This window comes from Mercurialis annua, linkage group LG1-X (assembly GCF_937616625.2).
Source record: "Mercurialis annua linkage group LG1-X, ddMerAnnu1.2, whole genome shotgun sequence".
NCBI classification, from domain to species: domain Eukaryota; kingdom Viridiplantae; phylum Streptophyta; class Magnoliopsida; order Malpighiales; family Euphorbiaceae; genus Mercurialis; species Mercurialis annua.
The window spans coordinates 48,929,271-48,984,277 of NC_065570.1; the positions used below are offsets into that span (position 1 = coordinate 48,929,271).

The 55,007-nt window shown below is 30.7% G+C and overlaps 7 protein-coding genes and 1 non-coding gene across 9 annotated transcripts in view; 4 read left to right on the forward strand and 4 right to left on the reverse strand.

The window, feature by feature from the left end:
- The window catches only part of LOC126677262 (probable terpene synthase 6), a 5,334-nt gene extending 2,039 nt beyond the window's left edge, over window positions 1-3,295 (reverse strand). The window contains exons 1-5 of the mRNA XM_050371809.2: window positions 3,061-3,295; window positions 2,266-2,539; window positions 982-1,354; window positions 695-913; window positions 1-32 (exon numbers count right to left, since the gene is read on the reverse strand). The exon at window positions 1-32 is cut by the window's left edge and continues 107 nt beyond it. Of these exons, the coding sequence (XP_050227766.1) occupies window positions 1-32; window positions 695-913; window positions 982-1,354; window positions 2,266-2,539; window positions 3,061-3,162 (1,000 nt within the window). The 5' untranslated portion in view covers window positions 3,163-3,295. The remainder of the gene's footprint in view (window positions 33-694; window positions 914-981; window positions 1,355-2,265; window positions 2,540-3,060) is intronic.
- A 14,521-nt stretch (window positions 3,296-17,816) lies between these two features.
- LOC126664804 (uncharacterized) lies at window positions 17,817-19,791 on the forward strand. The gene is made up of 2 exons (XM_050357361.2): window positions 17,817-17,955; window positions 18,216-19,791. The coding sequence occupies exon 2, from the start codon at window positions 18,245-18,247 to the stop codon at window positions 19,457-19,459; it is 1,215 nt and encodes a 404-aa protein (XP_050213318.1). The 5' UTR covers window positions 17,817-17,955; window positions 18,216-18,244; the 3' UTR covers window positions 19,460-19,791.
- A 7,469-nt stretch (window positions 19,792-27,260) lies between these two features.
- LOC126665473 (UDP-glucuronic acid decarboxylase 5) lies at window positions 27,261-31,858 on the forward strand. Its single transcript, XM_050358291.2, has 13 exons — window positions 27,261-27,397; window positions 27,496-27,587; window positions 28,118-28,204; window positions 28,404-28,491; window positions 28,964-29,055; window positions 29,586-29,650; window positions 29,731-29,819; window positions 30,090-30,167; window positions 30,271-30,364; window positions 30,523-30,589; window positions 30,682-30,745; window positions 30,867-30,907; window positions 31,402-31,858. Exons 2-13 carry the CDS (start codon window positions 27,507-27,509, stop codon window positions 31,585-31,587), a joined length of 1,032 nt encoding a protein of 343 aa, XP_050214248.1. The 5' UTR covers window positions 27,261-27,397; window positions 27,496-27,506; the 3' UTR covers window positions 31,588-31,858.
- A 1,704-nt stretch (window positions 31,859-33,562) lies between these two features.
- Window positions 33,563-35,418, reverse strand: LOC126666250 (ATP synthase small subunit 6, mitochondrial). The gene is made up of 3 exons (XM_050359254.2): window positions 35,207-35,418; window positions 35,078-35,120; window positions 33,563-33,864 (listed from the first exon to the last, which is right to left on the reverse strand). Exons 1-3 carry the CDS (start codon window positions 35,328-35,330, stop codon window positions 33,861-33,863), a joined length of 171 nt encoding a protein of 56 aa, XP_050215211.1. The 5' UTR covers window positions 35,331-35,418; the 3' UTR covers window positions 33,563-33,860.
- Window positions 35,419-38,774: 3,356 nt separating this feature from the next.
- On the reverse strand, window positions 38,775-38,881 carry LOC126666450 (small nucleolar RNA R71). The gene has a single exon (XR_007637948.1). It is a non-coding gene; the product is annotated as a small nucleolar RNA R71 (small nucleolar RNA).
- Window positions 38,882-42,223: 3,342 nt separating this feature from the next.
- Window positions 42,224-42,610, reverse strand: LOC126672351 (uncharacterized). Its single transcript, XM_050366304.1, has one exon. The coding sequence runs from the start codon at window positions 42,608-42,610 to the stop codon at window positions 42,224-42,226; it is 387 nt and encodes a 128-aa protein (XP_050222261.1).
- Window positions 42,611-47,211: 4,601 nt separating this feature from the next.
- Window positions 47,212-47,712, forward strand: LOC126660103 (histone H4). Its single transcript, XM_050353441.2, has one exon. The coding sequence runs from the start codon at window positions 47,293-47,295 to the stop codon at window positions 47,602-47,604; it is 312 nt and encodes a 103-aa protein (XP_050209398.1). The 5' UTR covers window positions 47,212-47,292; the 3' UTR covers window positions 47,605-47,712.
- Window positions 47,713-47,836: 124 nt separating this feature from the next.
- LOC126660092 (ACT domain-containing protein ACR9-like) lies at window positions 47,837-51,323 on the forward strand. Of its 2 annotated transcripts, none has more exons than XM_050353425.2 (6): window positions 47,837-48,201; window positions 48,291-48,527; window positions 48,606-48,711; window positions 49,510-49,861; window positions 50,252-50,536; window positions 50,897-51,323. In XM_050353425.2, exons 1-6 carry the CDS (start codon window positions 48,048-48,050, stop codon window positions 51,041-51,043), a joined length of 1,281 nt encoding a protein of 426 aa, XP_050209382.1. In that variant the 5' UTR covers window positions 47,837-48,047; the 3' UTR covers window positions 51,044-51,323. The 2 variants fall into 2 exon arrangements, with proteins under 2 accessions (XP_050209382.1, XP_050209388.1); XM_050353431.2 differs by having other exon boundaries at window positions 48,303-48,527.
- Window positions 51,324-55,007: the final 3,684 nt, after the last annotated feature.

The window sequence follows — 55,007 nt, forward strand, 5'->3', positions numbered from 1 at the left end:
CTGGTAGCTCATTAGCAGCATTTCTGTCGAGCCTGAAAAAAAAAACATGGAATCTTTATATGATAAAAATATATTACAACTATGATAAAATAATATATTAGTAGTCCGTTAATATTGCTATAGTTTTTATAATTATATCCAAACAGTAAATAAAAAAAGATGAATGATTTAATCAATAAAAAAAATATAATAGTCTATTAATTCATTTTATGATAAATTACTCTATAGTTGAATAGAAAATCATAAAATTTTAAAAAATGTCCATCTAATATAGTGGAAATTTATATTAATAATTAAAAATTATTTTATAAAATCATCCTTAAATATAAACTAATATATCACAAAATAAATAAAAGATATTGAATTTTGTACTATCTTTATTAATTATATCTTTCATCTTTTATTTTTGCTTTTTGATCTGGCCTCACAAACTTGACATATAAGATCCAGGGTCAGAGCCAGGAATGACTTTAAGGGGTGCCAAATTATATAAAAATTTAAATTTAATAATTATATTTTTTTTAAATAAATAAATTTTTTAAGGAAAACAAAGTTGAGGATGCCAATTAAATAAAAATTTAAACCTAATAACTAAATTTATTTGTAAAATAAAAAAAAAAAGGCTTTTTCAAGCCAAAAAAAATTGGAGGGGGGCATGGCCCCCCTTAGGATGCCCTAACTGTGGAAATCAAACCTCTGAAATGCAGCTGTAAATTGTTGCAGTTCCTCAAGGGTACCATATGCATCATACGTATCGTCCATCATTGTTTCCAAAGTTGTATACATTAAAACCATCAATCTAGCATAAGAAAATTGAGGCTCGAAATGAGCTCCAATTGCCCAAAAATAAGTCTCCACAAGTCTATCTCTTGCATACGGAAGCTGTTTAGGAAGATCTATGTCTTTCCACCACCTGAAATATATAAAATAATTATTATTCTCTCTCGAATTATGGAAATTATGAATTTCTTAGATATATACCTTGTGGCCAAAGCAAGCTCCTTCTTGTATAGTATTTGCAATCGATTAAAATCGAGCTTAGCAAACTTGAGAAGTGTTTCGTTTTTAAACTCTTCGTCTTCGTAAAAGGAAATAAAAAGCCTGTGCTCGATTCTTTCTATTCCGCGATGGGATGGCCGATATAGAGCATTCTTTATATGTTTAGCAAGATTTGAGTTACATTTTTCGGCCAATATCTCCAAGATCTGCCTTGTAAAAACAAGGGCTTCGTCAAGAATATCTTCTTCGTGCACACTCAGAAACGTTGCTTCGTACAAGCTGAGGAGCCCTTTCGCATCATTGGTGATGCTTTTCTTAAACTCGCCATTGTTTTCCTTGAATTTGTAAAACACATCTGATCCATGCAATTGTATATTTCTTTGAATTTATTTCAACAAGTGTGTGTATATTTAATATCAAGGGAAGCAGCAGATAAGTATTCTACAGTTAAGCATTTTTTTTAGTATTATTTTGACCTCTAATAAAACAATTAAAAACTCTAAAATAATTCTAAATTTGAGAAAATTCATGAAAAATACAATGTAATTACTAAAGATTTTAATTTTTGAAACATGAAAATATAAAAATTCTAATTTTGTAGAATAGAATAAAAAATACAAATAATACTTTTTAAAATATCTAACGATAGATATGTTGTAATTTGATAACAAAGGTGTTACCGTTCATATAAAAAAAAGGGTGTTAGTCTAGCCGCAACAAGAGGGAGGTGATTTTGGCCATTTTTTGGTTCAAAATCACCTCCTTACCTTCTCGTTTTCTCTTCAAGTCTCATATTTAATTTATTTTGCGTCAATAATCACAGATCTGAGATCTGTTGGTTTTTTCTTTCTTCCTTTATGGATGTTTTGTCTTCCTTAGTGGAGCTATGGCTCTTACCCTTTATGGGTTTTGCTATTTCCTTGATGGAATTATCTACGGAGCGTAGATCTGAAGTGCTATCAGTAGAAATTTTATTTCTAATATTCTCTCAATCGGACTCATTCAAAGACCAAAGAGTCAATTTGTGGTTTAAAATAACCTTCGAGTGGAGCGGACGGATCGCCGAGTTGCATATTCAAAGAGCTCCGTCAATGCGATTGAAGAAATTAGATATGATTTTCAGTTATTTTACTGATGTTCTATTATTGTACCTCTTGAGTGTATTGATTTATTCAATATTTGATCAAGTTGTATTTTTATTTCTCTATTAATGAAATTTTCATTATTCTCAAAAAAAAAAAAAAAAAAGGTGTTAGCGGGACTTACCACAAGACATTTTATATCCATGTTGTCTCAAAACTCGAAATAAAAGTGCCAATTCGTAGAGGTCATAATCTTTCTGATCAAGAATATGAGGAAGATCAATGAAAATATGATTTAATTGTTTATCAATTTCATTCTCAAATTGATATGAAACTCCAAGCCGGCATAACAAATTGATAAATTCGATATTCTCCATTGAATCCCTTGTGGATTCTATTAACATTTCCTTCACTATTCCTTTGAGAGTTTCCACCTCTTTAGTATATGATTCAAAATCCTGTACAAACATTTGAATTAAACCCTTAATTAGAGCTCATTTTACAGGTTTTATCCTGGAGTTATTCAAACTCTCGCATTTTTTTTACGATTTTGATGACCAAATTTTAGTTTATTCGAATTGATTAGTAAATTTTAATTTTTATTTAACAAGAGATTTTCAAGCAAGAAATGCGTACATGGCAGGTGAAATTTAATTTTTTTTATTTTTTTTTTTTTAAAAACTTGACATTTATGCATAATTTGCAAAAACAATCCCTACTGAATTGAAATTATGCATAAGTGATAAGTTTCTGCAAACTAATAAGCAAACAACGATTGTCATGTGGCAAAATCCGTCTGACACGTCAGTATTTTTTCGAAAACTTCTGATAAATTAAAATGTAATAACCAAAATGAACGTGAAGTTCGGGCATAAAAATGAAATAAAACGATAATTTGAACATCTTTGGAATCAATTATCCATCATTTAACATTAAAAATGAAACAATATGCTTAGAATATCTTCTTAAGCTTGATTACCGAATCTGCAGTTGAGGATAACGCAGCAAAACTGTCACTCCAAACTGGAGGGGGGAAGTCTGCCAATGGACGAAAGACATCTGGCTGCTTATTTTGAGACATTTCTGAAAGATTTGAGGCGGAGTTAGCAAGGAAGATATTTTTGGATATTCTAAACGCTGCTGAGCAATACTATTTATAGTGAGATTGGAAGCTGGATGAAAATGGTAGTAGCTTCCCACTACCAACTCAACTAAGCTTGCTTTCAACAATAATTACAAAATATTAATCATTTAAAACAAAAAAATTAACATCCATGGTCATGATTGCTTTCCATTATTACTATACGATAAAATTTAAGGAATAATTAGTTAGTAAAAAAATTGTTGTGAGATTAGTCGCAGTGGAATAGCAAAATATAATTAATTAAGAAATTAAATTTATAGCAAAATAGAGAATCGAACTAAAACAAGTATAAAATTTACGTGGATCATCAAGATTACTCCACTGGCGAAAAAATAAAATTTTATTCACTAACCAATTAAGATTACAAAAGAATAATAAAAATTCTTTTAAAGTCTAAAATCCAACAATAAATCTAGATAACTTTTGATCATACTAAGGCCTTACTTGGTTAGGTGTAAATAAAATAGGGAAGTTGTACTTTCTGGGAAGTATCAAATTTTTTTTGCTTGTTTCAATTTATACGTTCTACTTCCCGGAAAATTGAATGTTTAACTTCCCTTTGACTATTCCCTAGCAAAACCTAAGGAAGTAAAACTTCCTTAGCACTTTTGTTTATTTTCCTAATTTAACCTTAATTTTTTTTTCTTTTAAAATTCATATAAAAAATATTTTTATTTACTTCAAAAAATATATCTATATTATTTTATAATTATTTATAATAAAAATAAACATTTTTATTTAATATTTTATATTATGTAAAATTCAAATAAAAAAATATAATTTTTAAATTTTAATATTTAGAAACTCTCTCAAATAGTACTTGAATCGTAAAATAAGATTTAATAAGTAAAAATTAAATTATTTTTTGCTTAATTTAAAAACATATTTATTTATTTAATAATATAAAAATTATTAAAGGACATTTTTGTCTTTTAATTAAAAATCAATTTCGTACTTCCCGGAAAGTAAAAATCAAAATAAGCAATATTTATCAACTTCCTGGGAAGTTAACTTCTCAGTAATTATACTTCCCGGGAAGTTAACTTCCCAGGAATTACTATAAAACGAACCAAGCGAGGCCTAATTTGTCTCATTGTTAAACTATAAATTATAACCGATCACTGTAATTGAGAAATTTTAAATAAGCCCAAGTACGTCTTCAACTTATCAATGCTCAACAACATTGTTAGATATAGCAAGAGGAAATTTGGTGGTGTTGAGTGATATAACTGCTTGATTTAGTTGAATGTTAAACATAGGAGAGCTAATAGTATAAATAAATCATATTACAAATAAAATTAAACAATTATAATATGTAATAATTGTAAATACATACCAATAAGATGTAGTTCAAACGGTATAAACGTTAGGCAGCAAACTGTTAGGTTGTGGGTTCGATTCCTTCCACAAGCGCTTCGCCTCCCCAATTATAAAAAAAATTGTATATACATATATAATTACAGATAAATTAGAGAAATTATGAATAAAATATATTAAAAGCTATAAAAAGTAAATCTCCATTGTTCAAAAACTTAGGCCATCTCCAACCCATTTTATAATTGGAACTCTATTTTTTAGAGATAGAGTAAGTTTTTCTCCAACCACAAACTTTATCTCTATCTCTAAGTAAATTTTTCTCCAAACACAAACTCTATCTCTAATTCTAAAACAATATTTCAAAACTACACTATTCTATTACTTTAACAATTTAACTCAAATTAAAACTTTTTTTACATATTCAACCTAAAAATAAAAGCATATTATTTATTAAGAATAAAATAATAAATTTTAATAAATATTTTATCATATAATAATATATATTTTACTAAATAAAATTGAATAAAATATTAAACTTTGTAATATGTAAATTAAAAATTATATTTAAATAAACACACATACTAAAAATTACATAAAAATAATACAAAAATAATACAAAATTAACATAAAAAAATAAAAAAAATACAGTAGTAATTAAAATAAAAATATAATTATCTGCTAATTCTCGGAATTAGCAAACGCTCCCATAAATGATCAATTAAATCATTACGGAGTGCAATGTGGCCATTTTTATTCTTGATTTTTTATGAAGATCGAATCTTAATGCGTGACTTGAACACTATTAATGATCCTAATATTCGTGCTCATATTGAAAGTGAACAAGCACGAATTTTAGAAAAAAGAGCCCACATTCTCGACAATAATTTTTCGTTCCCCATTCTTCGAGTGAATATTGTGCTAATGTTACCGGAAGTGGAAGTGGTTCACACGAAAATTAAATTATTATTGTTGTTGTTATTTTTTAATAATATTATTAATATTATTATTGTTGTTGGTGTTATTTTTATAATTAGTTACATTATTTATTAAAATATTTTTTTTGTTAATTTTTATATTATTAATTTATAATATATGCGGTTTTTAATATTTATAATTTTATTAGACGTTATATAAAAAACAGAATAATAAAGATATAAGTTTTTAATACTTGAATATATTAGGACATAATTGTATAAATTAAAGTTATTGGGTTAAATTAGTAATTTGTAAACTTAAAAAAATACAAAATAACCCTTATAGAGTTTTGAATAGTGAAACTCTACATGTAGAGTTTACTATTCAAAAACTCTAAAAAAATGGAGTTTTTAAAGTTGGGTTGGAGTTTATTAACTCCAAATGGTGGGATCCAACTCATTTTTAGAGTTGGGTTGGAGATGCCCTTATATAAGCTAAAACATAAGATTCCGATGAAGAGAATATAAAACAAAGTTAATAAAGCAATATATGATCGGAATTTCGATACAAATAAAATAATTCATACTAAAATAAGCAAAATCAGAATTATAACATTTAAACAATTAACATTGTATCAAAACTGATTGGTGAAGAAAGACCAGAATAACGTTTTATAAAAACAAACTTACCGTGTTCTGCATTTTAAAACTCATTTAATTTCTGAGATAAAGTTAACAATGGATGAGAACCAAGCGGTGCTCACTCCTTTGATTACCTTTTCAGTTTCTTTTGACGGTGGATGCGGTGATATCTGGCTTTCAACCGGATCATCACCGTTTTCATCTGCTGGTATTATTATTATTTTGCTTTTTTTAATAAAATATTCCGATATATTGTTTTTGTTTGTTTTGGTGTGTTTTGATGAAGTTTTGTTGTCTATCAAACAATAATCTTGCTGTGTTGATATTTTCTCGAATTCGGTCAAAATTTTATCGTTTTGGGCAATCACATGTCTCGATTCTTGGTGAATCCTTTTTATACAGTTTTCTTGATCTAATTAAATTTCTTGTTATGGTTTAAGTTTGTTTGTTGCAGATTTACATTGGTTTCAACAGTTTTTATGATGATTCAAATTTATCGTATGCGAATTTTTAAAAGATTAAACTTGTATTCAACTCCAGTGCAATTATTTAATTCACTTTTCTATAGCATAGACCATTTTTTTCTTTGTCAGATTCACAATTTTACCCTGAATTTTACAGCGTTAATGCTTTTGTTTTCAAATGCAAAGATTCCTATATTGATTTTTAAAAAAAATGGACAGCTCCATCACTAAAGTTGTTGGATTCCTTTGTCTAAAAGACAAAAACATAGTGATGAACTTTTTAGGAATTAAAATATCCGTTCATAATAAGTGATGAACGTGAATTTAACGTTAGGCTTTGTCTGTTGCTAGGATAGATTTTATAATTGATTAAAAATTATAATTCATCGGTAATTGATATTTTCTGGTAGTAGTGGGACTTGATGCCTTGAAGCAATAATAGTGGATGATACTCCATTAGGATACTGTACAAATCATAAATGGATGAGAAATAATGAATAGTTTATATGATAGAATTCATGAGTAGTTGAGAGATCATAAAACAAATCATGAATGATTGAGATATATCCTAATAGAACAGGAGATGCAAGCACTTCTCTCTCTCTCTAAAAATTTTTTCTCCCTTCTCTTTAAAAAGTATTTTTCTTCATCTTCAACCTCTTAAGGATGGAGAAGATGATTTTTCCGGATATTACTACTTTTATGGTCTTAATCTTTGATTCAATAAATCTTAACTAAAAAGTTTATAGGGTAATTTATATAACTGTACAAAAAAAGGAAATTATTCACAAGCGTGCTTTTTTTTCTTCAATCTTCATATTCGTACATTTTTTCTAAAAAGTTTACATCTAACACGTGAAAAAAAGATTGACTTTTTTTTAATAAAAGACTGACGCGCATCAGGCCTGACGCGCGTTAGTGCAGGGCTGACCCATGCTTGCACATGCATCAGTTGAACTGATGCACTTTTATTATTATTTTTTATTTAAAAACTAATAAATTGTGGAAAATACAGTGCTCTTTTATTATTATTTTTATTATGCATCTTTTTAAATATAAATAATCTAGTTTTTAAAATTATATAAATAATTTATTTATGTTACATATAATTTTAAAAAATACTAAAATTAATTTTAAATTTAAATTTAATTTTAAAAATAAATATATTACATTTTTTTATTAAATTTTAAAAATATAAAAATACACAAATGATACAATTCTAAAAAATATAATTTATGAGTTATTTATGTTATATAATTTTTAAAAATACTAAAATTAATTTTAATATAAATTGCAATTTTATAAATATAAATATATTAATTTTTTAATTAAATTTTAAAAAATATAAAAATTCTCAAATGATAAAGTTCTAAAAAATATAATTTATGAGTTATAAGATACATTGTTTATACATACCGAATACGGGTCTGATGTATAAATAATATATTTATTATATATAAATTTTATATCGTAAATATATATATTATTAAAAAAAGTGGCCAATGTGGGCCTAACTTGGATGACTAAGGAACCTCTAAGTGCATCAAAAGGTTGTGGGTTCGAACCACGCCTCGGTAATTAACAAACTAACAATTGAGACTCTAAAGAGCCGATTACCATCTTTCACAAAAAAAATTAAAAAAGTGTAAATATCATATATAAATAATATGGTAAAAAATATATATCATGTATAAATTATGTGTCAACGATATATCTACTTAATGTATTTACCATGCATAAATTATATGTAAGCGATATATTTACTAAATATATTTGAAAAGTATATCTATCGTGTATAAATTTAGTAAAAACAATGTATCTATCATGTATAAATAATATATCAGAGATGTATTAAATATGTGTAATATATATAAAAAATTCCCACACGTCTCGGAAATGTGTCATATATATGTATCGAAAATGTATTGTATATGTATCAGAGATATATCAGATATATATCGGAGATGTAAATAAAGAAAAAGTTTTGAACGGTCGAATATGTATAAAATATATATTGACAATGTATCAAATATGTATTAGAGATGTATCATATATACATCTGAGATGTATCAGAGATGTATTACATATTTATCGAAAATGTATCAGATATAATCGTAGATGTATAAATAAAATTCTCTCCCCCTCTTATTTTATTTTTCATATTTCAGTTTTCACTCATATTAAAAAAAATTAAATATTAATATATTCTTTCTCTCATACCTTTCATTATAGTTTTTGGTTATTTAATTATAATTTAAAAATTGAGAAGGATAAATGTACTCAATGCACTAAATATAACATTTAATGTATTGAAAATCATTTTTTATACTCCTTTTGTGCCAGAAAAATAAGTCAAATTGCTATTTTAAACGTCCCAAAATATAGGTCAAATATTCATTTTATTAGTTTAGTAGAGATCTCAACTTTACCGTTCATCAATTCAATCATTCAAATTATATTTTTTTAATCATTATTAATAATCACTTTATCCAATATAAATATTAATAACAAATTTAGTTTCTCAAAATATATTTATAATCTCAATAAGTAATTGGTGTTTTCAAAACATAAAATTATGACTATTTAAACTGTCTAAATAATTAATCTAAAGATATTTAAAAAATTAATTAACACTAACTAATTTAACTTTCATTTCTTAATTTCTATAAAAATGCAATTTGCCCTATGTTTGTGGGACGAAAAAAGTATGATAAAAAAAGGTTTAAATCTTGCATAGCAAATATAAAATAGTCAAATACACTATTATTTACACATTAATTAATAAATTCTATCTATTAATATTTTTATAATTTAAATATAATAATTAATTTTTTTATACAACTTAAATAATTATTAAATAAATTATACTATATAATAAAATTAAAGAATTCATGGCAGTACACCTGATACCAAAGAATTAATAAATAAATGAATAAAAATGGACCAGCTGCACTTGTTTTGTTGCCAGTGCACCTGAGACTGTTTTGAATGACCCGCGCCTCACGCGCGAGTCTTTCATTGAAGCAGACGCACGCGTCACAAGGTCTGACGCGTGCGTCAGATTACTGACACGCTGACGTCATGATGACGTCAGCACGTAAAAAAAGTAAAGATCTATAAATAAAAGGCACTGCATGAAAAGATTTTTAAAAAAAAGTAACGCATGAAATAACGGGACCTTTTTGATATGATTTTGTAATTAAACAAAGTTTATATTTTGATGTTGTCTTTTTTCTTCCAAATTGAATAAAATTTATAAGGTCTTTTGCTCCTTTTATGGTTTGATTTTTTAGATTTATCAAAGACTCCTTCGCGTTTGTTCGAACTTTAGATTCAAATTCTTGTAGATTTAAAAAAATCAGGAGGTTTATAGATCTAAGTTTTTAGATCTATTTGAAGATGATGATTGAAAACTATTAGACTTCAACGGATCGAGCGGATCGTTCGTCAATCGGAAGTAGGAAATCGAAGCTCCCCGTCCAACGGAACTTTGTTCATCGTTGTGTTAAGTTATCGGGATTCATGACTGTATTTTTTTTTTCGAATTAATCTTTTGCTTGTATTTTAATTTGTTGTCTTTTATTTGATTGTTCAAATATTCAAAGACCATAAAGATGATTTTTATTATATAATTTTCATCTTGTTTATTTTAATCTTCATAAATAGATCTAACTTTGTTTTTTTTTTTTTGGGGGGGGGGGGAATGATTGAGAGATGACAAATAGCTTATAGCGTGTTATTTTGGCAAAATTCATTTTAAAGTCTCTTTATTTTATATTTGGCTTAATGCCTTAAAAAATCCCGACCTTTCATCTCCTTTTCAATCCTACCCCGACGTTGAAAATTTGTCAATTTTACCCCATTTTGTATTTTTTTCATTTCAATTGTACCCTCAAATATAAAATTGACCTTTATTTATTTAACAAAAATTCAAAATAATTTTTTAAAAATGGTCAATTTAAAATAAAAAGTTAATCTAATGAAAAAAGGATAAATTTAGAGAATTTGTACCAAATAAAAAAAAGTCAATTTTATGCTTTAGGGTACAATTGCAATGAAAAAATACAAAATACGGTAAAATTGACTGATTTGCAACGTCAGGGTAAGATTGAAAAGGGGATGAAAGGTCAAGGTTTTTTAAGGCATTAAGCCTTTATTTATTTATTTTTTTAAAATTTTTTATTTCGATCACCCTTTTACTATGTGATAAAAAAGATCTTATGATAAATGGATTTTGAAAAGTGTTGCTCACTTTTAATGATGCAAAATTAAAATAATTAGCAAACTTCATCGTAACGTCCTTCTATTTTACGTGCTTATTTACTTTGTCCATTTATTTTACATGTTTTGTTTACTTTCTCTCAGGATATGAGAAGAGAAGGTACTCAATATCAACTTTCTTAATCTTAATATGTTTTGCGTCATAACTTTTATATATTATTTGGTTTGGTGCACGTTTTTGATTGATCATAGTCAAAATTATAAATGGTTTTGAGATGGCCTGAATAACTTCTTGAATCAACTTATCAAAAGAGAGATAGGTTAGAATGACTCGGACCAGTGTTGGTTCGAATACACTCTGATGCATAAGTCAGTATTCATGTATAATCTGATATGAATTGTTCAAATGTATGTCAAAATTAGGGTTTATACCTGACTTGAGCCTTGTATTTATATTTGTCAAGAATCCTCTTCTTTCTTAGGTATTCTTGTTTGAGATAAGGTAAGTTTGACACTTGATTCTCATAATCTTGCGGATTATATCGATCGCTCAACTTATGGAATCCTATGTCATGGGGGCGATAGTCAACTGATTTGATGTCAATCCCTACAAATCTGGGATTCTCATTTGCCCATTATATCTTTTGTATGAGTTTGGGTCTGGGACGTCATGTGTTCTGTTGCCTATTGGTTATCTATCTCTAAGATTTGCGTTTGGTCCTGGTATATTGCGACTACGCTTATTTCGAGTCCGGTAGCCATCATTACACCAACGTGTTTTTTACAAGCATTTTTGTTTGTTTTCTTGTTGGAGAGTCAGACGTATGTGGGCTGGGCTTGTCTTGGTGACTTTTCATATTTATTCTTTTTGAATATTTAATTTGTCTCTCTTTTTCCTATCTTGACGCCACGTTTCACGCCAGCAACCGTTGATGGTTTTTCTAGAATCTTCTTTAAATGTGTTTTGTCTTCTCACTTTCTTCTCATTCCGTCTTCCTATGTTTGTTTGATTCTTTTTTTTTGCGTTTCCTTCCTTGCATCGCATATCTCTGAATTTCCAAGTAATATTTTCTTCTTCTTTTCTTTTGATTTTGTTTTACTGTAGCCATGACTCGTACCAGATCATTTGTCGTTGCTACTCCTTCTTTGGCACCACCGTGGATTATCAAAATTCTTTAAGTTCTTTTCCTACGAATGTTGATGCTGAGTCTTCGGTTGACTTTAAGGATGAGTATGGTATTCCGTCTGAAAACACCTTTGACTGTGTGTAATCTTAGGGTTGTGGCAAATGCCAAGTTGAGTGAGGGAAAAATTGTGGTTTATCGCGAACAACTCCGATGTGGTTTACGTTTTCCATTAGACCCTCTAATTCAAAAAAAATTATCGACTTTTAAGATTCCCCCTTGCCCAAATTTATTCTAACGTTTTTCGTGTGCTCTGCTCTTTTGTTGAATTGGTTCATAGTCGAGGGTTGTCCCCTTCTCTAAGTCTGATGTGCAAGCTTTATATGTTTCTCGTAGGAATGATGAGTTTTATCATTATTTGACTGCACATAGAGGTAAAAAGGTGATTGGTGTAGTCCCAAAGGTCACTAAGAGGTGGCAACGATCTTTTTTTATTGTAAGTCGTGAATCTGCCTTTTCTAGGTTTCCTTCCTAATGGGTTGATAAAGTTGTTGAGTTTACTCTTCCCCTTTCTAGTCCTGTAGATCTTGATGTTTTGGATGACATTTTCAGGGAGACAAGGGTTTTCATATATGATTATTATGATTTAGTGGATAGTTATTTGTTTCGAAATCCCCTGATGTCCTTCAGCCTACTCGTGTCCCGCCTGAGACCACTCTTGAGAGTGATAGTTCGAGTACTCGGTCCTGTCATTCTTCTCCACCTCCTTCTTTTGTAGACTTGATGACTACTAGTAATGGTATGGTCCTCTTTTGTTTGTTTAGTTGTGGTCATTTGTTCATTTTCTCTTACCTTGTATATTTGTTGTTGCAACTATGGGTGATGATGATTTTCTTGATGGGCTAGCTCTCCCTTCTGATGATGCGGACAATCCTGGGATCATAGGGTCTACTCCAGCTATTTCTACATCTCTGTCCCAAGTTGATGTGAAGATTGAGAAAAAGAATGAGAACTTGCCTCCTACAACATTGGGGTACAAAACGGATATTAAACACTCCAAATCACTGAACTTACTTGTTATTACAGAAAGGGTACTAAACTTCATTTTATTATAAAAAAAATCATTAAATTGTACATTTTGTTACAACGAGATATCACTCATATAAAACGCACTGTTTCGACACTAAAACGCACAGTTTTTGCTTATGTGGCAAGCCGGAATTACAAATAGGAATTGCGGTGGCAGAAGCTTTGAATTTCAGACTGACTCATAACTTTTGCCCCCATTGTCAGGACAATGAATCAATTCATCACTTGTTTTTTGGCTGTCATTTTGCGCAAAGAGTGTGGTTTCAGTCAGAGCTGCCCATCATCTCAAATACCATCCCCCATGAGCCACTTGAAGTACTTTGGAAAAACATCATCAAAAGCCTCTCTTCGCTGCCAAACTCCCACAAGCTTTACTGCTTATTTGTCTTCACCCTCTGGTCTCTTTGGAAAGCAAGGAATACCAAACTCTTTCAAGCAATTCCTTGGACTATCGAAGAGACCTCTTGCATGCAGTCAAATCCAGGAAAGAATTTGAAGATGCTCAGGCTGTGGATCTAGTCAAGGTAAAGAATACATAACAAAAAAGAACTGCTAGAGGCACAAGAGACAACTGGAAGCGACTGCCGGGTCGAGACTCCATTCTAATCTCTTATGATGGTGGAGTTAATAGGAATCTCAAGGCAGGTTCGGTGGCCGGAGTAGCAAAGAATTCTCAGGGCATCTTTTTGGGTAAATTTTAAAGGGAGATACCATTCAGGTCTCCAATTCAGTCAATACAGGTGTTTGTCTGCTGGCTCCTTTTTGGGGCCTCTATCAGAACATATGGCTTAATTTAAACTCCTTTGATCATCACCAAGTCTGTTGGGTTAAACGGCACAATGATAAAAAAAGCGCACAAACTAGTTCAGCTGGAGAAAGCAAAGTTTCATAAAGATAGCATTCTAAACATGGTTGTCAGAACCGAACTAGACCGGCCTATTCGATCGGAAAACCCGGCAACCGGTCACAGCACTGACTCGGAATAAATCAATAACCAGATTATTAAACATCCATTTTTTCTAACCTAACCGGCCGAATAACTGTTAAAATTGAACTAACCGGTTTAATCGGCTCCGTGTTGGTCAGATAACCAAACAATGTATACAATCCTTATTAAAAGGATTAGAAATAACTGGTATGGGAATCGAACTCACACCCGCCAGATTCCTCAATGCCTTTCAACCATTGAGCTGATTGACACTTTAGGTACAACATTCTTATTTATTTAATCTATAGAAGTAACTGATTGTAATAGTATTTTTTTTAACAAGTATAAAATTGAATTGGACAAAGAAAATTCTGATTTTTTTTACACACATTTTTATTTAATTTATTTTTATAATATTAAATTAGACCTTAAATTTTATTTCTCAATAATATGTTTCTAATTCTATTTAGAGATTATTTGAAATTTTGCACTTGATATTTTTGATTAAATTTTTTCAATTTATTATTTTTATAATATATCATAATTTGCAATATATAATTTTATTTTTTTGTATTTTTTACTATATAATATATTTACTTCTCATAAAATTACATCAATAATTATTCAATATATTAGTATTTTTGACTTCTGATTTAACTCCGGTTCAACCTCGGTTGAATCTTTAACCCTTCACCCTCAATTTTTACCGGTTCAGTGGCCGGGTTGGTTTTAACAATATTGGTTCTAAACACCTCATTTAATTAACTCCGTGCGATGTAAGCTACATTTGGAGGGAAAAAAAAAGTATCCCTATATACTCATGAACTTATTATAATTGTGAATAAGCTATATGAAAAAGAGTACTCGGACAGCTGAGAAGAAATAGATTCAATCGCAACCTGGAGTGAAAGTGAAAAACAATACTTGCAACTTTCATAAAATTATTTATTAACTTGATTATTCTATTAGGTAATAAATCTTTAATAGCAAATGATTAAAATGGCATCATGATTTCAAAATTCTTTACTTTTTCAAATTTATAACAATAGCTTATTCTAATAATTTAATTATACTTAATTTTGGTTAAAAATAATAGAATTTTATAAAAAAATGATATTTTTTTATTGACATAGATTTAACTTTATTATAATTTTATTACTAATAATTTAATTTTATATCCTAAATTGCTTATTTAAACATTAGAATAAACTAATTAAATTGTATCATCATCCAAAATTATGGGTAGTTAATTTATGTACCAGTTAGAAGATGGGATTCAATGGTGGTAAAAATAGAAGTTCAACTAGTTTGATATAAATTTTTTTTTTTTTTACCAAAAGCTAATATTCATTAATAGAATAATCAAATGTACAAAAATAAGTGACTCATCAACAAATCTGAGTGAGCCAGTCTAAATGTAAATGATGATACCGCATAAAGCAGTCATCCAAAAGGGCTTTTTCGACCACCAGTGGGCCACCCAAATATGTTAACAATGTAAATAAAATTATTGTTACAAACAATTCTGTCATCACTAGGAGAATGATTTTCTGCATTGTGAAATGATGATAGTCTTGTGAGTAACAACTCTTCCATCATCGCTAACGCCATAGTACAATAATCACATTTAAAAGAACGCCAAATTTTAGCCATTTAATATATATGCTGCCATCACATGTGTATATTTTCTATTGTTACTTTATTAATTTTAACAAAATATATTTATTTTATCCATTACTCACCATTAGATGAAATAAATTCATCTAATGGTAAAAATAGATAAAATAATTTAACAATAAAGTAACTATAAAAAATTTATTATAGCCAAATTAATAAATAAAAATTTATATTAGAAAAACATAATAACTACTTTTAGCGGTTAACATAATTATACTACAAAATAATAATAATAGATGTACTATTTTTTTTGAGAAGATAATAATAGATGTACTAATTTGCATAGAATTTACAAGACAATTAATATTGGCACATATTACTTAGTCCTATCTTATTATCTCAATAATTTACGTTCAACTATTTAATAACACATTCCATTATTACAAACGGATCATTATCTCTATTAATAAGACATCAACCAACATTTCCACTGTTATAATTAATAAAGATATTGATTTTTATTTAAACATCTTAACAATATTAAAAATGCCATTTGAGAAAGATAATTTAAATTATCCATACCGATTAAACATGGTAATCTATATATTGTAAGACAAAAATACTCGAACTAGTTATTTTAATTAAAGTTCAAATTTATTATCATTAGTTCGAAAGTTTTAGCATCTATAAAGAAATATAAAATATAATACTTAAATATATCATATTGATAAGAAACGCCAAAATTTGTGAGTTAAGATCACGCCAAAATTTGTGATACAAGATCACGCCAAAATTTGTGATATAAAATCACGCCAACAGTTGTGATATAACATCACGCCAATAATTGTGATATATAATCACGCCAAATTCTAGATAACACAAATACGAAAACGAAAATATTAAAATATATTATTTAGATATACTCGAAAATAAAGTTCATAATTAATAATAAATTATTTTACAAGTTTTATAAATATAATTAAAATTTTATAAATGATATAAAAATATTATATATTTCAACAAAAATAGAATATGAAAAACACAATTTTATCAAAGTGTCCGTGCTTCCTAGGCCAAAATCGTGATATTAAGTCACGCCAAAATAGTAATATTTAAACTTTGTAAGATAACTACTATTTTGCAAAACGAGAATTATAAAAATAAAAATGAAGTCCTGATTTCTAAATATGTTGCTATTATCTTAACAATTACAAAATTTTGTTAAATTAAATAACTAATAATAATTCAATTTATGGTTTAGAGAAACAATAATGATACAAACAATACTTGACAAAGTAAATCAAATTCTCTAGAGAACCAAAAAGTGTTTGGAAATATTGAAATAATTTTATTTTGAAAAAACGGTTTTCACATATTTAGATTACAAACCAACACTTTTTACAAAGAAAGGAATACAAATTTCAGAATGACTTAGTTGATTTATGTATTTAAATTAAGATATAATTTAGAAAAAGCGAAAAAGGAAGAGGCCATGATTGACGATATTCAACAGGACAATTCAATAAATTATGAATATTGTAGGATAAAATTGATTGTGTGTGTTTCTGAAAACAAGTGGTTAGTTATTTTTTTGGTAATCCAATTTGCTTTGATTTTCTACTCAAAAAAATAAAATTAGGGGGACAAAACACTGATTCTATTAATAAAAAAAACACTGATACTATTAAACATGAGTAATTAATGGCGTATATATATATATATATATATATGTATATGAAGATGAGAAATTTTTAAACATGTTTGTTTATAAAATCATTACTAGATGAAATTTTGTTGGTGGTGGTGGCAGTAACAGTTACTATGAACAGTTCATCTAATTTTTGAAAAATGCAGATAAAAGAAGAGTCTTTTTGAAATAAATGATCCTAAGAATAATCCCAACTATTTTACAAAGAAAACATTTATTTCTCTAATCTATTTATGGTGGTGGTGGTGGTTCTTCCATGGCACAAAATTCATCCAATGAAACGATGTGATTTGCAAGTATATCAAATTAGTCCAAAAGTATTATTTTTTGTCCAGAATCCCAAAAAATATAATTGCAGTTAGTCAGTTTTGACACCAAAATTTGAGTGCTTCAATTTCATTTCAATTCTTGTCAGCATAATTAAAACACTCAAAGCAGAGTATGCGTACCTTGAGCAGTTGATTCGTTTCACATAATCTCACCAAACTTGATTCACGTCCCCCGCGCATTAAAAATGAGAATTGGGAAGAAACTTAGAGAGAAAGGATTAAATAGTGATCCGTTTGATATAAATAAAAACACAGAAAGTGAATTGCTTGAATCCCTAAAACAAAATCTTATTTTTACGTCAGGTGGTCTATGTTCAGTGTAGTTTTTTGATTTGTTTCCTTGGAAGAGCAATATAAACAACAAACCCTAGAAGAAGGTACTTAATTCAATATTTTTCAAGCTACGATTGCATATTTGTAATTTGTGTTAGGTTTTTGTTTTTTCTCACTCGATTGGGTATCTAAATATTACGACATTGCTTATAAAATCGGATTTCAGTTATTAAATTTCATTTCATTCATTTCAATTGGTTTTGATATCAAATTAAGCTTGATGATTCTTAGTTGCAAGAATAGTTATTTATTGTGAATTTATGTGTTTTTGGATTATATATTATTAATTTGTTTTATATATTAGAGATTTCTTTCACCAGATAAGCATCAAGAATGGATGCTTGTGGCAATAAAAAGGCGAAATTGCGCAGTGCGAGCTGTATAACTGATCTGAATGATGATTGTTTGTCAGCGATTCTTAATCGAATCTCTTTCCAGTCTGTTCTCATGTACAAATCAGTATGCAAACGTTGGTTCGATCTTATTTCAAGTCTTGATTTTGTTAGCGGCTTCATAGCTCACCAAACCCGAAACCCCCCCAAACAAACAGAGTTGCTACTTTGCAGCTATGGAGTTCCTAGGAATTTAAGTCCCCTACCCAATTATTTGCAGCTATCCCTTAGTTTCTTGCCGTGTTATGATCACGGGAAACCCCAAAATGTTCAAATTGCGGGTTCTTCTTATGATTTATGCTTATGCCTTGATATGGATAAGTTTTTATGCTATATTTGCAATCCTTTTACCAAGGACTGGGTTGTACTCCCTCCTCTTCCTCGCAAACCTTTACTTGCCGGTTTTATATGTGATCCTTACGATGGCTCTGTTGGTATCAACTCTGATTTCAAGTACGAGGTGGTGGCTGTTTTGGAGGAATATGGTCCAAATCAAAATTCTCCTACAGCTGAAAAAATGATTCGGGGGAAATTTTTTTCGTCAGAAAGTAGAGTGTGGTCTGATATTTCTTCGTCGTTTGCAGTAAATGTGATGTTGAATGATTACCCTCTCATCTCTCCGGCTGTTCCTTACGGTAAAATGGTGTATTGGCCGGCTAAAAATGGGATTATCATTTATATAACGTACATCAACAGGAGCTTTTTCTTTTTACCTACAAGAACAACTCGTCCATTTACATTTAGGATGTGTCTCGGTCTAAGTTGTGACTCATTGTGGACATGTCAAATCAACCAAAATTGGGCGTTAATTTGGAAAATGGATTTTGTTAGAAAGGAGATGGTACTGAACAAAGTCGATTTGAGTAAAATGAATATGCCTCTTGAGATAAGGAATAGCTTCTTCACTACAGGTTTGAGAAGAGGATTCCATGGAGAAATATTAGCTCTCTCCCCTAACGATCCAGACGTTATATATTTGACTGTAGATAATAGTTTTGTAGTTTCGTGCAATTTAAGAACCGGTACTTGGTATGATTGTGGCACACTCGATCGTAATCTAGCCAACGTTGTTATGCTTTCGGTTCCGTATTGGCCAACTCCAGTTCCTTCATTGGCTTTCAATCTACCAACGGAACATCTATTAGCCAAAAAATAGATGTTTGAACTGCAGAGACTCTCAGTCATAGCATATTATATTATTGAACTTCAGTAATCTGCAAAGAAAATCTGAACATCACATTCTCCTCCATACAATTCATTTTGATTAGGCTCTTCATTAGTGACTGTTCACTATGAGAATTTGTCTACAGTAGGACCAGATCTTGTTGAAAAAGTGAAGAACAATGAGGTCACTCATTTGATTCATATTTGCAATTAAATGGGTGGTTAAATTGAATTTATTTATTTATTTTGGTTAACTATAGTTAAGATTTTGGTTAATTCGGTTAGTCTCAATGGTTAGGTAAATAAAAAGAATTTGGTTGGTTATGATTCAGAGTTTTAGTTTCGGTTAACCAAATTAATGTAATATGTTATATGTTTTTTTTGACGAGATTTGTTTTTAATTATTACTCCTATTAGTTATATAATTTCTATTGAATTGACAGTTCAATTTGTGTCGATTAGAATTTTGTATTTTTAAACTTTTGGTTACATTATTTGTATGCAGAGTAGTTTTTGTTATCTTATTTTCTTTGCATTTTTTCCTTTATAACTAGCAGTTAATTGGATAATTTGTTAATACTTCCAACATAGCTAATCAAAGTAAACATATAAAACATTCAGATATTACTGTAAACAAAAGCTAAAAAAAACAATCTCCTTAATTTAGTATTTGGACTTTTCCTTTCTTGTGATTCAATGTTTTCTTAATGAGTAAAGAGTCAATATGATCCTTAAATTTGTAATTCGAAGTTAAATAACACATTTTCAGTTATTTTGGTTCAAGCCTCGGTTATCCAGTTGGATTTTGGAGCAGTTTTATGTGGTTTATTTCGAGACCTATTAACAGTTTTTTTAGGATGGCAACGGACGAGTTCTATATAAGATGTATTTTATCTACATTTTATTAAACCTACATTTGTTATTTTCACTTATTAACAAATTGATCGTGGAATTACGGTTATTAGCAAAATTTATTTTTATAAGATTTCTGCATTGGATTACTAAAAAGACAAAATGTATGATGAGGTGGTTATGATAATAATAAATGTTCAACATAATTCTAAAATGCATATGTCTGGTGTCTCAAAACAAAAAATAATATGCATTGTTTAATGGTAATGTGAAATTGGATGTTGCATTTGTGACAAATGCTCATTGGGTTGATCAAATGGTGGATTAAGATATATGCTACAGCTTATGCATTTATTTTTTGATTTTATTATTATAGACTATTAATGATTTCTATTTCAGGTATCAATTTTTATACCAATAAAATGTAAATTTTGTGTTGTTTGATTGATATATCGGAAGATAGTTAATCTTAAAAGTCATTTTGGTTCAACATGTTCAAGAAATTATTGGAGTTTGTATGATCTTGTTAAAGGTTAAAATGGAAAAGGTGTAGCACTAGCCAAGACTAGCTATGTGCTTATCTCGGTCGGTATATCTCGTGAGTGTCAGTTACTATTTGTTTGACTTAGTGATATTATATATCGGTGAGATTGCTTCGCCCCTATGTTATGTTATATCTACGTTATCAATATGATTTCAACAAATTCAAGCCTGGCAAGCACAATGTTGTTGTGCTTTCGGTTTCGTATTGGCCAACTCCAATTCCTTCTAACACCCTTTTTTATTTCGTCTTGATCCAAATTTTACTATGGCTTGTTTGAGTTTGGTGGCTCAAGATTCAAACAATGATCCAAGAGCTTCTAAATTTTGCTATCAATAGCAATGTCATTTGTTATATACTATTGATGTTCCTAATAGATCATATGATTTTGTTTTTTTCACATTAGTAGTAGTTTTAGTAATATCAGATGAGTGATTTACTTGATGGTTGCATAATTTCGTATTAGATTATATAGTGGGGTGTGTATTCGGTTCAAATTTAACTGAACTAAATTTAAAATTTTTTTTTTTTTTTATTTCAAAATTAAATCTAACCAAATTTGTAAGTAAATTTTTTCAAACCAAACTACGTTGATTCGATAAATTTTTTTTGTTTAGATTTAATTATTGTATTTTTGTTTTGCACCATAACATAATTGAAATTTTTTATGTACAAAACCAAAACTAAATTGAAAAATTAAGTTTTGTGTAGTGTCAAACGGAATTAAATTTATCGGTTCAGTTATTTGGCTTTGTTCAATTTTATTGGCATAGATACATCTAGTACAACAGCGGGGCAATATATGTTGATATATCTCAAAAGTGTGCATATACAAATTGTATCAATCTCAGAGATTAATGATCATTTATTGTGGAACGTTCAGAGATTAGGCTCTACTAGAACGTTTTGAAAGTTGTGCGAACATGTTAATAAAATCAAGTCTAATCTTAATTGGGTGACCCGCTTGGTGGTTAGAAAAACCCTAGTCGATGACTGTATTCTTACAACTCTCATCATCTCTTTTAGAATAGTTCACTCAATATATTGAGGAATCGTTTTTTTGTAATTTTCATTTTTTTAATGGAAGTTTTAGCCTTTGTGACAAAAAAAAATATTTGGTTATTTAGTATTTATCCAACACTATGGTAATTAGCTAGCCTGTTACTCATCAATCGATTATCACCATTCAAAGGATATGTTAGAATGTGTTTCAAATTTGAGTAGATTTAACTTTTGAGCTGCTTGGAATTAACTTGAAAATATATAAAATCGACTCTATATTAGCGAATTGAGCTCGACTTTGACCTACTTGAATAGTCTATCGAGTCGAGCTCGAGCTTTGAAATAATTAACTCGATAGGATGGTCAGCCTTATCGAGCTCATCTAATTTTATACTTTTACTCGTATATATTACAATAATTAGAATAGTTCCTTCTGTAATAAACTTTTCTTATTACATTATCATTAAAAATTAATTTTAATATTTTTTTGACCAAATTCAAACTCTACTCGAACTCGTTAAAAACTCGACAAACTTATTGAGCTTGAGCTTGAGCTTGAGTTGTTTTAAAGCTCGAGTGGAGCTGCTCGAGTAGTTTGTTAAGTTGATGTCGGATTCTAATAACAGTCTCAAAGATTGCGAGCCTTACAGAGCTTGTCTAATTTTATTTTTAAATTGTTATATATTACAATAATCACGGTAGTTCCTTGAATGTATAAACTTTGCTTATTAGGTAATCATGGCAAGTCCATCTTAAACTCAACTGGAACTCGCTAAAACTTGAGCTCGGGCTCAAGTTTGAGTTGAGTTCGAGTAAGAAAATACTCGATTTGGTTTGACTCGATCATGTCTCTACTTTAATTGTAATAAAAAAAAGGTTAAATTTGATGTATAAGTTTATAATTTAAAAGTCAAGGTGTATATATAAGTGATCAAAATGCTAAAATTGAGGTGTGTAGATATTCATTTTGCCTCAAAAAATATTCTAAAAATTAATACGTTCTTTCAAACTCCAAACTTCAACAAAATCATTAAATTTATTTTCCAAGCTGTAATGAATAGCATTTCACATTTGCAATGAAATCAGAAGAAAAAACAATTTAGGCTTTGAATCTAGAAAATGTAATAGATAGCAAAGATTTTGAAATTCATATTCCAAATAAGTGTAAAACAATTTATAATTTGATATTTTAATGTCATAATACCCAATCTATGAACTTCCGAAGAAAAACAATCTATGAACAAACCCTAATTAGTCAAGGAATTGAAGCTCATAATGAATGATGTTACTTACAATCCATAACTAGGGAAGAACCGGAAGGTAACCAACTTAGCGTATTCACAATGAGCTCTTTATAATAAAGAGTATAACCAGAAAACGATGGTCCAATGGACTTTCTATTTTAAAAAATAAAAATAAAGAACCCTTTATATTTTAAAACACGTGTTCATCATTCCTCTCTCAAATTTTTTCTTATTTTTAGGGGAAATAGTTATGCGGTTATCAAACAATACATGCTTTTCTTTTCATCGGTATATTTTCTTTTCTTGATAGTAGACAAATGCTTATTTCTCAACTCCAGTAATCTAACTTTATTTATATTTTGATCATAACCTATATTTGATTCTGTTTATTTAAGGGGTGAAGTGGAATACATTCGCCATCAAGAAAAGCAAAACAAGTTGAATATCACTTGCATCTGAAAGATTCTCTCATAAAATATGCCCTTATGGAAGTTTAAAATTATTTTCTGTACCTATTTTGTAATATTTCCTTGGATTTTAATGCAGAGAAATTTACCAATTTGTGTAATTTCTCACATATTTTGTTTGGCAATTTGGCTACAGTATGTATTTGGTAATTATGCGGGATTATCAAAAAATAAAAATTGCAAAAATAGAAAAACAGGAAAATTCAAATTATAACAAATTAAAGAGTCCATTCAATGTATTTTAAATTTATACTATTTATAATTAAAGATGCTCTTTATTTATCTAAAGATGCTTTTTAAAAGGTCTAATGATAAAAAAAACCAAACTTTTACGACTTATTGCAATAATATCCAAACCTTTTAATTTTTGCAATAATATTCAAATTGCATTTTTTTTATTGCAATAATATTCAAATTGCATTTTTTGTAGCAATAATAGTCAAATTGATGGCTAAACTTGTTGTTTTCAATTAAGATATTAGGCTATTATTATATTTTGATGTATAATAACTAGTTTCGCATTACGTGCTATGCACGTGGCTCGTAACGTAACTCCTCAATAAACATATTAGTAAATTCATTATAATTATATCAATTTTTTTATATAATTAATATTAAATTAGTTAAGAATTTTTGTAAAAATAAATATAGTATATTTGGTTATTAAATTTTTTCCATTCTGAATTCATTCTTCTTTTGGTTTTATAATAACCATAATTAAATAATTAACTTAATTTTATTAATAATATCTTAAAAAATAATAAGATAGAAATTTAAATAATAATATATTGACCAAATATAGTATTTTAATTTTGTAATTCAATCGAATTAAAAGATAGGTATTCCTACTAATTTGTAGACAATTTAGTTATTTTTTACATACTAAAAATTAAATTGGAGATAATTTAGCTACATATTCTAATTAGGAATTTAATTACAATAGTGATTAATTAAATAATTAATTAGTTAATTACTATAAAACCATTATTTAGTAGTAAACTGAAAATGATAATTCAGTAAATTTGTCTGTCCCCTCCCCCATCCGTGCTTTTATATTTAGTATAGATATAGTAAGAGTTCTAAAAGATGGCAAAAAATTCAAAACAAAAAAATCACATAAAAAGTGCAATTTGGATATTATTGCAATAAAATAATGCAATTTGGATATTATTTGCAAAAATTAAAAAATTTGGATATCATTGCAATAAGTCGTAAAGGTTTGAGTTTTTTTTACCATTAAAAGAGCATTGTTGGAAATGCTCTTAAACACCTTAAACAAGTGACAATCTGTCAAGTAAAAACATCATATTCGTGTTTTTTTTTAAAACAAGCAACTCCTCTCCGTGACCTCTAGCTCATATTCCATTATTATTTAAAAAAATAATCTCATTTTTTATATCAATTCTTCCTTAATGTAAATTATTCATATTTTAATGATGTATTTCTTTTATCTTAATTAATTAATAGATAGATTTAACTTTTTTAAATGCGTACATTTATTTCTTAAATAATTAAATTATATAGAGAATTCTTATTATTGATAATAAAATGCACAAAAAAGTTGCAGTTTTAAGTTAAATTGTTAAAATAATAAAATGATATTATATTAATGATAATATTAAAAATAGTAATATAATAAAAATATTATTTCTAGAATTAATTATAAAGTTTATGGTTGGAAAGTTTTTTGCTTTATTTTTTATATTATAATTGTTAAACGAAAAAAAGTTTTCCTTAAACTAATCCACTTTTTAAAAATTATAATGGACCATTACTTTCGGTACCTATTGTAAACTAACTATAAAAAATACCTTTTTAATTAGGACTACATTCACATAAACAAAACACAAGAATAGTGAACGAGTATATTCCTTTAACTATCAATTTTCTTCTTAAATTGGCACATCGTGGTTAATTAACACACAAATTAAGCTTTCCTTTCGATTGACCCCTTCAACTTGTTTTTTTTGTATCAATCATATTAATATTATTATTATTATTATTATTATTATTATTATACGAGGCTTCATTAAGGAAAAATAAAATTCAGTTTATCCTTTAAATCTATTATTAATATAAATTAGTCTAAAATTGAATGAAAATTTGTAATAATTAAATCTAATAATGTTTATAAAAAAATTAAAACTAAATATTAAAATTATTATAATGTTTATAAAAAATATATTTTTATTTATTTATCAAATAATATTTTTATAATATATCAAAATCAGTTAAAACTAATTATTTAATTGGTCATTATAATATATTATTTTATTCGATTTTAGGTTAATTTATATAAAAATAAGCTTATTGGTTAATTGTATATCTATGTCATTATATCTTTCTAAACTATTAATTTGATCGAATTGGTAAAAAATGATAAGGTGAAGAAGTTAATTCGCAATTGTCAATTGACCACAACTTATAAATTTAAGGGGGCAAATTAATTTTACAAATTTAGTATTATTGGAGGTGGAATAAACGCGTTGAGTCAAATGCAAGAACGGGGCAAATTGATAAAAAAATGACAAGTCCAGAACCAAATTGATCACAAAATTAAAATATGTGTTGATTGGTCATTATTTACAAATTGAGGGGGCAAATTGTTACTTAAATTGATAATCTTCAATTAGTATTTTTATATTTCTGTGATTGAGAAATTCTACAAGGTTGTGGGTTTAATCCTCCCACAAACGCTCTTCCTTTCTAATTAAAAAAATAAAATAAAATTAAGTAGTTGAATTATATCTTATTTAACAATTACTTTAATTGATCTTACTAAAAGTTTGACAATTTTTCTAAAAATCATCTTTTTAGTGTCAAATTGTTTGTCCTACTTATTGTGTTAATAGTCAAAATCATAGGATACTTAATTGGAAATTGGAAATTTGGTTACTTGAAAAATTCGAATAAATAACCACATTATAGATTGATACTAGCATTTAAACCCTTTTTAATTATCTTAAAAAATTAAAAGTAAAACTAGACTATCAAATATTAAAAGGATAACATGTAAAAATGACCCTAATGTTTATCTTGAGACTCACATTCTTTCCTAATATTTTTTAAGTCTTAAAAATACCCTAATCTTACAAAAGTGGAACAAATATACCATCCACCATTAGACAGAGGGGTATATTTGTTCTACTTTGTTAACATTAGGGCTATATTTGTTCCACTTTAATAACGTCAGGGTCATTTTTGAGAATCGAAAAACATTAGGTCAACGGCTAATTAGTCAATGTCAAACACGCTACTGTTAGATGGAGGGTATATCTGTTCGACTTTGGTAATGTTAGGATCGTCTTTGAGACTCAAAAAATATTAGGGAGAATGTGAGTCACAGGGTAAATATTGGGTAAACATTAGGGTTATTTTTGTACCGTAACCCAATATTAAAAATACATAAGTATTCCTAAATTAAAGCTATTAGATTTAGTAAACAGAAATACAGTTATACCACCAACTTTTTCAGGTCTGTGCTTGTTCTTAATGCTATAAGTTTGGTGTGATTTTTGTTACCAAGGACCTATCATCACTCACTCACTTCTGTTCCTTTTCGTAAATTTTAAGCCTTTTTATAATTTCAATTCTGTGTTTACGTGATTTTGAAGGCTCCATTTTAAAAAAAAATATATATATATATATATATTTATTTGTTTGCTTCAAAAAAACAATATTCTAATCCATATTTGGTGGAAAAAAATTCGATCTTTGGACTATATATATAAACACATGACTCTGATCTCTATCTTATAAAATCAGAACACATTAATTTTATTCATCTGGGTTCAATTCTCTCTTTATTTCATTATCATAATCAGGTCTCATTATGAATTCTTTCATCTTAATTATATGTTTTATGTCTTTAAATCTGTTTACTGTATTTTAATCTGTTTACTGTGTTTTAATCTTTGTTTAGAGATCTGAGAAATGGCTACAAATGGAGATCATCAAACAACAACAAAGCCACCTCCAAGTCCATCTCCTCTGCGTAACTCCAAGTTTTTTCAGGTAAAGATTGAATCTTTGTGCTTAATTTTAGTGTTTCAGACACTAAAGTGATGATCTTTGTCATAGAACATCTATTAATATTTTTGTTATAGAGCATGACTGTTTATAGAGTGCTAGGGTATAAGTTAAATTAGTGCCTATGGTATCATGTGATTTCAGACATATGGTATAAGTTTGTGGAATTGAATAGTGATTCTTTTTTTTTTGAACTTGAATAGTGATTTTAATGTTTTAGTTGTTTCCTGACATTTTTTTGGATTTTGGTGCAAATCCAACTTAAAAATGTATGCCAATTGTTTCATTGGAAGTTATTGAGAAAATACTTCATTTATTTGTCAATATGGATTTCAGTAGAATCTCAGTTTTCATATTCAAAGATAATTTTTAGGTGTATTTCTCACTTAATTATTTATTTTATGCTCTAATTATAACAAACGAAGGATAGCTATGTTTGTTTTTTTATTTCTAGCCTTTGATGTTATGCAATGATCTATATGCCCTTTATTAATGAGTATCGTTGTTGGTGACAGTCCAATATGAGAATTTTGGTTACCGGAGGAGCTGGATTTATTGGATCACATCTGGTTGACAAACTAATGGATAATGAGAAAAATGAGGTAAGCTTAGTTGTTTTTGTCAAATCTATTGTCACTTATAGTATTCTCAACTAAAGCATATACCGTTAATTTCCATGACGTTAGTGACTCTACTTTCATTATATACAAGTTTATACGAGTGAAAGATGTAGCAGCTGATATTGTTAGATAAATGAAAAGGTGATCGTTTTCTAACACCATTAGTATGTCTTATGCTCAGGTGATAGTTGCTGATAACTACTTTACTGGATCAAAAGACAACCTTAAAAAATGGATTGGCCATCCAAGATTTGAACTCATCCGTCATGGTATGCTATAATCTTTTATATTCTTAGTTTTGCTGTCAAATCTCTCCTTCAGTGAGATGCAATGCGGCTTGTATGTACCATTTGTGATTGGTTTAACAATCCCTCGAGTTAAATTGCTCTTAAGCTATGATCTATTTTAATCTAGCTATAGGCTATAGCCTATAATTTTTCAGCTTAATTTTAACTTGTTTCATCATTAATCTGAATGTTATCACTCAGTATCACTAGACAGTGGCGCTCAAATACAATTTAGGAGGGTGATTAATTATATTAATATTGACGCATTTAGGAAACTTCTGCACATTTTCAAGAATAGTAGAAATTATTTTTTTCTTATATTTTCCAGTTCTGCACAATAGAAATCTCAATGAGCCTAACACACCACAATCATGAATGTTTCACATTGCCTATAATTTCTTTACAAACTTCACAATGTTGATCTGGATAAAATATGAATTTTTGTTTCTGCTAGATGTTACGGAGCCATTGCTGGTTGAAGTTGATCAGATATACCATCTAGCATGCCCTGCTTCTCCCATTTTCTATAAACATAATCCCGTAAAGGTGTGTAAACATATGATTAGTTTTTTTTTTATTCAGGGCTACTCATTTCTTATGCTTTCGCACATACTTGCCATGGATTATCCAACTTACGTGCATGAACTAAGTTGCTTACTTTTGCTTTACTCTTCACTAATCCCTCATCTTGAATGTCTCTTTTTCATTATATGATATATCTAGGATTTCCTATCTTCCTTTTCACTGCCCTGAGTTCCATGGTTAATTAAAGGACAAGCTATATCCTTAAAATATTCTTTAGATATAGACTCATAGCCTGAACTTTATCTAACTTGTTGATCTAGGTGTATGTTAAAACTTCTTGTCTTGTACATTTTGAAGCCTTAATGTCATTCCTTGATTATTTCGGATCACAATCAGTTGAGAATTCGTTTTCAAAGTCATGACACATAACATTGCTCTTATTCATATCTTTTTCATATATTATGTCACGATATCTAGAATCAACTTAGCAGATTAGTTTTGTATGCACGTTTATATCTTATTTAACATCGAAGCTCATGGTGTCTTGACAGACAATAAAAACAAATGTTATTGGCACACTAAACATGCTGGGTCTTGCCAAGAGAGTTGGAGCGAGGTTAGGGAGTTTGTTCTTGTGATTATAATTTCTACCGCTATCAATGCCTGGATTTACTCATTCATAATGTCATTAAGCAGGATTTTGCTTACCTCGACCTCAGAGGTATACGGTGATCCTCTAATTCACCCTCAACCAGAGACCTACTGGGGCAATGTTAACCCAATTGGTATGTTCACCTGTTACTTATATCTGATCTCTTGCATTTTAATTATTAATATCAAGTGAAAAAAATTATATTTTGAATCAAATAAATTAACAAAGCTAATTGTTTTTGCATTCTAACTTGGATTTATTCTTCTTTTGACATACAAGCACAGTGCATGAGCTATTTAATACATAAATTGTGTCTATTTTCCTCTTTCATATACTGAGACATTTTCAATGATTTAAAACTATTAATGACATTAACATAGCGTTCTTCTCTTTTGCATTTTAGGGGTTCGGAGTTGTTATGATGAGGGAAAGCGTGTGGCCGAGACTTTAATGTTTGATTATCACAGGCAGCATGGAATTGGTAGACTTTTTTTTTTCTTGATCCTGAACATTTTTTTTCTTGATGCCAATTTTGACGACATGGTTCTTTGTATTTCGCTGACAAGTTTTCTTTCATGTCCTAGAGATTCGCATTGCTAGAATTTTTAACACCTATGGACCCCGCATGAATATAGATGATGGGCGTGTTGTCAGCAATTTTATTGCTCAAGCACTTCGGTAAGTCCTTGTACATCTATTAGAAAGATAAAAACCATGTGCCACTGTAAAGGCTAATTCTTTGTTCTCTTATAATATGGTCCTTAGAACTTCAGATTGTAAAGAAAGATACCTATGTTTTAGTTGTTGATTTACTCTTGTATTTTGTACTTTATTAGTGGTGAAGCATTGACAGTCCAGAAACCTGGTACTCAAACTCGCAGTTTCTGTTATGTCTCTGACATGGTAAGCAGCCACATACATAGTTTTATTTGCTTGATATTACTGATGTTATTTGTGTAATGTGTTTGTGACAGTATTTCCTTGCAATATATCAGGTTGATGGCCTAATCCGACTCATGGAAGGAGAGAACACTGGACCAATCAACATTGGAAATCCAGGTTAGCATGCTAATTGGATGTCCTTGTTTAAAATATTGCATTGCTCGAGTAACTTGTGAGTCGGTATTACTCCCATATTCACCAGCGTACTTATCTTGCTATTCTTTCTGTTGCTGTCCAGGGGAATTTACCATGACCGAACTTGCCGAGAATGTGAAGGAGGTTAGTGTGAATTTTTGCATTGTCTTTCTCTGCACCAATGCATCTATTCTTAAGCTATGTGGCATGGAACCTCTCGAGTCCTTTGTTTCATTTTAGTTTCTAGTAACACTTCAAAAACTTTATAATTATGGCATTCTTATAAAAAATATTGTTTTCCGATTCCGTTTCTGTATAAAAAATGTCAAAAGAATTGGTATAGCTCACGGAGTCAATTTGCCATATTTGTGGTTGTAACAAGTTATGAGTGTACATTTTTGTACATATCATATCTCCCTCAAAAGTTAGAATTCAAAAGAGTTTCTGACTAGAATAGAAAGCGCGATGGTAGGTATAAATATTAGGCCTACTTTGCTTATTCTGAAAATCAGATCCGATTACACACCATACAATGTCATAGAACTTAAGATCAATTCCAGGATCTGTGTTTCACTATAGCTCAAAACTTTTTCAAATCATCGTCAATGACGAATGTTTCTGACGGTGTGTTTTTACAGCTTATAAATTCTGATGTGGAGATAATAATGGTGGAGAATACTCCTGACGATCCACGACAGAGGAAACCCGACATTACAAACGCAAAAGAATTGCTCGGTTGGGAGCCAAAAGTAAAGTTGCGGGATGGCCTTCCCTTAATGGAGAACGATTTCCGCGCAAGGCTAGGAGTCCCGAAGCACAAATGATTAAAAAAAGAAGATGAGCAGTGTGAAATTTTCGTCAACTTTCCGTTTTCCAATATTTTTCATATTTGCATATTGTTTTATTTCAATTCATTGCCATATCATAGAAAATAAGCAGTGATAAGTGTCACCTTTTTTTGTGCTTGGTTCCTACAATTATCAATACTCAGAGTAGGAAGCTTTACATTATAAAGTAAAAGTGTAAGCTTGTTTGTTTTATTTTTTTCTATTGAATTTCTACATTTTAATAAATATAATTTTTTTGTTCCTGCTAGGTTAATGTTCAAAATATCCCTTTTACCATTTGTTATTATTATGAGATTACATCTTCTGGCTAGACTAAAATGAATCCAAATGTATGTCACTAACTTTTCCCTACAAAGAAAACTGGTGGATTTAAATAAAATTTTGATTTATTAAGAGATATCAACAAGAGATAGATCATAAATGTCTTGCACTTGTATTCTTGCAATCTCTGACTTTTAACATAAAAATTATGTGAATTTTTCGACATAAAAATTTCTTGCAGTTTTTTGGCATTGCAATCAACCCCACAAGAGATAATTTTTTATTAAAAATATATTAATAAATTAGAATATTTTTATAAAAATTCAATAAATAAAAAAATTATTACCATTTTTCATTTTTATACTTATATTTTAGCTAATTTGGATTAAAAATAAGTTGGGAGACTAAACTCTATTATTTTATACTCAATTAAGTCAATTTTATTAAAAAAATATATCAGTAATTACACAAATAGAATCTTTTTTCGCTAAAATTTTATTTGACAAGACCCTTTGTGATATTAAATTTTTTACCATACCCTTTATGCTAAAAGTCAAAATCATGAGTAGTTAAATGATCATGTTTCTATAAATTATATCAATAGTATATGAACTCTTTTAAACATATCATTTTATTTTATTGTTTAAAATACTTTCCAGTCTCTTTAAAAGAAATATTTTTAATCTTCTTTTATGATCATTAGAGCCATAAGTTTTAGTGATATTGAAACCATAAGTTTTAGTGATATTGAAACAATTTATCGATTTAATTTCTATATATCTCAATACTTTGAACGTTCATCACTATCAGTTTCCATCATCCTTAAGATATATTTAATATATGGTTACTTTACACGTTTATTCATTTTAATCACGCAGTTTAAATTTTTTCATTTTTATACACGAACTACCACTTTTTCTCATATTCAATTATTCATGCACGGTGATGAGGTGACACTTATTCATTGGTGTAAAATAACCTCCACCTCAAAGAATTATACCAATGGAGCCGTACACCTCAACATCGTGCATGAATTTGAAAAACAGTGGTAGTTCGTGCATGAAAATGAGAATTTAAACTGTGTAATTAAAGTAAAAAAAAAACCGTGTCAAATTGGTGAATTTTTATGACATTAACGTTTAATATACTACTTTAAGAAGTTAAAGAAAACCCAGTTGAAAGAAAAAAAAATCCAAACACTAAAATAGGTCAAACAGCATTGCTATAATTTTTCCCTGTATTTAAACATCGCCATGGGAAAGATCATTTGCACATACAGCTGCTGAACAATTAGATGCCTTGTGAAGTCAAATAATCTCTCAGAATTCGACACAATTCACAGTGGCCCATTGACCAAAATATAAATTCTCATAATAAGAGATACTTTCATAACCTAGTTCAAACAGATCTTAAAAAGAACAGATGGAATTTCCAGAAGCATATATAAATATATGGTTGTGCAGAATATGCCTGATGGCAATTGAATGTAACAAATTATCAGCCTCACGGGAACAAATAAAGCTATTCTCTTTTTATATTCATAATAATATAAGCAGGCAGTAGAACTTCAAAGGTTGACTTCATGTCGACATGATTTAATCGGAAATGTTCTTTAGCCTATTATTGAAGTATTCCAGTCTCTAAGGCTCACAAACCCAATGCATAGAAAGTGCAATCCAAATAAAATAGCTTAAGCTCAAAGTTACGGAGTCAGATATTATTAATCTGAATTTCAATAGAACATCAAAGGTTGATTCTAAACACAAAAATGATTCAATAACATTTGAAGTAACCAAAATAAAGATCTTTATGATTTTTTTACGGAAAGCTAATCAGTTCAAGCACGCAATGGAAATAGACGCCAACTGATTAAAAATTCACATTTGGAGTATCTAGACATCTCCCCTGTTATTATAAACCACAAAAAAGAAGCAAGTCCATTTTTCTTCCAGCAACATGTGCAATGCTGAAACTATTCTGTGCTTCGACTACCTGCAAGAAACATAAACCATGAAAAATGTCATATATATGACAGCTGGGTGGTTCAGACGCAAATCTGCCAACATGCTAACTCAATAATTATCATTCAGCAAAATTATCCTCTGCACTTTCAAAAAAGTAAAATTACACTTGACTAGAGCTATAAAGGATACCACATTCCAAAAGAAACTAAACATCATACTAACAAAGTATCAATAACAAATGCTAATTATAGTTGCTACATACAATTAACTTCAAATCTATTACTACAGCTGCACATTGCAATTTAATTCTCACAATCACTATTATTTCTAAAAAATAATTTTAACATGTTAATAACTTAATATGTTATCATGTGCAATCCCAAGGGTACTTGAAGCATTAAGACACGGACATAGAGAACCCCAATTAACATAATTCACCTGACAGTGACTATCCAAGAGAATAACCTCCATTATGAGGTAATAAAATGATTATAGGCATTCCCTGGAACACACCCTCTTTGACATTTATAACCCTCATATGTGGAAAAAGCATATCCAGTTGAACCAAAAAGATAGCATCTTAGAGGAGCCTAACCGATGAGTTAAATAATAACATACTCACGCATAACAAAACAATAGCTTAAAAGTTAAAAGACATAGCACTCAACACTACTCCAACACCCTTTTCACTAAATTTGTTAAAAATATGAATCCTAGAAAGCTCAATGAACCACGAACTAAACAAGAAACACCATCAGATGATTTTGTGGACCTAAATACCATAAATTATTTGATTACCAACAACAAGTGGGAAACATTTCAACATCCTAATTTCTCATCCACATTGGCTACAGTGACTAATCAAATTATGACCTTGCCTTCAGACAGAGGAGCCATACACAAGTGAGTAACCACGAGGCTAGAGTCTTATAACCTTCTCCTTAATAATAATTGAAAATTGTTCGTTCATTCCAAAATCTCAAACAAAGTAGGTTACAAGATGGCCTAGATTTTATCATCACCACACAAAAACTCACCACCAACAGCATATCTTTAGAGAGTAGAATCAAAGGAATTCATAATAATGCATAGACAATCTTTACATTTGGATGCCAAATTACACACAGATATTAACAAAATATTCTAATCCTTAATTACATACACGTGTTAAGAATTCCATATACCTAAATTAAAAATAAAAATCAGATTAATATCTAGGGTTTCATAATTGAAAGATGTACCTCTTGTGCCTCTGGACAAAGGGTGAATTCTTAGCCTCCTCCTCTGTAAATCAATTACAACAAAAATATCAGATCAAAATAAATAAGAGAGCACGCAAATTGTGTAAGTCAGATCGAGAGCTATGTTACCAGAAAGGCCAAGAGATAACTTGGTGATGATGGTTCCGGTGACGGCGAACCCAACTAAAAACGGCCAGTTACGGTTAAACTCGCGCTTGAAAAAGACGGGCCACGGATCAAACCACCTCTTCATCTTCTTCTTCTCTTTTGTTTAATCTCTGCTCGGAATCTGTAAATTGCGGAGGCTGTGGGTTATGGTAAGGTTGATTCGTATTGTTTAGGTAAGAATTACGTTTTATGATGGTGATGAGCCTGACATCTGTTGGGCTTGTTTACGTGAAATGGGCTCAGCCCATTCTTTGAAGGTCATTGTTGGGTAATCTATACTCTCCCAAAAGTGATCTTATCTAATATATTTACTGATTTTTTTATTTTTGCAATAATTATTCAAAAAGGTAGAAAAGTTCTCACAATTTTCTCGTAAATGAATTGATTTTAACATTAAATAGGACATTTATGCCCTCTTCTTTTCAATTGAAATAGAGAAAAAAATTAAAGACGACTCCAATATTATCATTTTGGTCGGACTGCGGTGATCGGACGGGCAGCACGGTGGTCGGACGGTGGCGCGGTGGTCTAGACATCACATAGGACCAGCACAACACCAAAATCAACGCTAACGCATAAGCCAAATACAGAATAATTACACATACTCAAGCCATAGCCAAAACCATACAACAAGTTAAGTCCTATTGAGTTTCATTTGAAAACATAATCCAGAAACCTTTTCAAACCATTTGGTAAAACAATTTAAAAACCAAAATGGTACTTAGCCGAGTCAAACAAGACTTCCAAACTTATATAACGTGTCGGGCGATCTAAGTTTAACCCTACCTAAAGAAACCACAATATAAACCAATATTTAAAATCCGGAAATTCATTTGATAAAACAACATCAAGATTGAAAAGCAACATATCCATCATGCCCGACAAGCACGCACCCAGAGTGTTGGATAAAATCCAAAATAACAAACATGCTAGAAATAGCATCACAAGCCACAACATGCCTTAGTAAACAAAACATTATGCAACATATCCATCATGCCCAAACAATACCAACAACAACTAATAATCAATCCAACATCTTAAATACAACATGGCATAACAAGGCAATACTTACATACAATCACCATGAACCGATTGCCCACAGCGTTAAATGATATCAACATGCTAAAGACATTAACAACATGCTTATATCATGTATGGACAACAATTGTAACCCTAAGACAACAATTAAACCAAACTGTTGTATACATATGCATTTCATGCCAATAAACCAACATTTGATTAACCAATGCAATGAATATCCATAGCATCAAACCCAAAGTATAAACACAGCCGCCCTAGGACACTCATTTACAGCCATTATAATCATGCCACAATATTAGATAAGGAATACCAACATCATACCAAGCAATCTAGCAACAACCTAATAATTGAATTCAACAACCCTAAGTGAAATCCAATAATATAATGTTAAAACAAGCTTAAACATATAAGAACAAACCTAAGCATGGCAAATCAGTAACAACACAACACCCAAGGTATATGGGTTAGAAACTATCGCACAGGATTCAGCACTAACCGACGAAAATAAGCGGACAAAACACCCCACAAATCCAAGAACGAGGCGAATTGAATTGGTATGTTCAAGACCTCACTCAAGAATATAAAACATGGATAAATAATTCATAAAATGAATTGAACAAAGGACATGTGAACATACTAAGGATAGGGTGTGCGAATCACTTATCGAAGTCCAACAATCAAAGGAATCGATGTACAAACGATCAAATCAGGGTGTTTTATGTATTATGGTTGCCTGGGGTTTGTAAGACAAAGAGGGAAAAGTTTTAGATCAGATAGGGGGTCTATTTATAGGCCCCGTGAATTTACACGACAGGCGCGTTGGAGGGTGCGATGGTCCATCGCGCCTCGCAACGCGCCATACAGATTTTGGCACAAAAATGTTCGGGGCGCGTTGCGAGGCGAGATGACCCATAGCGCCCTATAACGTGCCGCAAAAAAAATCCAACAGTTAACTTTCTCTCGGGCACAGCATATCCGAAAATGAACCTGATTCGACAATGCAATTGGGAGATATGAATGTTTTATCAAAACATATCAGATTCAGAAGGCACACGAACACATCTCCAATAACAATTCGAAAACCAATCAAATTGACATCGAAAGCCCACACGACACCTGTGACACATACAATTTACAACTCAAACCCCAATCAAAATGTCACACTTGTTAATTCCATCATAAATAATCTGAAATCAAGTCGGAAACACAACGAAACCATGACGAAAAAACACGGGATATTACATATGCATATCAATTGCCCATGAGCTCGCTTGCAATGTTTACATCTTTCCAAAAGCATGCCAAATCCAGTATTAATAGGCTAAAGGACTAACCACTTAAAATTAGCTAAAATCAAATCAATTCCAGCCAATCACCTAGACATCTCAGGGTTGTATGTAAAAAGTAGTAAAAGGTTGTATAGGATTTAAAGATCACCTAATAAAATCAATCAAAACATAGCAACCCGGTTTCTAAGTGTTGTGCATGTGATTAATCCAGACTAGCCAGATTTCTGTTACTTGTTAGAAACTGTTTGGTTTAGATGTATGCTTAAGAGCATTTACTACTTGCTTCGCATGACTAGTCTGCATCGAGTCATATGTGTGTCATACATGTTTACTACTTTTACGGTCTTGTTCACATTTCTAGCATTATACCTTATGGATTGCTATCGTATAATGAGATGCGAAATAACCAAATATGTCAAGTAAATAAAACTGGTAGCTGATACATGAGTCTCGAGGAGGTCCACGAACTCGGTCTTTTGGTCCGATGTACGATGTACGATAATCTTACCCATAAGCGAGTAAGATTATCTAACCAGTATGAAAGACATTTACTAGTTGAACTAGGTGGCGACTGCATTTTTCAAACCAGATCCTAAGTCAGCCATAAGCTTGGACCAGCGACCCCAAAACCCGCTCCGCTCACTCAAATATAAAATTATTGTTTATTGTATATCATAACAAGATAACAAACTATAGTTTATCATCATCAAATATAATATATATTTTTACAAAAAAGAATACAAATTTTAGTGGGAATCTTTTACCAATTTAATTTTTAAAGTCTACCTACTGAGGGAGATTATATAATGAAAATTAAGACTTAAGAAACCATGAAAAGTCAAGGAAGAACGTTACGGGAATTGGCGGCACTGAATGTGGACCAACAACCACTTTGCATTCAATATCCCGATTTGGAGGTAGCTTTTGAGCTAAAATCTGGTTTGATACATTTTTTACCTACTTTTCGCGGTCTTGAGAACAGAGATCTTCATAAACATTTGAAAGAATTTCATGTGGCATGTTCAAGTATGAGACCACAAGGGGTAACCGGAGAGCAAATCAAAATGTGTGTCTTCCCATTTTCATTAGCCGATAGAGCTAAAGATTGGCTATTCTATTTTCCATCCAGTTCTATCACCACATGGACGGATTTGGCAAGAGCATTTCTTGACAAGTTCTTTCCCGCCTCAAGAGCCGCAAGTATAAGAAGGGAAATATGTGGAATCAAGCAAAAAGATGTGGAAACTCTCCATGAATATTGGGAACGATTTAAAAAGTTGTGTGCTAGTTGCCCTCAACATGGAATTACCGAACAACTTCTCATCCAATACTTTTATGAGGGATTGTTACCCATGGAGAGAAAAATAATGGATGCCGCTAGTGGAGGTGATATAGTGAACAAAACTCCTCATGCCGCTAGGGACTTGATCTCTATCATGGCCGCTAACTCTCAACAATTTGGCTTTGCCAAGACTCAAACACCAAGAAGAGTGAAGGAGGTAAGTACCACTTCTATTGAAACTCAATTGTCTAAACTAACCTCTCTTGTTCAACAATTGGCCTTAGGAAATGCTTCAAAGGCTAGAGTTTGTGGAATTTGCACCGATCCAAGTCATCCAACCAACATGTGTCCAACACTTCAAGAGGACTCCAATGAGCAAGTTAACATGGTTGGAGTTTTCTCATATTAAGTTGTTTTCTCAATTTTTATTATTTGCTTTGAAATGAATTTTAGTTTAATTTAATTTGTTTTTAATTCCAAATTTAAACCCCCCCCTTATTTTTATTTGAATTTCGTTAAAGAAACAAGTCTACCCAATCTCTGTGGATTTGACCCTACTTGTCATTATTTACAAGTTGTTTTTATTTAGAGAGCAGAAATTATTTTTGTTGAATTCGACTCCCACGTAGAACTTTTCGAAAAGTTATAATTTTTTTGGCTCGGTTCCTTTTATGTGTCTTACTTTTCGGGAAGTTGATAGTTCGACTTTCTTTAACTTAAGTGGCAATTTGCCCCCTCAACTTGCAAAAAAATGGGCAATTAACCTAGAAATTAATTTTGCGGTCAAATTATCCCTAAACTTGACCAATTTTATCAATTTACCCCATTTTCGAATCAGCTCTGAGCGTACATTACACCCCAATTTAAAAAGAAAAAGGAAATTAGAGCTGTTTGTAAACGGAGGATTTTCTATTTCCGTTAAATTCCTCAATTTCCAAATTACGACTAAAACAATTCAGTAAACCCTAAAATTTTCTTCTCTCAAACAAGAACAACATAACTAAAACCAATATTCTCAATGTCGTCTTCAAATTCTTCTTCGAGATGTGCATCAAACAGAAATTTGTTGTGTAATTATCCATTTGTACCAGATCGTGGTGAGTGTATTGAAGTATATTGTTCTTGTGGAGAATTAGTTCGAAGAAGAACTTCATGAACATAAGATAATCCGGGTCGAAGGTTTTATGGGCGTGCAAGATATGGTAAAAAACAGGTACTTATTAGTTTCAAATGTTTTGTGTCTGAAAAGTGAAAATGTATGTAATAAGTTCTTTTAATTCATGTATGCTTGTTATTATCACTCTGTGTTTATGTTTATTGATTTTAATGTCAATTTCTTGTTGGTGTTGTTGTTGGCAACACTAATTTTGAAATACTGCATCTAAAGTTTTGGAATTTTTATTCTAAATAAATTGAATTTTCAGGTGAGGAAGTGCTTAAATTTTAGATGGTACGATGTTGATTTTTCAGAAAGGGCAAAACAAGTAAAAAGAGATTTCATGGAAGAGGTAGAGAGGTTGAATTCTGAAAATGACTTTTTGAGGAAAAAAGAAGACGAATTTGGTAGAAATGGATTGAGAAGATTGGAGATGGAAGTGGTTCAATTAAAAAAGAATATATTACAGCAAAAAAAAAGAATTATTAAATTTCTATTTCTTGTACTGATGTTAGCATGGATTGTTCTGCTTGCCATAATTATATATTTAGTTAAGTTTGGTGGCACAAATGAAGTGTTGCAATTGGTTTAGGATGTTTGCACTTGGAAGGTTATAAGTTGGTGGTTGTAATTTTTGGAGATTGTATTACGTCAGTAGTAATCCAGTTGACGATTGCATTAATATACCAATGGTTAGCATCAAGATTAGTTGTTGTTTGTCTATTTTTTGATGTTGTTTTAATGATTATAAATCTGTTTTTATGTCATTTTAGTTGGTTATAAAAAGAAGGCGAAAGCAGCCTGCTCCGTGCCATCAGCACAACTATAGCTGAGATTGGGTAGACCACTAAAGATCTTTTTATACCAATATAATGTGAATCCTCCAAATTCAATTAGTTTAACACTAATCAAACAAAAACAAAACAAAAACAAATAATACAGAAATCAAAAGAACAAAACATGATACAAAAACACAAATCTGGTAATTAAAATGTGCTTATATTAATATAAAGCCATCTCTTAAATGCATTGTTTACAAAATAGGATTCCCATATGCACGTATAAGCTATACAAAAAAAAATAAACTAGTTGCAATTGCAGATCATATATGCCAAAATAAACCGAATCTGCAATTGCAACTACACCTGTTGTAAATGTAAGTTGTGCAACTATTTGGGATTCAAAATAGACCAAAGGTCTAGCAAAAAGCAAAATCTCCACTCCATTTTTCTGACAAAAGGTCAAGGCTTCCAAATAGGCATAGTCTTTTGCATTTTATGCATCCTTTGCATATCTAATGCCTGACTGCCCTGATTACTCTATATTGTTTGTGATGCTTGAGATGCCATTGCTTCCCTTGTTATGTCACTTGCTTGGGATGAAGTTATATTCCTAGCTCTTTTTGTTCTTTCAATCTGAGCGTGCAATTGATTGACGGTCACTGCTAGGCTACCATCCTACCTAAGCCCTGGTGACCTGAATCTGCCATATGCGAGATTCCCTTTATATGAAGATGGTGGTTGGAGAAGTCCAATAGTTCGCATTTCTTCCTGTGGATATGAGTCCTTCTCCTTGCAAAAATGATTTAGAAAAAAATCACTCTGCATATCGCACAAGTTCAAGTTCAGCTACTATTCAATTATAACAAATATAAGCAAATGTAATAGTCAATTATAACAAGAATAAGCATGTTTATATATAAAATTAATTTCAATAAACCAAGTTACTCACTGTGTTGTATTTATATTTATTTAACATTTTTTAATTTGTTGGGTTTTTATTTGATTACTTACATCTATAGATGTAATTCCTCCTTCAAAAATAATATTAGAAGGAGTTTTTTCAGATGTCTTTTTTCTTGTTCTTGCCTCTCTAATTTCTTGTTGTATAGTATTTGACTACTTATTTGCAGCTTTTGTTAATAGGTCTTGGAGGATGTTCTCTAAAGATGGAACCTATCAAATAACATACATGTCAAGCATAATGGCATTAAAATAATGATAAAAAAATACTTATTATAGTTACGGATACTCACATTCAGCGGTTGTTGATAGTGCATATAATAATCCCTAGCTAAGACAACATCAGGCTGAATCATATCTTTTGAAGGCTCTGAAGTTTGATTACTTTTGGCTTTTCCACGGTTCTTACAACCAGTCTTATTATGCCCATATTCATGACAGACACTACACTTCATTCGAATCCCCTTCTTAGATGATTTTCCAGCTTTTTTGGCTCGTCTGGATCTTTTCTCTTATTTTTTTTGGTCTGCCCCGTTGCTTTTTGAATTGAGGAGGCTCCAAGGGAGGTAATCTTGTTTTTGGATATTGTTTTTCATCCTTAATAGGCTGCAAAGGATAGGAATATGCCTTAATAAATATATCCTTCGTGTACCAATCATCGCAACAATCCTCTAACTTCAGTCCTCCACGATACAAAGCACAAATACCATGAGGACATGGCATCCCTGTTAGATTCCAAAATCTACAAGTGCAGCTCCTATAATTCGCCTTGACTGTATAAGTGTCCTTCCTTTCTGATATCTCAAAACCTTTATCCTCATTCCATATCAACTTACACTTAAAAGCTCTCTCCATATTTGATTATAATCTTGAGATACAGCTAGGGCTAATGTTGGATATCCACTTGTCTGTAAATCTCATCCTAACAGAGTTCCTAACCATCAAATCCTTTCTAATCTTCTCTAGCATGCTTATAATGTGCAATTCTCTTGCATCTAAGATGATACTATTTAAACTTCCACACATGTTATTATCAATAACATCAGACTTAGATCTAAACTTTTGAAAAGCCCTACTCCATGTATGTGGAGGATACACTAATAAGTCATTAACACAGCCTGGTGCAAGCCCATCCAACTCCTCTAAAAAATCTAAAAACTTCTCATAGTATGTGCATTTAGCAGCCTTCCGAAACAATTTTTTTAGATCTATTGTTCTCCATCTCTTTTTCCAGTTTGCAAACACATGCATAGCACACCATCTGTGCTATGCGTTTGGTAAAATTTCTTTCACTGCAGGCAAGAGTCCCTAATGAACAACACAATTTTAGTATCTAATATCAACGTTTTATGGCTATAAAATGAGAATTATGAAACTAAATGGTCAAATATTTCATTAGTCAATTTATTTTAATTTTACTCAAATTGACAAGTGTATAAAATGTTTGATCTAATTTATACTCATGAAATATAATTTATAAGCAGCAGTAGATGATTACCATAGCAAAAAGAAATTTAAATAATTGATTAAATCTTGATAAATCATTTAAAAAAGACAAGGTCATCACTTAGGCAAGCATTCAATCCAAATCTTGCTTCCATCCCTTCTTCAATGCATCAAAACATACATAAAAACAATCAAACTGATTTGTCCCTCTAATAGGTTGTACAACCACAGTAGAGCCTACATTGGTTTCCCTAATTTCTTGTGCATAGACAAAGAGTATAGCATATTCCTTCACATAGTTCCCCTTTATCTCTTGTAGCACTTGTTTTTTTGCCCTCTTTACCATGTTGTAGCTAATCTCAAACTTTAAGTCTTGTTTGGCCATTTCTCTCAAATCTGTAACCCTAATTGAGGGTTTATTGATAATGACTTCTCTAAAATGGAATGTTAGGTACTTACATGTAATTCTTCTATTGGTGAAGGACTTCATACACATATGTTTGGGATTGTATTTCTTGACCTTAACATCACCACTGCTGCCTTCCTTGCTCGTAAAACATAACCATGGACAATTTTTGAAACAACATACAACTCTTACTTTATCTTTTTCATTCCTGACAAAGTCTATGTCAACTCCTCTTAGTATGGAATACTTTGTGTAGGCAGACTTAAACTCTTCCATATTTTTGAACACCATTCCCACAAGAAAGGACTCTGCATTCACAAACTGGTTACAGAAGAGTTTTTTTTTTGATTTTTTAACCCTTAATACCAAATTTCCTTGATTGTCAAGTTCTTCTTCCACACTTTCATAACCACCATCCACATCTTGATACTCCTCATCACTACCCACCTCCACAAGGTCTGATACATGTTTTGAACGTTAATTTAGGGTCAACAATTCCCTCTTCATCACTACTTTCAAGTTCTTCTTCCATATATGTCTTCTTTTTTTCTCTGGACGATTCTAATTCCTCATTCTCATCATCAGTATGTGGACCTATATCTACATTAATGTCAAAATAATCTTGATTTTCATAATCACCCTCTACTTCCACATTGTGACTATCAAAATCTGCCAACTGACTTATTATTTCAGGATGATCTACTTGGTGTTCACAATACATGTCAACAATTTGTGCATTTTTCATTGTGCTGAGCAACTCATGCACCCCACTATCATCATAGAAGAATATCAGATCATTTTCTATTTCCCCCCCAGGTCTAAGCCACCACAGTCTCAGATTACTATCATAACCTACCACAAAAACCATATTTACTACTATACGATAATTCAATTAATAAATATCAGAAATAGGATAGTCTTCCACCTTTCCATTTGAGTATCTCAAGTTAGAGTCCCTAACAAACTTTCCAGCATGATGCAACCTCACTGTAACAGTTCTAACACTACCACCGTCAGCCATTCTATTAAAAAAAGAAAGAAAACAACTCATGAAAGCCTTATTTAAGTTAATAGAAAAATAAAACAGCTCAGAAAACCCTAATCTAGTTATATATATTATGAGAATAACTCAGAAAATCCTTTATATACACAACAAACCAAATCAGAAATCAAACAAAAAATTATAGCATCTAAATAAATTAGTAAAATATAATTACCTGGATTATATTCTGTTGAATGTCGCCTCTCCCAAAATTCTCTAAACCCGGTTGCTCAAACCCTAAGTCGATCAATTCGTTAATATTTTTCACAAAGAAAATCTTAAATTGCAAAAACAGATGGAATAGGATTACTGAATCGCAAAAATTAAAAGATTAAACCTCCAAACCCAGTTTCTTCAACCCATAATCTAAACCCTAATTTGATCGATAAAGTTTTTGAAGAGAATAAGGAGATAGCAGTAAAGAAAGGAGTTAACGTTTACCATCCTGTTTTTATTTTTTATTTTTTATTTTTTACGTTTCACTTGCCCAAGGGGAAAAGTGTAGTGTACGCGCAGAGCTGATTCAAAAAATGGGGTAAATTGATAAAATTGGTCAAGTTTAGGAGTAGTTTGACCGCAAAATTAATTTCCGGGTTAATTGCCCATTTCTTGCAACTTTAGGGGGCAAATTGCCACTTAAGGTCAACTTTCTTTTTAAAACTTAGGTAAGTTATATTTTCCTAAGCATGTCTTTAATTTCAACTGTTTTAATTATTTACCAATTTTTTTTATTATTTTTATCATTTAATATATAAAAATAAAAAGCAACTTTTTGGATAATTGAAAAAAAACCAAGTAAAATTATTCGTACTTCCCTATCAATGAGTAATTAATTTCCCGAAAAGTGATTTTTTAGGAAGTATATAATTACAAAACAAACTAGATCTTAGTTTACTGGCATAGTCATTAGATTTAGGCTAATAGGCTGAAAAAATCCTAACCTTTGTTTTGACTTTCAATTTCACTCCGACGTTGCAATTTTTTCAATTTTACCCTATTTTGCATTTTTAGTTTTCAATTGCACGCTGAGGCATTCAATTGAACTCTTTTTATTTGGCTAATATTGAAAATAGATCCTTTATATTTATCAAAAAATCTAAATACTTTTTAAAGTTATAATTTATAAAAAAACCATATTTTCAATAAAATAAACATAAATAAATAAATTAAATTTAAATTAATTAATTTAATTTTTTTTTAACTTTTGGGAGGAGGAGCAGCTGCTCCTCCTCCGGCCGCTCCTTGCCGGAGGAGCAGATGCTCCTCGCCTGAGGAGCAGCTGTTCCTCGTTGAGTAGCATCTGCTCCTCGCCTGAGGAACAACTGTTCCTCGTTGAGGAGCATCTGCTCCTCGCCTGAGGAACAGCTCCTCCCAATTTTTTTTTAAAAAAATTAAATTAAACAATTTAATTTAAATTTAATTAATTTATTTTTATTTTATTGAGAAGATGGCTTTCCGGTGGTTTCCGATGGTAGATGATAAGCGGAGTTCGGTCGTTGGTCCGGTGATGGTAGGTCCGATGAAAGCGGAGTGAGGTGTATTAAAAATTAATAATGAATTATAATTAAGATTTTATTATGGATTTATCTGAAACTTTTTTAAGTTTTAAGGATTTATTGAATTTTTTCCATATAAAAAAAAGTATGAAATGATCTTTCAATATATTTGTTTTATATATTTTAATTCTTATAATAATAAAATCATTTAATTTTTTTATCTCAGGATGCAATTGAAAACAAAAAATGTGAAATAAGGTAAAATTGAAAAATTGCAACGTCAGGATGGAGTTGAAAATTAAAAGAAAGGTCAAGGTTTTTTCAATCTATTAGCCTTAGATTTAAGAACATTATGAAAATTGTGGATGGACCAAAATTATTTAATTAAAATGCTTCCTTCGTTTTCTATACTATTTTTTCAATTTTTTTTAATCCAACTACAATTATAAAATAAAAATATTAATAAAAAATATATAATTTTATTTAATGAATAAATTTAATAATTAGAATATGATACATTTATTGACTTTGTTTATTGGATGGTTATAATTTCATGAGTATATTTAAATACTATGTATTTTTATTTAATTGATTGATTTGAAGATCAAATTTATTCAATTGATTTGAATATAAACCGCGGTCGAACCGGATTTTAAAACATCATTGATCATTCTCCAACAAAACTTCAATATAACCTTCACTGTCCGATTAAAATTGTATCAACGGTCAATACATGGAGATTGCTTATCACGCGGATCGACCTTAAACAAGCACCTAACTACAATCCGTGTCACATGTCTAACAGCCTATTATCACCGCAGATCAACATCTCATCGACGGTTATTATTTGATTCCACCCATTCACAAGGATCCGTCTTAGTCACCGTCCAGATATATCAATCCAACGCTCGAAATTAAACCACTACTAGAAAAAGCACAATCCATGTTACAGCTCTTAACACCCGTAGATTAAAAAACCTAATCCAACGGACACAATCAACACCCGCCTATTTCCAGAGCACCAAATTGGCCAAATCAAACTCAATATAAATTCCCCCAAATACATAACCAATCCATCAAATCAAATCAAAATCAGAATCCAAACATTCGAAACTTTCCTCTGAAAATTTTAAAACTTTCTCGGAAAATGTCAGGACGAGGAAAGGGAGGCAAGGGACTGGGAAAGGGAGGAGCCAAGAGGCACAGGAAGGTCCTCCGCGATAACATTCAGGGAATCACCAAGCCTGCGATACGTCGTTTAGCTCGTAGAGGCGGTGTGAAGAGGATTAGCGGGTTGATCTATGAGGAGACACGTGGAGTTCTCAAGATCTTTCTAGAGAATGTTATCAGAGACGCTGTGACTTACACTGAGCATGCGAGGAGGAAGACTGTTACTGCCATGGACGTCGTTTATGCTCTTAAAAGACAAGGCAGAACTCTCTATGGATTCGGCGGTTAAATTCATTTCTAGGGTTTTAATGGGTCTTGTAATTTAGATCTTCAATTTCCTTTAGTATCTGTAATTGAGATTATCGTGAAAATTAATAGAATTTCAGTTTCTGAAACATTTTATTATGTCATACATTAAGATTGAGACACCTGTCCAACTTGTTACATCATGGAAGTTCATTATCTAGTCTCTTTGATGAGCGTATTGTCAAATCGAACCTCTAATTGTAACACGTGTCAAATCTAACGGTCAATTAATTGCTGACAGGGCTTTACTACTCTGAAGAACATAATAAGAAAATGAAAAGCAAAATCTTTTAGGTTCATCTACCACCAACTAAACAGGAGCGAAAAAATAAAAACAGCTGGCAGTTTAATTTCTACTTCAACTTCGACAAAAGTCTGTTAATAGTAACACCGTTTAACTAGTAATCGTCATCGGCGATTACCGTGATGGGGGTGCCGAGCGACGACGCCGTTTTGATCCAGAAAGGAACGAAATCTGGCGAACCACATGTCGTCACTGTCAATTGCCCTGATAAAACTGGTCTAGGTTGCGATATTTGCAGAATAATTCTCGATTTTGGCCTTTACATTACGAAAGGAGGTAATTTCTTTAATTTTTAGGGTTTAATTTGTCGCCATAAGATTAAGTAGTTGTCGCTGATACTTATTAGTCTGTTTATATGTTTATAGATGTTTCCACAGATGGGAGATGGTGCTATGTAGTGTTGTGGGTGATTCCATACTCAAAATTAGTAGTAAGATGGTCAAATTTGAAGGACCGGCTTTTATATATATGCCCGCCTTCATGTTCAGTCTCATTTTACTTGAATCAACATTCTTTAACAACTTCATCATCCTCGTCGTCAAAATCTTGTCCGGTTTACTTGTTGAAGTTCTTTTCCCTTGACAGAAAAGGATTACTTCATGGTAATTTTGCCAAATTTACGCTTTCATTGGCTTTTTTGATAATTTCTAACTGATTTTGTCTATCTAACTTTGTTTTAGATGTTACTCATGTTCTTTCGGAGCTTGAACTTACTATTCAAAGAGTCAAGGTTACTACTACTCCAGATGGCAGAGTTTTGGACCTCTTTTTCGTAACTGATAACCTGTGAGCATTTTTCTTTTCGTTTTTGATTTCTAAATGTTTGTTTAAGTAGTTGCGTTTCTCTTGTTTTATTCCCCAGTTTTTGTGTTTTCTGACTTATAAGTTCATCAAAATTTAACGCTGTAGAAAGGTATCTTATGCTTTGGACATTTTTTCATGACGACGAGCAATGCTTCAGAATTTCATAGTTGGACAGTTAGAATTTCTTAGCTGTTAAGTTTATACGTGACATTAAATTAGCCCTATGTCCAGTGGCGTAGCCAGAAATCAAAATTAAGGGGGGCAAAATAGATTTTTTTTTTATATAATATACAAAATTTGAAAATTTATTTAAATTAAGGGGGTCAATATGTAGTAATTGTCTAAATAACATGATAACTTTTTAAAAAATTTCTTAGAAAATCTGTCTTTTTGGATAAATAAGAGGGGCAAATGCCCCTCTTACTCTCCATGTGGCTCCGCCACTGCCTATGTCATATCTTGTCCAATTTTTGTTGTTTGACATATAGTGACATTGCAATTTTTCCATCTTGCATTTCTTGTTTCCTCACATTTTTCATTTAGAATTTTGAATTGAAGCTTTCTCTGAGTTCTCTCCTGTTGCTTACAGAACAACTTTTTACATGCGTGTCAATGGTTGGAGAGTTGGGAGTCGGAGTTAGAATAAATCCGTTTACTATATCAGATATATTATGAATGCTTAATCTTCATTGTGAAGCATTAGATCAATTTTTGCTTATGATGCAAGAGTATGGCTTTGCTCGTTATTAATATCTTTTATGTGCTGCAATCTTGTTCTAGGGATCTGTTACACACAAAAAAGCGTCAAGATGAGACATATGAAGAATTGCATGCTGTGTTAGGTGAATCATGTATTAGCTGTGAGCTTCAATTGACTGGCTCTGAGTATGAATCTCATCAGGGCATGTCTTCTCTTTCACCTGTTGTTACTGAAGAATTGTTTTATTCTGAGATATCAGATAAAGAAATCTATTCACAAGCTCTTAGCCCTGACGTGACAAAATTGAAAAAGGCCAATGTAACTATAGACAATTCATTGAGTCCTGCTCATACATTGCTTCAAGTACACTGTGTTGATCACAAGGGTCTTCTTTATGATGTCATGAGAACTTTGAAAGACTTTAATATTCAGGTATTAATTTGTTTCTCTTATATTTAATTATCGGTCATCTAGAGTGGATGACTGTTGTTTTCATTTTCCGAGTCTGAAGCCTTTTTTAGATTTATTTGTCTATTGGTATGGCGAACATATATTGGAATTTGAGCATTTTATTTTATAAATATTACCATGCTCAAGTTTATTTACCTCAAACTTGGTAGGCTTTAATGGGGGCTCTGTTGGTTTCTGCTTTGGTAATAACTGGATACATACAAATTTTTGTACGGATAACACAAACTGCCAAAAAATTGACCAGCTAAATAACTCGCCTATTCTTGTTTGCTGGAAGTTTCTCTTCACATAAATGCAGACACATTCTATATCTGGTTTATTGATGTGACGGTATTTTGTTGTTGGGTCCAGATAGCTTATGGTCGATTCTCACCAAAAAACACTGGATATCGTGATTTAGACCTTTTTATTCAGCAAAAGGATGGGAAGAAGATTGTCGATCCTGAGAAGCAAAATGGATTATGTTCTCGTTTGAAGGTGGAAATGCTTCACCCATTACGTGTAATAATTGCAAACCGAGGGCCTGATACTGAACTCCTGGTTGCTAATCCAGTCGAACTATCTGGAATGGGAAGGCCACGAGTTTTCTATGATGTTACACTTGCTTTGAAAACACTTGGTATTTGCATATTCTCAGTAAGTATTTTTTTTCCTTTTCTTTATTGGTAATATTGTGTTTTATAGGTTCATCTGCACATTTTGGGCTTCTGTCAACGTATGACTACCTGAAGATGATTGCTGCAATGTGTCACTATATGCATTTCATTGTTTCAATCCTTTTGAGTCTTCAGTTTAAAATATACTTCAGTTAATAGGATATACATGCTAATCAGACTGCCTTCCATGTAATGTGATTACAAGCAGAACAATTATGTTGAAGAAGTTAGTTTTTAGCAGTCGTTCCCTTGTGCAGATAGACTGTGAATCACTCGTTACTCTTATGACTATCTAAATCACGGTTATAAATATGCCTAACAAACCAGTCTTTATTTTCAGGCTGAAATAGGAAGATATTCTGATCAAGATCGTGAATGGGAAGTCTACAGATTTCTTCTGGAGGAGAACAACAAATTCCAGTTAGCAAATGTTGTAGTTAGGAATCAGATTGTAGATACAGTTAGAAGAGCACTGATGGGCTGGTGAGTGAACTCATATTTCCCTCGTAATTTGTTTTCGAGCATCACTCCTTTGATGTGCTATCTACTCGGGCCAGGGTATATAGCACATCAAGTCCATAATCAAGTGCATAATATCTCTAGATGTATTCAATGCGTATATATTGCTTGTATTCTTAGAATCATATTTTAGCTGCTGCTTACTCGTGATGAGCTTATTTCCACCGAGTGTAAATATCTTTGATGAATTGAAATCTAACTAAGGTGGTTGTAATTTGTAAAGGGTTTCTTTAAATTGCGCATCTCAATCTGGGTCTTTTATATTTAGAATTAAACTTAAATCAACTGTCTTACTGTATTAAATGCAAACTATTGGAAGTCATGCTTTTTCTTTATTAAGTATACAATAGAGGAATGCGACTTAAATTTGACACTCAAATTGTTGCTATCACTTTGGCTGTGCCTGTGCCTGTGGGGACTTTTGGCATGAATTATTAGTGTTTTATACATTAACATGCGTGTAATATTTTAGAAGAATAGTTTCTAGGGATGAGCAAAAATTTCAATGATCTATTTTGATTTATATGGCTTAAAGTATCCGGTCAATTCGGTTGAATCAACAAAAAAAAAACTAATTCACTTATGGGTAAGTGTTTTAAAAGTTGTTTAATTGAATTAATCAAATAATTTTTTTTATTTATAACTGTTTATATTTTTATCAATTGAATTAAAGTAATTAAGTTTTGGTTAAATTTATGAGTTGATCGTTGGTTTCCTAACTGTTATGAGCATATGGAAAGTGCTTTATAACCCAACTCTTTTAACCCACTTTACGTGGTAAGTTTTCATTCGTCTAATTTTCACTGAAAAGTGTATATCTCAAAAAATAAAATATAATCAATCCACTCTTTGATTGCCATGTTAGGCGGTATAAAAAGGTGGATTAAAAGTGTTGGGTTATATAGCACCATTCAATCTCTATAGGATAGCTTGATGATGAATCTTATTCATGTCTTGTCCAATAATGTTGTCTTAAAATCCTTAGAATGCCCCATGTTATCAGGAGATCAAACACGAACCCTATGCATCATGGGACCAAGTCTGATACATCATGATCAGATTACACACCCAATAGTTCTTTGCTCCACTCCATACACACTTGTTTAAGTTGGAAATTATTCCTACACAAATTAAGAAAATATTTATCATCTTTATTTTTTCATATTTTTTGTGTTTTGCTCCTAATGAAAGTGAATTTTTTTTTATATAAAATCTCTTTAAAGTGACAGAATGAAGGGTAAAATAGAATATCCATTGAAAAAATATTTCAAAGATAAAAATGAGACTTTTTCTTTTTTGAAGAGAAGATTGAACTTTATTAATCAAGAAAAATAATTAATAAATTCATTGACCGGGAAAGGAACTTCATTGTCAACTATACAGTCTTTATCGATAATAATATTCCATTTAGTTAAATCATGTGCAACTTAATTGCAACGGCTACGAATGTGTTGAAAGTGAACAGGATGAGAAGTCTTCTCCGCCATGCAGTCATTATTATTTAATAATAACCCGTATAGGATCAATTGTAGTGCCATTGTGCCAAGATGAGTAAGCCTACTTATAACACTGGCAACATCAGATTCAACAAACAGGACTTCACTAGGGATCTCAGAAGCAATTTGAATACCAAACAGAACATTCTTGGCTTCAACAACTTCCACTTTAATAATACCGTGAAGAACAGAAACTCCCCATCTCAGAACAGCTCTGGAAGCGTATCTACAAGCGCCACTGACCACCGATAATTACTCCTAACAGAAACTACTGCATCAATATTGATTTTAATCATGTTCAGTGGTAGTGGAGTCCATGTCTGGGCTGCAGCAGGTCTGAGAACTTTGGACACCCTTTCTGATAAAGAACTGTTGTTGGACGATGAAAGAACTTGTCGAAAGAGGACGGCAGAGGGCAGCCTGTTGTTAGCGAACACTATATTATTCCGATTATTCCATATCGTCCAAAGGCTTATAACAAAATTGCTAAGCTCATATGCCTTTAACAAACTGAACATCTGTGAGAGCCATTCTGTTATTATCCTTCAAGTGAACATATCAACACGTAGATTAAGAGGTAACAGAAGCCAAAGACCACAAACAACGTCACATTCTTCTAGGGCGTGTAATTTTTCATAAAATCTCTTTAAGATGACTAAATGAAGGGTAAAATAGAATATTCATTGAAAAAATATTCTAAAATGAAAATGAGACTTCTTAAATGAGACATTCCAAAATGAAATATGAGACTTGTTAAATGGGACGGAGTGAGTATTTTATTATCTTTATTTACCGCTTACATTTTATTTTATTGTATTATTAAAATGGAAAAAAGAGAAGAAAATTTGAATCTTAATGTGTTAATTCGTAGCATTCCTGTCATTAAAATATGCACCTCAGACTACAAATAATAAAATTATTTGCATATTAAATTTCAACATTTAATTTTTAAGTGATCTAATTTCATTTTTAAAATTTACATCGAATATCCTAATTTTTCAATTATTTGGCATTCTATAGTCGGTTTTGCCGAATACAAAGGTATATTGTGTACAAAATGGCGGTGCTTTGTATGCAACAATGCCAAAAGACGGCTATAAGCTACGAAAAATAAAAAATTAAAAGGTTGGAATGTGCGATGTAAATTTTAACGGATGAGATTAAATTGCTAAAATGTTGAAAGTGACAATTTAAGCGCTTTTGCCACGGTGGACAAAAAAGGGTCAGATCGGTAAAAAAAGTTGGAGTTGATAAATTTAGAGGTTTTAAAGAATAAATGGGTATAGTTTATGGGTCAAATAATGTATTAAGTTTTTATAAAAATATAGAATATTAATAATATTTTTCTAAGTTATGTGAAAATGATAAAGTTAATAATTATTTTAGGATGAAAAAGTATTAAATATTATCGTTGCAAGTATGATTCAAGAGGAAAATTTTGTTGTAATTTAGTGACAAAACAAGATATCTTCAAGTGCAAGGCATGAGAACTTGTTTAATTTTGTAACTCTAAATTAGAAAAGAGGATAGTTCTACACAAAACAAATGCTACTAGAACAAAATATTTCAGGCCTTAAAAATATTTAATCTTTCAAAAATGTTCATTTTAAACTAATTTGATAAGTTTATTTCAGTAGTAGTCTGCCATTTGAATTTTTTATTAAAAAGTTAAACTTTTTTTATTTTATTTTATGACCAAATCTTTAAATTTATTCAATTATAATTTAATTTTAATAAATATATATTGATTGAAAACGACTCGGTTTGTGATAAATGAAAAAAATCATTTTTTTATAAATATGCATGGCTTGTTACAAATGAATTAATTGATGCTTTTAAAAAGTTAAGCAATAATAAAAAAAGAAATTAAAAAAGTTGGACATTTTCAGTGATTAGGTTAATATTTTATTGATGATGATGCATATTCATGAAGGATTAGTCCATTAAATAACGCTTTAACAGTCTATTTTCTTTATTTTTAATTTTCTTTTTAGAATTTGCAGAATTTCAATAATAAATATTGAATGCAGCCGTATTAAAGAGTTGATTTTTGTGGAATTGTTTCTTACTTCTAATCTAAGTGATATACATTTTTTTTAATAATTAGAGAAAGGAAGAGTGCTTGCGGGAGCAATCGAATCCACAACCTAATGATTTGCTGCTTAACGTTTATATAGCTTATAGGTAAGTGATATGCATTTTACAAATGGTATAAACACTGGACAACAAACTGCCAAAGTCGTGGGTTCATTTCCTTCCACAAGTGCTCCCCCTTCCCAGTTATTAAAAAAAAAGTGATAAACATTTTAAATTGTCTACAAAGTATTAAAATGATATGCTAATTGTAACACAGGAATAGAAAAAGAAATTAATTAGATCAAATGTAAATTGATTCCAGTATGTTAAAAGCTAAAAGTAAACACGGAGATTAAAGTT

Bases quoted from the DNA above. Each gene is read 5' to 3' on its own strand.
- LOC126664804 (XM_050357361.2), top strand. From the start codon at position 18,245: ATGGATGCTTGTGGCAATAAAAAGGCGAAATTGCGCAGTGCGAGCTGT.
- LOC126666250 (XM_050359254.2), bottom strand. From the start codon at position 35,330: ATGAAGAGGTGGTTTGATCCGTGGCCCGTCTTTTTCAAGCGCGAGTTT. The intron at 35,121-35,206 runs GTAACATAGCTC...ATTGATTTACAG, and splicing joins GTTATCTCTTGGCCTTTCTG to AGGAGGAGGCTAAGAATTCA.
- LOC126665473 (XM_050358291.2), top strand. From the start codon at position 27,507: ATGGCTACAAATGGAGATCATCAAACAACAACAAAGCCACCTCCAAGT. The intron at 29,651-29,730 runs GTTAGGGAGTTT...GTCATTAAGCAG, and splicing joins GCCAAGAGAGTTGGAGCGAG to GATTTTGCTTACCTCGACCT. The intron at 29,820-30,089 runs GTATGTTCACCT...TTTGCATTTTAG, and splicing joins GGGCAATGTTAACCCAATTG to GGGTTCGGAGTTGTTATGAT.
- LOC126672351 (XM_050366304.1), bottom strand. From the start codon at position 42,610: ATGGAGAGAGCTTTTAAGTGTAAGTTGATATGGAATGAGGATAAAGGT.
- LOC126660103 (XM_050353441.2), top strand. From the start codon at position 47,293: ATGTCAGGACGAGGAAAGGGAGGCAAGGGACTGGGAAAGGGAGGAGCC.
- LOC126660092 (XM_050353425.2), top strand. From the start codon at position 48,048: ATGGGGGTGCCGAGCGACGACGCCGTTTTGATCCAGAAAGGAACGAAA. The intron at 48,528-48,605 runs GTAATTTTGCCA...ACTTTGTTTTAG, and splicing joins CAGAAAAGGATTACTTCATG to ATGTTACTCATGTTCTTTCG. The intron at 48,712-49,509 runs GTGAGCATTTTT...ATCTTGTTCTAG, and splicing joins TTTTTCGTAACTGATAACCT to GGATCTGTTACACACAAAAA.